The 72,089-nt window shown below is 37.5% G+C and overlaps 1 protein-coding gene and 1 long non-coding RNA gene across 3 annotated transcripts; one reads left to right on the top strand and one right to left on the bottom strand.

Annotated features, from left to right (window-relative positions):
- Positions 1-30,351: 30,351 nt before the first annotated feature.
- Positions 30,352-33,332, top strand: LOC110919989. Of its 2 annotated transcripts, XM_022164237.2 has the most exons (7): positions 30,352-30,792; positions 30,884-30,906; positions 31,782-31,850; positions 32,511-32,586; positions 32,751-32,809; positions 32,909-32,995; positions 33,080-33,332. In XM_022164237.2, exons 1-7 carry the CDS (start codon positions 30,696-30,698, stop codon positions 33,080-33,082), a joined length of 414 nt encoding a protein of 137 aa, XP_022019929.1. In that variant the 5' UTR covers positions 30,352-30,695; the 3' UTR covers positions 33,083-33,332. The 2 variants fall into 2 exon arrangements, with proteins under 2 accessions (XP_022019929.1, XP_022019933.1); XM_022164241.2 differs by lacking the exon at positions 31,782-31,850 and having other exon boundaries at positions 30,354-30,792.
- A 31,518-nt stretch (positions 33,333-64,850) lies between these two features.
- Positions 64,851-65,757, bottom strand: LOC110903988. The gene is made up of 2 exons (XR_002572298.2): positions 65,530-65,757; positions 64,851-65,070 (listed from the first exon to the last, which is right to left on the bottom strand). It is a non-coding gene; the product is annotated as an uncharacterized LOC110903988 (long non-coding RNA).
- Positions 65,758-72,089: the final 6,332 nt, after the last annotated feature.

The following is a 72,089-nucleotide window of genomic DNA, read 5'->3' as shown; positions in this document are numbered from 1 at the left end:
CACTGAAGAGCCATATGTTAAGCCCACAAAAAATGATGTTGTGAATGGTACTCCGTTAACACTTAGAGAAATGAGTACAGCAGACAAAAAGAAATACCGTGATGAAAAACTCATGGTGAGTCTGCTTCAGCAAGCTATAAAAGAGGAAATCTTGATACTACTTCAACACGATGGAACGGCGTATTCAATTTGGACAGAATTGGAGGCAAAGTTTATTGGAAGTGATGATATGCTCAAGAATAAGATGTCTCTCATGAAAAAGGAATTTGATTTATTCCGTGGTTTAAAAAATGAAAACACCAAGCAGATAATTGATAGATATTGTAATTTGGTGAGAAACATGACAAAGCTTGGAGTTAAGAAAGATACTGACGAATTGATTGAAAAACTTGCAGATGCGCTACCATATGAAACATGGGGAACGTTTCTGATGATGTTGCGGTCCAACAAAACAGATTATAAGAAGATGACATTGGGAGATTTCATAAAGCATCTTGAAGCTCAAGAGATGGAGCAAAGAAAGATTGCGAGAATGAAGAACTATGATGGAGAACAGGATATCAGCTTGTATTACAAAGGTGGTGTTTCTGGATCAACAAATCATTCTCCAAAAATTGAAACTGCTTTCAGCGTCAAAGATTCTCCTGAAAAGAAGTCATCTCAGGGATCGAGCAGCACAAGATTTTCATCATTCAATCCAAATGTTTCTGTAACAAAGAATGGGAAAAAGCTTCAGTGTAATATTGTGCTTAGTATTGAAAATGATGAAGACTACACTGAAGAGATTGCAAAAAACCAGATGTCTTTGTTAGGAATGGTATTAGAATCTTACAGTAGCTTTGTTGCTGGAAAGATCGGTAATCCAATGCTCACAAAAGAGGATTACGATCAAATCGATGCTGAAGAAATGGAATTAATGGACATTAAATGGTGCATGGCTAGCGTGATGAGAGGTGCTGAAAAGTTTAAACAAATTACAGGATGTGATGATTTTCGTGATGCTAGTATTTCAAATTTAGGTTTTGATAAATCTAAAGTTACGTGTTTTCGTTGCAGGGAAAAGGGGCATTTCAAGAGAGAATGCAAAAACCGTGAAGCTACTGGAGCCCAAAATCCTTTTGGAAACAACGATTATCACAAAAAGGCGATTTATCATCAAGTCACGTCACCAGCACAGCATCAGGCACAAACTGCTCATGGGAGAGATGTGATTGATAATTCGAAAAGAGCATGTCTATTTAAATATGAAAATTTTTCATGGGATAAATACATTCCAAAAGACAGCAAAGTGTGTATAGCAGAGCAAGATGATGAAAAATTGGCTGAAGGATTCAGTTGGGATGATTTTTGTCCGGATCAAGAATTTATGTCCAAAGAGATGTCAAAAAATCTTTTCCATACTCATGCTTTCTATGCTAATGCTTATGATTTGAAATGTGCAGAAAGGTGCAGGAAAGTTATGGAAGCTGCTGAAGCAAGACGAAGAAAGCTTGAAGAAGAGAAAGAAGAGGAAGAGCGATTAAAAGCTGAAGCTAAAGCTGAGAAAAAGAGAAGAGCTGAATTCTTACAACATAACAGGACAGTCAAAGAGGTTCCGGAATTTGAAATAAAAGTGGATGCTGAACCAGTCATAGTCCCAGAAAAGTGCATGAACTGTGATTCGTTAATCAAACAAAACAATGAGTTGTTGCACAATATTCACAAGTTGAAAGAATCGTATGATACGATGAACAGATAGATCAACAAGTATACAGATTCGAGTGGTGAACAAGCTGAGGCTATGAACACATTGAAAATAGCGTATCTTAGACAGCTTGATGATGCAATTTTTCACATAAAGAAATGTGCTGATCTAGAGTTGGAACTAGCAACACAAAAGATAGAAACTGAGAAAGTTAAGAAATTATTAGATAGTTACTCATGTTCTACTTTTGTTGTTGACAGGATTTATCCAGTTGTGAAAGATTTGAAGACGTTTGTAGAAGTGAAGACATCTGAAGAAGAAAAATCCGTGACGAAAGATGAAGAAAAGTTGAAGACTTCTGGTAAGAAATCAAGTGTGGTCTATAACAGATGTCCGCCATCGGTTGAAAATGGATATTCACCTCGAAATCCAAATTCCGAAAGAGTCAATAAGGCAATCAATTTACAATGGGAGTCTGGGCCATCGGATAACTTGCCAGAAAGTATTGATGTTACGTACACGTCATCCGACACTGATCATGAGTCAAAGTTGATAAAAAGTGTGGTCGATCAGGTGTTGGATACAGATGATAGTGAGGAGTCAAATCCGGAGTCCAAACCCGAGTCAAAGTCTGGGTCAAATATGTCAAAGCCGACAAATAAAAAGGACAAACGGGTTTAGAATAAAGAGTTTTTACTTTCAAAATCTAATTTGAATGATGAATCGGTCTAAGTGGCATATACTTTGAAAGGTTCTGCCAAATTATATTCTGACGAGAGTTTTCCAATAAGAAGTGTCAGACTTGAAATGATTCAAAAGGTTTTCAAAATCACAGAAATTAATATTTCTGAAATAAAAGATTTAAGTCTTAATGGAAAACCTAAACAATACACTTCAAGAGATCAACAAAGAATCAACAAGAAAATGGGTTACAATTGTGGTTATAGTTTCCAAAAGAAACCAAACCATAATCGTAATTTCAAAAAGAAAGGTCTTGGTTTTGTTTAACCGAAAAACTATAAAAATGAAAAAATGTATAAACCAAAAACTGTATTTGTTTCAGGGAAAACAACAGAAGATGAGAAAGAACAATCATTCAGAAAACAGACGAATAGAGAATTCCTTGCAAAAAAGCAAAAAGAACTGAAGAAAAATGTTGTTCAGGAAAAGATTGAAAAGAGAACCTGTTTTCAGTGTAAAACTGTGGGTCATGTTGCTAAAAATTGTCCAAAGACATTCAGACCAAAACAGGAAGTCTCAAGTAAAATGAAAGAAAAAGTTGTTGAAAAGACTGAACGGTCAACCCGGAAGTTTACTGGCTTTGAAAATTCAATTTTTGAAAAAGGAGAATGTTCAAAGAGTGCTTCAACTAGAAAAGACAATATGCCAAATCAGAAATGGGTTGTAAAAGGTTCAGGTAACAAGTCTGGTAATGATTCTGTCTCCACAAAGACAGAGGAGCCACAGGTTGTTGTGAAAACTGAGAAGAAAGTTCCGATAGTGGACGATGTGAATATTCCGCCTCTGAATGCGAAAAATTACAAATCTAAATTCGGAAAAGTTGAAATTTCAAATCAACTCTTTCCTAAAAAGAAAGAATTAGATGTTGAAAAAGCTTTTAACCCTGTTGTTAAGAATATTTTTGGAAAAATGATTCAGGGAAAGGCTAAAGGGGTGAAAGAATTTTACCAACTTAAAAGAAAGATTGAAACCCCGGTTGAAACTGAAAATGTTACACCCAAGGAAGGTCAGGCTTGGGTGGACATATTTTTCATTGAATAGGCATCTGACTTGCCGGAGATCCCAAGTTGGTAATAGTGGATCATGAATCGGCATCTTTCTAAATCTGTGTTTGAGAAGTTGCAGGATTTACCGGAACTCCCAGGTTTGTAAGCGAGGAGTAGGAATCGGCACTTTAAGAATTCAACCAACAGATGGTAATTGGTTGAAAAACAGGTTTGAAAAGCTTAATTGCTAAACCTACAAGTGATTGTATGTTTGTGGCTGTTGTAAGTGGTTCAGAATGAGAACCAGTTGATCTTACAAGTGGTTAAATCAAGGTCATTAAATTGAACTTGAGTTAACTATCATTCATAACTTTGGTAAACAATGTGATGATTTTGCCCCAATTTTACAAAAGGTAAAAACAACTAAACTTATTTTCCGGAAAAACCATTCTGATTAAAACAAACTTGAGTGTTTTAAAATCATTATTTGAAAATAGTTTTGTTGTGAGGGGGAGTTCTGATTGTTTAAGCCAAACAGATGGATAATTGAAGCGATTCGATATCAGTTGTCATGTTCTGTACAGTCTGTTTTTCAATTTTCATTAGATGTATTTGAATTTTAGGGGGAGTAAGAAATTTTAGAAAATCCAAAAACATCAGAAAATTTGAAAAAGCCAAAAAACATGATAAAACTAAAAAATGAGTTTTCGTTGAGTTTTCGTTGCAAAATAGAGGAAATGATAGTACATCAGTGAACTATCACAACATGCTAAAGAAATGTAATGTTTAAAAGTGATAAACAATCTTACTGCGGATGTGTCAGTAGGTTTTCCCACATTTAGTAAATTGAAACGAGATATAAACCTAAATTCGAACTTGCTTAATTCGTGGGTAACTATTCTTGGATATATGGGTAACCCCCGAAATCGTGTTTGAAAGGTCCCGTATTCTGAGATACTAGGTCTTTATACTCAGTGATATCTGGGGTATTATTCCGGGACTTCTGCTGTATGGAAATACTGACCTAGTCCCCGAATAATACTTTCTGCAAAAAGCTTTGAAATATAAGCTCGCCCTCAGCAATCTGATTAAACAATAAAATTGATAACCTTTGCTATTGTAATAAAAGATCCTCTAAAGGGGACCCACTGAAAGTCGAAGCGGTCATCTCTCTGCGTATACGGAAGTATCGACCTGAGCTCTCATGGCCCTCGCACATTACCCCTTTACAGATATCATTTGTGAGTATATTCAAGTGGAGTGATACATAATTAAGTTTTTAGTTTCTAAAACATTAATATCGTATCTCGAATTAATTGAAGTTTGTGTGAAAATTTAAGTGGACAAACATACTGACAATCTAGGAAAATTGTTTAGAACTTAAAATGTTTAAAGCTTAACGGTGTTGATGATAAGTTTCATAACTGATATGATCCTCTTGCACGAACTCACAAAAATATTGTCTGTAAATATTTCATTTCAGCATTTTCTTTTATTAAAAATCCAAAAAGATTTTTGTCAACTGATGATTAAAAAGCTGATTTTCGAAGTTCACAGTGCTAAATATGAAGAACAGGTTTGGGAGAGAGTATGTGATGTTGATAAGTTTGTTTGAAAAGAGTTTGTAATCAATCCTGAATGCAAAATCATTTCTGAAGGTTATCAACATAGTTTCTGAATTGTTGAAAAAGATTTAATCTTTAAAGAAACTTATGTTTGGGTAGAGATTGTGCAGGTTAATGTGTGACAGGTGATGGTTCTGTGCTAGATTGAAGCCAGATTACGATCTTGAACCTGATGAAGTTTGAATTCCAGACTACGATCCCAGCAGGTTGAGAGGGGGAGTCTGAAGTCTAAAGTTGAGAAAGCAGCTAGAGCCAGTACTGATCCTGAAACTTTCTATTATGAAAGAGAAGTTTGTTGATGATGACAAAAGAGAATGAGGATTCTTGAAATGAAAAATACTTCAGAGAAAGATCGAAGACTGATAAAGATTGTAGATTGACATTTGTGTAGATTCGAAGACTCCATGAAGACTCCGTCAACATCCGAGGGGGAGTTTGTTGGTGCACTTACGTCCGTCGACTACGTCTTTCATCGAGTCTTAGAGTTAGACAGATCGGAAATGACACGGAAACCTAGAAATAGTGAATTGTATAGGTTCGCTTATGTATACATGTTCTAGGTTCGCTCTTGTGTCATGTAATAGATCAGGTTCGCTCATGTGTCAGGTTAGATTCGCTTATATGGTTTTGAATGAGGTTCGCCCATGTGTCAAGTTGTAGGTCCGCTTATACGTACATGTACGTATAAGCGAACCCAAAGGTCTATATATAGGGTGTGTTTGAGCGAATCTGATAGGATGATTGTTCCGGTGAGCCACGAAGTGCTGCCGAAGTGCTGTCTGTACGTGTAATCGAACAGTTGATCAATAAAACAGCAAGATTAAAGTTAGTACAGCTTGAATAGCACCAAATCATTAGTTTCCGCCTCTTGATTTGGATAGGAACTTCTCTGATCGACTCAATTAGGGCCGAAAACGATCCTACAAAGACCTAGTATCTCAGAATAAGGGACCTTTCAAACAAGATTTCAGGGGTTACCTATATATCCAAGAAGTTGTTAACCCACAGAACAAGCAAGTTTGAATGTTAGGTTTATATCTCATCACAATTTACTAAATGTGTAAAAACCTACCGACACATCCACAGTAAGATTGTTTATCACATTTTATCTTTACATATCTTTAGCATGTTGTGACAGTCCACTGAGGTACTATCATTTCCTCTTTTCACTTACAAAACACATTTTTGATTTTATCATGTTTTTGATTTTTTCAAATTTTCTAATATTTTTGGATTTTCTGAAATTTTCTACCCCCCCCCCCTAAAATGCAAATACATTAAAGAAATTTGAAAAACTATCTAAGCTCTTGACCCACTTGAAAAAAAATTCAAACCAAACTATACAAAACTTGACAACCAATATCAAATCGCATCAATTCGCCATCCATTTGGCATAAACAATCAGAACTCCCCCTATTAACAAACTATTTTCCCATTTAGATTTCAAAACACTTAAGTTTGTTTTAATCAAAATGGTTTTTCCGGAAAATAAGTTTGATTGATTTTACCACTTGTAGGTATATCTGTAATAGGTTCGGGGATGTGGTCCATCATATTGTCTTTCAACCACTTGTAGGAAAATGCAAGTACAAATTAATGTCCTTGATTTACCATATGCACAAGTTATGCACAATCAAATCTTCTAACCACTTGTAAACAAAAATACAAATAAACCTCTTTGCTGTTTGTATGATTGACATTACAGTAGAAAATTCCTCAAGAAAGATGCCGATACCTGCTCCTCGCTTACCAACCTGGGAGCTCCGGCAAGTCAGGTTTTTAGTCGAAGAAAATATCCACCCAAGCCTGACCAGCCTTGGGTTTTACCGAGTCACCATCACTCGGTTTCTGGCCTTTCTTCTTCTTTTCATAAAATTATTTAACCCCTTTGACTTTCCGGTCAATCATCTTTCCAAAGATATGTTTTACCTTGGGGTTAAAGACCTTCTCAGCATCAAAATCCTGTTTGTCATTATAAAATTGGGTAGAAATTTCAACTTTACCAATTTTCTTCTTATAATTTTCAGCCCGAAGTGATGGAAAATCCTCATCATTTACAGTCGGAACAGACTTTTCATCTTTTAAAATAGCTTCACTTTTCGAAACAACTTGTGGCTCATCTGACTTTGTGGAGTCAGATTCATCGCCTGAAGATAGCTCCTCTGATTTTGACCTATCAGAATCATCGCTAGAGCTTTCAACAGCTTTCTTAACAACCCATTTCTGGTTGTCAGATTTAGCTCCCTTCTTGTAAAACTTGTTTGAACATTCACCAATTTCAAATGTAGAATCTTTAAACAATTTGGTTCTATCAATTGGTGGTTCAAACTCAACCACTTTCTCTTTGAGTTTACGAGATACTCCCTGTTTTGATTGTATTGCGTTAGAACAATCTCTGGCAATATGTCCAACAATGTTGCATTGAAAACAGGTTCTCGTATGTTTCTTCTGCTCAGCCATCTTCTTCAATTCATCTTGCTTCTTTGCAAGGAACTCATTGTTTGACTGCCTCCAGAAATCTTTTTTTTCTTCTTCGTCTGCTGACGTACCTGAAACAAATGTCATTTTGGATTTAAAATCACAAACATATTTTTCATTTTTTTGTTTTTCTGATGGAGTAAAACCAAGACCTTTCTTTTTGAAATTACCGTTATGGTTAGATTTCTTTTGAAAACCAGAACCAGAACTATAACCTTTTTTCTTGTTTAGTCTTTGTTGAACTCTTGAGGTGTATTTTTTAGATTTTTCATGAAGATATAAATCTTTTATTTCAGAAATATTAATTTCTGTGAGTTTGAAAACCTTTTTTATTAGTTCAGTTTTGACACCTCTTATTGGAAATTCCACATCAGAATATAATTTGTCAGAATCATTCGAAGTATAAGCAACTTTAAACGGTTCATCATCCAAATTAGATTTTGATAACATGAATTCTCTGTCATACACTATTTTGTCCTGTTTTTCAGTTTGACACGGAGTGCTTGACCCAGACTTTGACTCTGATGCGAACTCCGACTTTGACTCTTCTATCTCATCGTTTTCTAATACATGATCCACGACTTTCTTCATCAATTGAGATTGTTGATCAGTGTCAGATGATGTAAACACGACATCAATACTATCTGGCAAGTTTACTGACGACTCCGACTCCCACTGTAAATTTGTAGCCTTTTTAACTCTTTCATCATTTTGATTTCTAGCCAGATATCCGTTTTCCAGCGGGGGTGGACACTTGTTGTAACTGACACCTTGTTTCTTACCAGATGGCGTCTTTTCAGTGTCTTTCTTCTTTTTAGTCTTTTTCACTGGAGTCTTTTCTTCAACTTTTTCTTCTGAAACCTTCTTTTCTTTAGTTACTTCATTGTCCTCAAATGCCTTCAAGCTTTCAGCCATCGGATAAATCCTGTCAATGAAATAAGACGAACATGAGTAACTTTTCAATAAACGGTTAACTCTTTCAGTTTCAATTCTTTGAAGTTCAAGTTTCTGTTCTAGATCAGCACACTTCTCAATATAGTTGTTTACAACTTTTTGCTTGACCATAAAAGCTCCCTAAAGAGTTTTCATTGCTGTAGCCTGCTCTTCACTTGTGTCGTTGTACATATTCATCGCCCTGTTCAACACATCATATGATTCTTTCAATTTGTTCATGTTGTGGATCAATGAACTGTTCTGTTTCTTTACAACTTCAAAATTTTCACAAGTTATTGGACTCTTCTTTGCAATGACTTCTTCATTAATCTCGAACTTTGGAGTTTCTTTCACTTTTCTTCTCACTACCGGTACTGTCTCATCATCACTGCTAACCGGTGTCTTTACCTTCTTGTTTTTCTTCTTCACTTTCTCGTCTTCACTGTCGCTTTCTGCCATCATCTTCAGATGTTTTTCCATTTGTCTGGCATAATACTCAGTATCATCATCACTTTCTTCTTCAACTTTGGCAACAAAAGCTGTATAAGTTGTAGCTTGATCAAGAATATAGTTATCCCAAGTGAAATTTTCCCAGCTAAAACCTTCAGGTAATTTCTCATCATCTTGATCAATCAAACAAGCTTTTCCATCAGCTGAAACGTATTTATCCCAGTTGAATAACTTCTTTTCTTCCTGATTAACCATACACGCTCTCTTTCCAGAATCTTCAATTATAGGTCTTCCATGTGCAGTTTGTGCTTGATGTTGATGTTATTGAGATGGTTGTTGAGCAACTTGATGGTAGATAGCTTTTAGATAGTAATCATTGTTGTTGTTGAAAGGATTCTGAGCTCCACTTGCTTCGCGGTTGGCGCACTCCCTCTTAAAGTGACCTTTCTCCCTGCAACGAAAACAAGTGACTTTAGATTTGTCAAAACCTAAAGTAGAAACATTAGCCTCACAAAGATCATCTCTCCCCGTGATCCGCTTGAATTTCCCAGCTCTCCTTAACACGCTAGCCAAACACCATTTTATGTCCATCAGTTCCATCTCTTCAGCATCTATCTGGTCGTAATCTTCCTTTGTTAATATTGGATTCCTGATACGACCTGCAACAAAACAACTATAAAATTCTAAAACCATTCCCAATAAAGACATATGGTTTTTAGCAACTTTCTCAGAATAATCTTGATCATTTTCAAGATTTAAAACAATATTGCACTGAAGTTTTCTCCCATTTTTTGTTGCTGAAATGTTTGGATCAAAAGATGAAAATGATGTAAAACTTGTTTTGCTGTTTGATCCTGATGATGAACTTTCAGAAGAATTCTTGGCGTTGTAAGAAGTTTCTATTTTTGGAGATATATTTGTAGACTTCTCATTCACCCCTGCTTTGTAATACAACCCAATATCCTGTTCACCATCAAAATCTTTCATCCGAACAATCTTTCTTTGTTCCATTTCCTGAGCTTCCAATTTCTCAATGAATTTGCTCAAAGTTAACGTGCTAAAACCCTTTTTGTTCCTGAGCATCATCAGATATGTTCCCCAAGTTTCATGTGTTAACGCATCTGCAAGTTTTTCGATCAACTCTTCATCGTCTTTGTTGATACTTAACCTTTTCATGTTCACTAACAAGTTGCAATATCTTTCAATGATCTGTCTTGTACTCTCATTCTTTAATCCTCTAAACAAATCAAACTCCTTTTTCAAAAGCGACTTTTTATTCTTTTCCATATCCTGACTACCACCAAACTTTGAACGCAACGCGTTCCAAATTGAATATTGTTGGATCTGAGTTTGATTTTGATTGTAATTTGTGTTTGAAATTAAGATGAAAATGGATGAGTGTGCGGCGGAATTATAATGAAAACAAACTTTTCATACAATCAAACGAGAGTAATACTTTGATCAAACATCTTTACACAATGAACCGAAAGATTGAATTTATTTCAACAACGATTACAATGACTGATGAATGAATGCAAACACCCCCTCAGCCAGAGCTCAGTTGTTTGTTCGTGCAAAGAAGATGAATGATGCAAAGAGCTAATAGAACAGTACAAAGTACTGAACTATTTATAGGCACTTGCAAACTACTGAGCATCTTAGCTGACATCACCATGAATGTGACATCTAACCTCCTAACAAACTCTAACCTCTGATCTATACAGACACTGCTTGTGTTAACTACTGCTAATACATTCTATTACAAAACAGACTTTAGAACAGCTGCTGCAACCTTCTACTGCTGTGAACCCAGCAGCACTTGTCCGGATCAGCAGTGCTTGACTCAAGGCAGTAGATTGAATCAGCAGGACTTTAGTCTTCCATCAGATCTTTTATATGAGCAGCAGTTGTAGCTTAGCACTTTGCAAGATCAGCAGATAGGAGGTCATCAGTTGTTGTAATCACTTTCAAGGGGAGAGATTTGTATGTAAACATCTGCTTATTTTGGATCCATTGCTCTGATCTAGTTTTGGCTTTAATTATCTGTTCCACTGATAGGGTTCAATCCCAACAATCTCCCCTGGAACAGATAATGCCAAAACTCTTCATTATTTTGGACATTTTATTGCCTCATCAACAGCTCCCTTATCTGACCTTTAAATTGTAATTCAAAGTCAAGGGCATATGTGTCTTCATCATCCCTGCTAAGTGGAAGATCAAGGAGATCCTGCAAATCTTCAAGACTCAGGCCAAGAGCTTGTTCCATTGATATTTTCTTCACTTCTCCACCATACCTAAGCAACGTCAATACGCAGGTCTGTTTGTCAGTTTCTCACTTTTGTATTTTTGAGCCTGGTGGGTTTCTTGGGAGATGTTTATTAGCAGAGGTATTTGGTGAGGCTGGCCTATTCATCACTGGCTGAGCAGTGTTAGCAGAGTTTTCCAGTTCAAATTCTTCTTTAAACTTTCTTAACAAGCCTTCTTTTACAACGGCATTTCCAGTAAGAATTTCTTGAACTGTTTCAGCACCTAACTGGCTTTGTCTCCTTCTTTTGTAAAAGGCAGTACCAGTTGGAGCAGTGGCTTTCCTGGTTTGCAGCTTTGTTGGCCTTTTTGAAACCTCTGCTTCAGGATAGTCAGGTTTTTGTGGAACTTTTGGATCTTTCTTTCTTAATTCCTCCAACCTTTTGTAGGTGGACCTGACTACATCTTCTTTCCATCTAGCAACTTGTCTTTTGTTACCAAATTCAGCAGCAACTAGTTCTTCTTTCATTCTCTTCAGTTCCATCTATTTGTCAGGTACAGTCTTTCTGAACTTTGCCCAATCAGGAGGAGTGTGAGTGACTTTCCTTTTTATCATGTCTTGAATTCTTGCTGCTTCAATTTCAAGCTCAGGAACAGTCCACTCTTTGTACATGTGTCTCTCTCCTTTGTATTTTTTGTGAACCATAATGCTTTCAATGTAGTCTTTCTTCAAAGTTTCAGCTGCTCTTTCTGAAATTTGTTGACTGACATTCTTTGCAAGTATATGTTGATTCCTTGTTAATTACTAATCAACATAATGCTACCAATAATGAGGCAGAATATGAAGCTTTGATTGCAGGATTAGAATTGGCTAAGAATATGAATATCAAGAATTTGCAAGTATATGTTGATTCCTTGTTAATTACTAATCATTTTAATGGATCCTACGCAGTCAAGGGTGAGAAATTAATCGAATACCTCGGTATTCTCAAAAAATTAGCAGGATATTTCGATATTTTTACACTTGAACAGGTACCAAGAGAGGATAACGCCGAAGCAGACGCATTGGCAAACTTGGGATCATTAATCAGGATACCAGACGTGACCCCAATACCAATATTACATACCCTGTATCCTGCAACGAATCCTCAGGAAAAAGAAGTAGCAGGTATTCAGGATCCTGGAGCGGTGTATCCTGAAGAGGATCCTAAATCCTGGACGGCTCCAATCATGGGATATCTCAAGGAAGGACATATCCCCGGAGATGAAAATCCTAAGGCGTTTAGGATGAAGGTATCACGATTCACTATTATAAATGATATTTTATACAAGAAATCTCTTGCAGGACCATACTTGAGATGCTTGGAGGATCCTGAAGCCAAAGAAGTACTTCAGGATATACATGAAGGGGATTGTGGTAACCATACTGGGGGCAGGTCATTATTCTCAAAAGTGTTGAGGACAGGATATTATTGGCCAACAATGAGAAAAGATGCCGCAGAATATGCTCGAAGATGTGATGCATGTCAGAGACATAGTAACATATTGCACCAGCCTGCTGAACCGTTATATCCTATTGTTTCCCCTTGGCCATTTATGAAGTGGGGTATGAATATAGTAGGAAAGCTTCCAAAGGCTTCAGGAGGGAAGGTTTTTATGTTGGCAATGACAGATTATTTCTCCAAATGGGTTGAAGCCGAGGCATTTGTTCAAGTTAGGGATCAATGTGACAAGTCGAATTTCCAAGATTTCTATTTCGCATTTATTGCACGTTCATTTATTATTTAGTAGTTTACTTGCACAATTGATTTCTATAGAATTGTATATGTTTCAAATCAATGAAGTGTATTGTGTGATTGTGCATGGTTATGTGTTAATTGTGATAAATTTGTTAAATGCATAAACTTGGTGGTGAAACTGTGAAATTGTTGTGAGATGTGGTGCTTGTGTAAAATGTAATAATTAAGGGTGTGTAGAAGTGATTAGTGAAACTTTAACAACTTAAAACCCTAATCTCCTTCCCTAATCATTCACTAATCATCACAAGAATCAAAACACGTACCCTCACATTCTCTAATCCTCTCTACAACCATCTTCTCATCAATCTTGGCTTCACAAGTTCTTTTGCATCAAGTTGATTACCAATCCATCTAGAAACAATCCAAGGTAATTGTTAATGAATTGTTGTTGTTCTTGATTCTTGATTATGTGATTCATGTTAAAACCCTAGTTCTTCATATATGATAGTTCTGTGGCTACCGATTGAAATCTGATTGTTGTGAAATAATATTGATCAGTGGTGTAATCGTCTGCTTAATGGCAAGATGCTTTACATGCTATAACTGTTGAATGATAATTGGATGAAAGATGTTGAGATTAGGATTCAAGATCGTATGAAGGTGCTGTTACGTTACGTACATTATGTTTTCTGTGCATCTAGGGTTTGCTTCAAGTTTTGTTGATTGGCCCGACCTTTAACAATAACACATGGTCCGAGTTTTATCTCCTTATGTTGTCCGAGTTTTATAAGTTAGGCATGTAGTCCGAGTTTCTTTGGAACCTATGTTGTCCGAGATTGTTATAAAATACACATGTCCGACCTTTGATTAACATAAAAAGGTCCGAATATTATATGATGATATGAAGGTCCGAGTTATAAAACAAGCATTGTCCGAGTTCTGATATAAGATGTGTGGTCCGAATTATATACATCACATATAGTCCGAGTTTTCTTAGCAAGCACATAGAGGTCTGGGTTTCTTGAGCATGTGTTGTCCGAGTTTGGCAATGGGACTTATGGTCCGAGTTTGTGAGCCTCTTGTCCGATCTTTAAAACCGTTGAAAGGGTCCGAGTTTTTGTGAGCTTCTCCCTTTGGTCCGAATTTTTAAGGGGTTACCCCCATATCCGACTTTTTTTTGAACAGGGAACCCCCCCTTCACTTCTTGTCCGAATTTTGATGAATGGCAAGCTTAGGGTCCGAGTTAGTTGGGCCGGTTGGGTTAGGCTTTACCTGTTTGGGCCTTGCTTAGATCATGGGTTGCACATGATTAGTAACTAAACATGAAGTGTATGCGAGTATGTTATGTGTGTCTATGTGCTGTACATGTGAGCTAAATATATGTTAAACGATTATTAGATGACACTAGTTATAGGGATGAGCTATCATGAATGAGATTGCATGCGCGCATTACATGTACGACAAGGTGTTTTATGTGAACGATGAATACATGTGATAATCTATGAAAGACTATGACGTGAAGTATGAATGACGTGAATCTAATCAACTGCTATTACAATACATGCTATTATCTATCAAGCACTTTATGACCTAGATTGTATGTGAAACTTGACCGACATGGACTGACTATGTGTAAATGCATACCATAGGCCTTGACTGATTGATTGATTGTTTACAAGCACGTAGACTAATATACCGAGCAAACCAAGGTGAGTTCACACTCTTACTAAGGCATGGGATTCCCAGGGCTTGGGAATGGGATTGAAGGAATAAGGTTGAATAGATTCGTACTGACACTAATACTAGACTACCATACCACTATCCTCGGTTGTGCAGGACACATACTTACAATCTACGTAGACTTATACTTACTACTATCCTCGGTTGTGAAGGATACTCACGTAAAACCTACGTGTACTTATACTTATTCCTATCCTCGGTTGTGAAGGATACTCACGTAAAACCTACGTGTACTTATACTTATTACTATCCTCGGTTGTGAAGGATACTCACGTAAAACCTACGTGTATTTATACTTACTACTATCCTCGGTTGTGAAGGATACTCACGTAAAACCTACGTGTATTTATACTTATTACTATCCTCGGTTGTGAAGGATACTTATGGTTATGAGTAGTCTAGTGGTTATACAACATGGGAAGCACCCACCAATAGAACGTACTAACGGCCCAGTAGAGCCACCTGTTACAAACGAACTTACTATTACGCATTTACTTTCCGTGAACTCGCTCAACTAGTTGTTGATCCTCTGTTACATGCCTTGCAGGTCGTTAGGTACAAGGAGCTTGCACAGGGAGGAGCTGGTCGTTGTGGGCTTGGATCGTGATTGTTTCTTTAAACACTTATGACATTACATTATTATTTATGTTGGGTTTACTTACATGCTTCCGCTACTTAAACAAATGTTTGGTTTTGAACATCAATCATGTCTTGTTGAATTACATTATATATTTTTATTATTAAATGCTATGTTCGATATGATTGATGGCTTGATCCTGGTCAGTCACGCTCCCAAGCGGTGATACTCCGCGTGTGGATTTTGGGGGTGTGACAGATTGGTATCAGAGCCATTGGTTATAGAGAACTTGGTTTTAATATGGGAAAACGTTTTATTAAAACCAGACTATAACCAGAACAGTGCTCTCAACGATCCACAACGACGCTTCGCTCCACGTGCAAGACTCAACATCCTAGGTAATAAGGTTTATGTTTATTGCCTACATGCTAGAATTACATAGAACTTTGCTCGTGGTATGCTTAGATTACATTACTCACTACTTGTTATTGCTTGAGAACGCCTACGTGCTTACACTCTTCTGTCATCACACTACTCGCGAACCATTCATACTTACGCTACCTTTACTGTTCGATCATGTCTGGACGTGTTAACATGACTCAAGCCCAGTTGACGGCTCTCATTAACGAACAAGTTGCTGCGGCGCTTGCAGCCGCACAGGCAGGAGGTATAACCTGCTACTCCAGACCTATCCTAGGATGTTAGATCCTCCTCTCGTGACCCAACTCTCGCGCTTAACCTTGACCTATCTTTCTCGCGCAACGGGTCAGAATGCATAGCAACCTGTCTGCACATTCAAGAACTTCATGGACTGTCGTCCAAGCACATCCAGTGGCACAGAAGGAGCAGTGGGACTACTCCATTGGTTTGGGAAGCTCGAGTCAGTATCCAAGATGAGTGAATGCCCTGAGGCTCGCAGGGTCAAGTACGCCACTGGAAGGGATCGCGCTAACCTGGTGGAACGCGCAAGTACAGATACTAGGGTTGGCAGCTGCTAACGCCACCCCCTGGAACGAATTCAAAGAATGCATTAAAAGGGAATACTGCACGCGTGATGGCATCCACAAGTTGGAAGTGGAGCCTTACCATTTGAAAATGACGGGGTCAGAAATTGAAGCTCATACGAAACAGTCAAACGAACTGGCCATCTTGTGTCCAACCATGGTGGACCCTCCAAGCAAGCGTATCGAATTGTACCTCAAGGGTCTAGCCTCAGAGATTCAGAGCCATGCTACATCGGCTAACCTCGACAATATCCAAGACACTCAGTGTCTTGCTCATCGCCTCACGGATCGGGCAGTGGAACGGAACAGGCTGCCTAGTTGTATCAGTGCTATTACTACCGCTACCACTTCTGCTACTCCCGCTACTCCTACTGACAACAAGCGGAAATGGGATGGGTATTCTAGCAAGGGTTCCGCTACCGTTCAGTCTCAAGCAGCAGCAGCGCAAGAATAGTGATCACCAGAGCCCGAGTCAGCCAACTTCTGGTGGTCAGGGGCAGGGTGGATATCGGGGAATTCACCCAATGTGTAACAAATGCAACAGACACCACGGTGGTTAGTGCATCGAGGGACGTTGCCAGAGGTGTCTCAAGATAGGCCATGAAGCTAAGGAATTAGGAACCCATGGCCTGCAAATCAGAATTGCCAGCAGCAATAGCAAGCAGAATTCCTATGCAAAGGAAAGATTGTTCGTATTTCCTCGTTCTGGCTAAGAACCTCTCGAAGTTCAAGGCGACAAGAGTGGTGTTGTGGTTGGCATCATCTCTTTCTTGAAGGCTCAGAAATGTTTACGAAAAGGTCACACTGCCATTTTGGCACTTGTAACTGATGCAGCGACGAAAGAGAAAAGAATAGAGGATATTCCAGTTGTACGCGAATTTCCTCAAGTGTTCCCTGAAGATTTACCAGGCCTACCGCCTCATCGTCAAGTCGAGTTTCAAATCGAGCTAGCTCCAGGAGCAGCACCTATAGCTCGCGCACTGTATCGTTTGGCTCCAACGGAATTGGAAGAACTGTCTAAGCAACTACAAGAGCTCTTGGATAAGGGCTTTATTCGTCCAAGCTCTTCGCCTTGGGGAGCTCCAGTATTATTTGTGAAAAAGAAGGATGGCACTTTCAGGATGTGCATCGACTACCGCGAACTGAACAAGGTCATAGTGAAGAACCGCTATCCTCTTCCACGTATTAACGATTTATTCGACCAGTTGCTAGGGTCGAGTTACTACTCCAAGATTGATCTACGGTCTGGTTACCATCAGCTGAGAGTCCGGGATGAGGACGTCTCCAAGACAGCATTCAGAACTCGCTACGGCCATTATGAGTTTCTAGTCATGCCTTTCGGGCTTACGAACGCGCCTGCAGTCTTCATGGATCTTATGAACAGGGTGTGCAAACCATATCTTGACAAGTTCGTCATTGTATTCATCGACGACATTCTGATTTACTCCAAGAGCCAGGAGGAACACGAGCAGCACTTACGTTTTATCTTGGAACTTCTTCGAAAGGAACAACTGTACGCAAAGTTTTCAAAATGCGACTTCTGGTTTCGTGAAGTCCACTTCTTAGGCCATGTGGTGAACAGGGATGGGATTCATGTCGATCCATCCAAGGTAGATTCGATCAGGAACTGGCCTGCACCGCGTACACCAACGGAAATACGCCAATTCCTGGGTTTGGCGGGGTATTACAGACGATTTATTAAAGACTTCTCCAAGATCGCGCAGCCGCTTACTATGTTGACACAGAAAGGTGTTACCTATCGTTGGGGTAACACACAAGAAACGGCCTTTTAGTACCTGAAGGATAGACTATGCAGCGCACCTATCCTCTCACTGCCCGAGGGCACGGATGACTTCGTGGTTTATTGTGACGCATCGATACAGGGGCTTGGTTGTGTATTGATGCAGCGGGATAAAGTTATTGCCTACGCCTCTCGTCAACTCAAGGTTCATGAACGGAACTACACTACGCACGATTTAGAGCTGGGAGCTGTTGTTTTCGCGCTTAAGATATGGCGACACTACCTGTACGGTACCAAGTGCACTATTTACACCAATCACAGGAGTCTCGAGCATATCTTCAAGCAGAAGGAATTGAATATGCGTCAACGACGATGAGTCGAGTTGCTTAATGATTACGAATGCGCCATCAAGTACCATCCAGGCAAAGCCAATGTTGTAGCTGACGCTCTCAGTCGGAAAGACACTTTACCTAGGCGTGTACGAGCCTTGCAGCTCACTATTCAGTCTGATCTCCCTGCACAGATACGAGATGCTCAGGTGGAAGCATTGAAACCAGGAAACGTAAAGGCTGAAGCTTTACGTGGTTCGAGGCAACGAATGGAACAAAAGGAAGACGGCGCATACTATGTCACGGGGCGTATTTGGGTCCCACTTTTTGGCGGTTTACGAGAGCTTGTGATGGATGAAGCACACAAGTCTCGCTACTCAATACATCCAAGGTCGGATAAAATGTACCACGACCTCAAAACAACATATTGGTGGCCTAGCATGAAAGCCCACATTGCTACTTACGTCAGCAAGTGTTTGACATGTGCAAAAGTCAAATTAGAGTATCAGAAACCAGCGGGCCTACTTCAACAACCCAGGATACCACAGTGGAAATGGGAAGAAATTTCCATGGATTTTGTTACAGGCCTACCTAGATCTCAACGTGGGAATGATACCATATGGGTGATCGTGGATCGACTCACCAAGTCTGCACACTTCCTGGCTATAAAGGAAACGGATAAGTTCTCCACTCTCGCAGACATCTATCTTAAAGAAGTTGTTTCGAGGCACGGGGTGCCCACCTCCATCATTTCAGATCGGGATACACGATTCACATCAGAACTTTGGCAAGCGATGCACAAAGCGTTTGGCTCTCGTTTAGACATGAGTACAACATATCACCCTCAGACGGATGGGCAGTCTGAGCGCACGATTCAAACTCTAGAAGACATGCTTCGAGCGTGTGTTATCGATTTCGGCAACGGCTGGGAAAAGCATCTTCCTTTGGTGGAGTTTTCGTATAATAACAGTTACCACACCAGCATACAAGTCGCTCCATTCGAGGCATTGTACGGACGTAAATGTCGGTCACCTCTCTGTTGGGCAGAGGTGGGTGATAGTCAGATCACGGGTCCAGAGATTGTAGTGGACGCCACAGAAAAGATTGCACAAATACGACAATGCATGGCGGCAGCACGCGACCGTCAGAAAGCATACGCGGATAAGCGTAGGAAACCGTTGGAATTTCAGGTCGGGGACCGGGTTTTACTTCAAGTCTCACCCTGGAAGGGTGTGGTTCGATTTGGTAAACGAGGCAAACTCAATCCACGGTATGTTGGACCGTTCGAAATCACTGAAAGAATAGGCCCAGTAGCCTACAAGCTAAACCTACCAGCTGAACTCGGTGCAGTTCACAATGTATTTCACGTGTCGAATCTGAAGAAGTGCCTATCAGATGAGACCCTCATAGTTCCTTTCAAGGAACTCACTATCGACGAGCGGTTGCAGTTCGTCGAGGAGCCAGTTGAAATCATGGACCGGGATGTTAAGGTCCTCAAACACAAGAGAATCCCTCTTGTCCGAGTTCGTTGGAACTCCAAACGTGGCCCAGAGTACACCTGGGAACGCGAAGACCAGATGACAGAAAAGTACCCCCAGTTATTCGGAACCAATGCAACCACTACTAAGGCTGAAGCTACTACTACTGAATTTCGGGACGAAATTCCAAATCAACGGGGGAATGATGTGACACCCCAGGAAAACCAGTGAACAATACAGCTTACCTAGCTTCCTCAGCGAGTGCGTATCAAATTTCGGGACGAAATTTCTTTTAAGTTGGGGATAATGTGTCAACTCGAATTTCCAAGATTTCTATTTCGCATTTATTGCACGTTCATTTATTATTTAGTAGTTTACTTGCACAATTGATTTCTATAGAATTGTATACGTTTCAAATCAATGAAGTGTATTGTGTGATTGTGCATGGTTATGTGTTAATTGTGATAAATTTGTTAAATGCATAAACTTGGTGGTGAAACTGTGAAATTGTTGTGAGATGTGGTGCTTGTGTAAAATGTAATAATTAAGGGTGTGTAGAAGTGATTAGTGAAACTTTAACAACTTAAAACCCTAATCTCCTTCCCTAATCATTCACTAATCATCACAAGAATCAAAACACGTACCCTCACATTCTCTAATCCTCTCTACAACCATCTTCTCATCAATCTTGGCTTCACAAGTTCTTTTGCATCAAGTTGATTACCAATCCATCTAGAAACAATCCAAGGTAATTGTTAATGAATTGTTGTTGTTCTTGATTCTTGATTATGTGATTCATGTTAAAACCCTAGTTCTTCATATATGATAGTTCTGTGGCTACCGATTGAAATCTGATTGTTGTGAAATAATATTGATCAGTGGTGTAATCGTCTGCTTAATGGCAAGATGCTTTACATGCTATAACTGTTGAATGATAATTGGATGAAAGATGTTGAGATTAGGATTCAAGATCGTATGAAGGTGTTGTTACGTTACGTACATTATGTTTTGTGTGCATCTAGGGTTTGCTTCAAGTTTTGTTGATTGGCCCGACCTTTAACAATAACACATGGTCCGAGTTTTATCTCCTTATGTTGTCCGAGTTTTATAAGTTAGGCATGTAGTTCGAGTTTCTTTGGAACCTATGTTGTCCGAGATTGTTATAAAATACACATGTCCGACCTTTGATTAACATAAAAAGGTCCGAATATTATATGATGATATGAAGGTCCGAGTTATAAAACAAGCATTGTCCGAGTTCTGATATAAGATGTGTGGTCCGAATTATATACATCACATATAGTCCGAGTTTTCTTAGCAAGCACATAGAGGTCCGGGTTTCTTGAGCATGTGTTGTCCGAGTTTGGCAATGGGACTTATGGTCCGAGTTTGTGAGCCTCTTGTCCGATCTTTAAAACAGTTGAAAGGGTCCGTGTTTTTGTGAGCTTTTCCCTTTGGTCCGAATTTTTAAGGGGTTACCCCTATATCCGACTTTTTTTGAACAGGGAACCCCCCTCCCCTTCACTTCTTGTCCGAATTTTGATGAATGGCAAGCTTAGGGTCCGAGTTAGTTGGGCCGGTTGGGTTAGGCTTTACCTGTTTGGGCCTTGCTTAGATCATGGGCTGCACATGATTAGTAACTAAACATGAAGTGTATGCGAGTATGTTATGTGTGTCTATGTGCTGTACATGTGAGCTAAATATATGTTAAACGATTATTACATGACACTAGTTGTAGGGATGAGCTATCATGAATGAGATTGCATGCGCGCATTACATGTACGACAAGGTGTTTTATGTGAACGATGAATACATGTGATAATCTATGAAAGACTATGACGTGAAGTATGAATGACGTGAATCTAATCAACTGCTATTACAATACATGCTATTATCTATCAAGCACTTTATGACCTAGATTGTATGTGAAACTTGACCGACATGGACTGACTATGTGTAAATGCATACCATAGGCCTTGACTGATTGATTGATTGTTTACAAGCACGTAGACTAATATACCGAGCAAACCAAGGTGAGTTCACACTCTTACTAAGGCATGGGATTCCCAGGGCTTGGGAATGGGATTGAAGGAATAAGGTTGAATAGATTCGTACTGACACTAATACTAGACTACCATACCACTGTCCTCGGTTGTGCAGGACACATACTTACAATCTACGTAGACTTATACTTACTACTATCCTCGGTTGTGAAGGATACTCACGTAAAACCTACGTGTACTTATACTTATTCCTATCCTCGGTTGTGAAGGATACTCACGTAAAACCTACGTGTACTTATACTTATTACTATCCTCGGTTGTGAAGGATACTCACGTAAAACCTACGTGTATTTATACTTACTACTATCCTCGGTTGTGAAGGATACTCACGTAAAACCTACGTGTATTTATACTTACTACTATCCTCGGTTGTGAAGGATACTTATGGTTACGAGTAGTCTAGTGGTTATACAACATGGGAAGCACCCACCAATAGAACGTACTAACGGCCCAGTAGAGCCACCTGTTACAAACGAACTTACTATTACGCATTTACTTTCCGTGAACTCGCTCAACTAGTTGTTGATCCTCTGTTACATGCCTTGCAGGTCGTTAGGTACAAGGAGCTTGCACAGGGAGGAGCTGGTCGTTGTGGGCTTGGATCGTGATTGTTTCTTTAAACACTTATGACATTATGTTGGGTTTACTTACATGCTTCCGCTACTTAAACAAATGTTTGGTTTTGAACATCAATCATGTCTTGTTGAATTACATTATATATTTTTATTATTAAATGCTATGTTCGATATGATTGATGGCTTGATCCTGGTCAGTCACGCTCCCAAGCGGTGATACTCCGCGTGTGGATTTTGGGGGTGTGACAATCAAGAAGTAGTATCCTTCATAAAGAGAAATATCTTGACCAGATTTGGAGTACCAGCCGAGATAATCTGTGACAACGGTTCTCAATTCATTAGTAAAAGAACTACTGACTTCTGCAAGAGTTGGGGGATCAAAATGATAACATCTACTCCAGTACATCCTCAAGCGAATGGACAAGCAGAATCCTCAAACAAGATAACTGTCAACAATTTGAAGAAAAGACTTAGGGCTAAGAAAGGAAGATGGGCAGAAGAATTACCATTTGTCCTATGGGCTGACAGGACAACTGTGAAGAATGCTACTTAGCAAACTCCATTTTCCTTAGTATTTGGAGCACAGGCAGTAATCCCGACAGAGATGGCGATACCTACAGCAAGATCCAACCTCTGGGATCTTGAGAAGAATCCTGAAGCCCTATGTCAAGAATTGGATACTATTGATGAAACAAGGGATGCAGAAAAGTTGAGAATGGCAGCATATCAACAAAGAATATCCAGAGCATATAATAAGAATATCAGGACCAGAAGATTTAAGGTTGGAGATTGGGTGTTAAGAAAGGCTTTTCAGAATGCTACGAATCCTGCTGATGGGAAGTTGGCCCCAAAATGGGAAGGACCCTATGAGATTGAATCAGAATCTGGAAAAGGAGCATACCAGCTTAAGAATATGGAAGGGGATATACTACCAAGATCCTGGAATGCTATACATCTCAAAGCCTCTTTCAAGTGAGTTTAGAATTTAATTTCTAACTCAAGATGGTATGAATTCTGTCTCTTTTGAATATACTTTATTTTATTTGAACCCAATACTAACTTAAGCATCGGAGGGGTGTTAGCCAAGCTAACACCCACCTTAGTTTTGGAATGTTTTGCAGTATATGCTTCGGGATATAGTTCCAGGATGCACACTCAGGATGTTTCGGAAGACTAGAGGATTGGCCCCCTCTCTCACGAATAAGGGATCCTGATCCCTTCATAGGTTTAAAAGTATTCACCTTTCATCCGAATTGGGTTTAAACACCCCGCCTGGAGTGCAAGTTATTCGGGAATAGTTCAAGGTGGCGGGACCAGTTCATGTAAAAGTGGCTGACAATTTCATTACTGTTGGCTATATCCTGAATTCTAAAGGTATACGAGGATTGATCACCCTCTCTCATGAAAGGGTATTTTCATACTCTCTAAGGTTTAAAGGTTTTCACCTTTCTGAGTATTGGAGTTTATACACTCCCGCCTGTAGCGCATGAAAATTTGGGATTATCCCCAGGATACTAAGGATTTATCTCCAGGATGTTTTTGGATTTTACCCCAATAACACAAGAACTGTCTACGCAGTCTAAGTAAGTTTTTCTAAGTATTGAAAGATTTTGTACATAGGGGACATTTCTCCTAAGGCAATTATGTAAGGCACTAAGAGTTAAGTTTGGACCAAGCATGCAAGGACTGGGACATCTTGGTACAAGGAATTGCAAAAAGGATTGAAGTTTGAAACTAGGCTTATACTCTATTCCTGGTATGATCTTTCCTTTGAGAATCCTACACAATTTGATTTAGATTTTGAAACCATGTCAGAAGTTTAATCATCCTGACTAGGATATATCTTCAACATATATCCTCAGAATATATTCTCAGGATATAATACAGGATATCTGTTTGGAATATTTGGTGTGCGGAACTTAAGTTTAAAATCAAAATGGAATTTGTTTATGAAAGCTAAGTAGACCATTTTATTCCTTTGAACACTTTAAACTATTTGAGGTCTTACAAAGAACAAACTATTTTGAAACTCTATCCAAGATATGGGGATTTTGAGAAGATCTATTTGCCAAAGTTTGTTTTTACGAGATATTGCTAAAAATATGGACTGAGGTATTTAAATGATTACAAAACTAAACAGTATATAATGAGAAACTAAAGCATTGACAAAGGCAAATAAGTCAAAGGTAGGTTATATTATTAACATGTAAAAAGTTGTGCTTTTGGTTTCACCTTAAACTAAGGCCCATCCACCAAAAGCACAACAGTTTCCTAATTAGATTTACTTAACAGATTGAAGGCTTCGTCTCATACCGAGACCCATCCGCCATCAACTGTTATAATGTTCAAAATATACCATACTGACTAATGTCCAAGGGCTTCGTCCTGAAACCCAGGACCCATCCACCTTTGGCCATTATATTGTCTTAATGCAGGAAAGTAAATTGTTCTAAAACAAGAAAAGGAAATTGTTCAGGGATTATAAACCATAACCATCAAGTTTAAAATAGTGGGCTCCGGCCTCGGCATAAACATCCATCATTCCCCACTTCGCTGCTTTCAAGGGGCAGCACCCTCTTCAGCGACTACTCCATCAGCACCTGCTCCAGCATCACCCCCGGGATTCTTCTCAGCATCAGCCACTTCCTCCGCTGCCTTGGAAGGCTCTTCACCCGCAAGCTTTGCAGGATATTCAACGGGACTTCCCCCGAGGTCTTTCAGTTTTGCCTCCCAAGCCTTCACATTCCAGGAAGGGCATTCAAAGCCCAAAGTTTTGGCTTCATAAGCCATCTTTAGCCTGGCTTGTAGGAGGGAGATTACAACTGATCCCTTGAGACCTTCTCGGTAGGAAGTCTTATCCTGCTCAAATTGGACTTGGGCGGCGTCCATCTTGGCTTGGGCATCTTCGTTGGCCTTGTTGATAGCAGCTTTGGCTTCTTGGGTCACGGCCCTGAACTTGTCTTCATAATGCTGAGATTGTGCTTTGGCGATCATCCCTTGGTCAGCAATGGTTTCTTCAGCTTTCTTGAGCTTGATCTCCAGCATCTTGTTAAGCCCGCAAGCATCCTCGTAAAGGAACATGAGACGTTCCAGACCCTACAACCGAAAGCACATGCATCAATATATATGTAAAATAACGAGTATATGCTGCAGGATATAGGTTAAGGATATGAACCTGATTAAGAAAGCCAGTCAAGAAGCCGCTGGATTCAACAAACCCGTGGTTTTCAAAGGGGAAGGTTTCAGATGAGGCTGGAGAGTCAGTCTCCTTTCTTTTTCGGGAACTTGAGGCACGTGGCTTGGTAGCAGGAGAAGGCTTAGGAACAACTGCCGGTTTAGGGCCGGATGCTGGTTTGGAAGTAGAGGCAGGCTTGCTGGGTTCCTTCTTCACTTGGACAGGAATGGGGTAACTATCCAATTCATCGAGATCAAAGACCTCTGGAGCTTTGACCGGTGCTGCTAAACAGGGAAAATATCTAAAACTTTACTCTTGTCTCTTACTATAATATTAATAAATGTGCAAAATTTATGAGATTCTTACTAGACATATCTGACGAGGAGTACTGGCTTGAACTTGGAAGATGCTGTGAAAAGGATCTGTCACAATCAGGCAACTGGTAGATCCTGTTGATTCGTTCTTGAGATTCTTCAGAAGGAGGAGCTAACTCTTTGAAGTTTGCTGCAAAAGGAAGAAATCAGGATATTAGCACAGGATATATCACCAGGATATGTTTGGGGATATCTAAAAACCCTAAACCCTACCGGAGGTCAACCATTTCACCGGAAGGCTATTGCCCTCGGGAATGGAGTCCCGTCTAACAAAGAAGAATTTTCGTTGCCACCCATCCTCGTTTTTTGAAGCTTTGAGGATGAGGGGATTGCTAGAGGTCGAGAAAAGCAAGAAGCGACTATTGCCGTGAGATCGGAGGCGGTAAGCAAGTGGAAGGTCTTCGATACAGAGATCGGGAACGTGAAGGGTTTTGATTTGGTTAAGCATAATCAGCACTCTCCAGACCATAGGCTTCGTCTGGGCAAAACAGAGACCGGTAATCCGAAAGAACTCCATGATGAATTCCGGGAATGGATATCGGAGACCAAGAGAAAAAGGATATGATGAGAAGCAGATCGACTCCTCGGAACATACGTCGAAACGAATGCTCAGGTCGAATGGACGGATAATCGCTGAGTCGGAGAAAGCACCGGAGGTTCTTAACGCGTTGATGTCTGTGTTATCGAAGGAGCACACCTCCTTCTCGGGATTTTTCAGCAGATTCTGGTTGACAAACGACGAAGTGGACTCGCCGGAGTGAGAACGTGTTCTGGTGGCCATCGGGAAATTTGAACGAGAAAAAGTTAAGAGATAAGAAGAGAAAAGTACATGAGAATTCCGAGAGAGATGATCGTATATCAACAAGAAAGAGAGAAGATATAGGGGCTAAATGGATAGCCATTGAGTGAAAAACGCGTTGGAAGTTGCACAATGTCACTTCAGGCGTCAATCCGATTTAATTGCCTCGATGCACGAAATATATCTTAAAATATATCCGTTGGAGTTGGTATACCAACAGATATATTTTGGGGACAATTGTTATGGGCCATTTTCTTAAACCATATCCTGACTAATATTCTGATTGTGATTGTTTATTTGTGATCAGGATACTGGACGGGGATATTGCTAACATCCTGGATAATATCCCGAGGTATATCAAATTAATCACGTGCAGGTTAAAGGCTGGGACTTGCTAACGGTCAATTGGACTTCTTCTCCTCAAGACTCGGGCATATCTATTGAGGGAGAGACGTTGAATCCAAAAGACTAGGTCTACAACATTCGGCTAAGGAATATTCGTTGGATCCCGGTTTTAGAGGATAGTTAGTTACATTATCTTTGCTATAAACAGATGGGGGCGGATCAGTTTAAGGCACACAACTTTTCACTAACACTCTCGTACACTTTCACTCTCGAGCTTACTGCAAACACCACACTTGTATCCGAATTATATTGTAACACTTAGTCGATCCGCACCACATCCTGCACTGTATCCTGAAATTTGAAGCAATAACAAGAACAAGGCAGCTGCGATTGTCAACTCCCGAGGTTTTATGCCGGAGATCTAGATCGATCAAGGGCTTTCCTCATACATATCGTGTCAACCCCTTTACTTTTTGCTCATTGTTTGATCGTAGATATAGCTCGATATCCTGAGCCGTATCCTGAAATTGTTTTTTGCAAAGAATTTAATTAACACTTTTTTGAACATATTCTCTTAGCACACTGCCTCACAAAACTAATTTGATCACTTAATTACTTAGGTAATTTTTGACCAAAACAGGAACTGACTTTTGTGAGCAGATATTGATAGTATCTAGAAACTTCTTTGTCAGATTTCCCTTGTGTGTTTATTTTCGAGACATCCTCTTCTTGCTTGGCCTTTATCTTTAAATATTCATCAACATTTTTCGGCCAGGGATATCCTTTGATTGATGGCAAACTCCTTTTGGCAGGGTCATCCTCATAATAAAAGGTTTTTATTTCTTCTCTAACAGCTTCCAGTTCAAGAGGAAATTGAACACCTGCAGGAGGTAAGGGCTTGTGCATTGGAACTGAAGAAAGAGGAACAGGTTTTGGTATTTTGACACGAGCTAAAGGTTTTGAAGATGTTTGGGATGGTGAAGTGACATCATCTTTAAGAATTAGCCTTCTCCTCTTTATTTGAGGAGGGACTGATGATGTTTTGGATGGAACGGTGGTTGTAGTGGCAGTGGTTTGTGGTAGACTAATAGTTGTTGAAACAACTGGTGTTCCAACCACTGTTGTCTTTACAGCAGATGTTGTAACAACTGTTGTCTTCTGCCTTTTGGTAGGAGGTGATTTTGTTTTTGGTGGTGATGGAGGTAAGGCAGTGGATGTAGTGTGTGTTGAGGTGGTGTGTGTTGAAGTGGGAGCAGATGTTGAAACTACTGAAGTACCAACAACAGCGGATACAACAGGAGTTACAACAGCTGTTTTAGGTGGTGGTTTTTTAACAGACTTAGAACGTATGATTGGAATGGATTTGGGTAGCCTTACTCTTCTTGTAAGCTTTTTCTTTTCATAAATAAGATTTTCATCATCTCTTGACCCTGAAGTACCCTGATCCGGATAATTCACCCTGGCTTTCTTTTTGGCCTCTCTATCCCTTTTTACACCTGCAAGTGCTTCTGCAAGTGCATTTGTGGTCACATCAATTTTCTTACTCCCATCTGGCAAAGGAATCTGTTTGGTCATATTTGAATTTTCTGGTGCAATGTAGAGACCATCCTTTATTCCCTTCCTTCTCCACTCCTGAATTTTCTCCCCCTTTTTGGCATTATCTTCGGGGAGTTGATCAATGAAGAAACCTGGTGGAGGAGCAGTGCCAGTGGTGTGCAAGATCTGAGTTTTGAGAGCCTTTAGATCAGCCTGAGTGTTCTTGAACCTGGACTCCATTGCATTTCTCAACTGTTGAACATGGTTTTCATGTTGCTGATCTGCTATTTGTGCTTGATGATGGAGAAAAGGTTGAAATAGTTTCCAGAGCTCATTTGTAGCAGGTGCCTGTTGGAGAGCAGATGCTTGAGGGGGAACAGCAGTGGATTGTACCTTTTGTACTTGTAACAACTGTTTGAGCATATCTTTGAGTTCTGCAACAGAGTTATCAAGTTTTTCAACATGAACCATCAATTTCTAATACTTTAAATCATCACCCAATTTAATGGGATCATCTGACTTCCCACTAACAGTGGTTTTATCAGTGGTAGAGGTAGGGAGTGTACTCCAAACATTATCCACTGATGCCCCTTTTTCTTGGTACTAGGGTCTTCTTCCTTCAACACTTGACAACCTTTTGATGTTGCCAGTAGGATAAATAAATCCACTGGTGGTTGGCAGAGGTGCTATAAAAGGAATTGCCTCCAAGGAAGTCTTATTGATGTAACCACTGTCTAACTGAAAACCAGTGGGTTCAACAGTTGTAGTGGCTGCTTCACTTGGATTACCACAAAGAGTTACTTGTAACTCAATGGGTGTAACCTCCTCAGGTTGTGTTGGTGGGTTAGCAATGAATGATACAGCAGGTTCAGTCATTTGTGGAGGCATATTCTAATTAACAGGTGATTGAGAAGGACTGGGTAATGCCTGGTTCAAATCAATTGCATCCAACAGAAGTTGTCACTACGCCAAATATGACCTATGGCCACACTTTTTCAAAAACCTCCATGCCACACTTTCAAATAAATGTGTGGCTAAAGCTCATTAATGACATTTCAAAACCTTTTAGACTACTTTTAGCCACACCTTTTATTTAATAAAGTGACCATTGTATAATAATTCAAAACTTTTAGTCACACTTTAAGAAAAAAATGTGACATTTACTAGCCACACTTAAAAAGTGTGGCCAAATGTGATCAACCGCCATGGTATTTGTTTGACTTTGTATTCATGTGACAAAAGCACAAACATTTTCGAAACCTTTAGCCACACTTTCACATTATAATGTGACATTTTCTAGCCACGGTCGAAAAGTGTGGCCAAATGTGACCAACCATCTTAATATTTTTTTAATGATGTGGCTAAAAGCTAATACGTATGACAACTTAGATTATGGTCATAGTTAAAGTTTTGATGTGTGGCTAGAAAGTAATCAATGGGCATGGCCAAACAAATAACATATGACTATTAATAGTCTATGGTCACAATTTAATTGTTACATGTGACCATTGTATAACATTTAACCACATTTTAAAAAATGTGATACTTATCAGCCACACTTCAAAAGAGTGGTTAAATGTGATCAACTGTCATGGTATTTGTTTGATAATGTAACTAAAAACTAAAATATACGGCCACATATATTATTTTGTGTGACAAACGAGTAGTGTTTATTAGTCACTCAGTGAACACGAAACAAAAATAGCGACTGTATGTAATTTATGATAATAAAGTTATTATGTGTGGCTAAAAGTAATTAATGGTCACTGTGAAACATTCTATGTGTGGCCAAGTCTCTTTGTTGATCTCCGTTCTTCCACTGCCTTCTATATCCTAAAATGCAGAAGTTACAGGCAGTTCCCAGTTCTGTTAATCCCCACTACCCAAAATTGTCATACGCTTCCCTTGTAAAAAATGCTTTTAGGGCAAAACCAGAATTGTTTATCTAGATGCAGAAAGAGGAAGAACCATATTAGAGAGCCAACTCTTCAAGAAATCTCTTCAAGAAATTAGCGATATTCAGCTACAATTTGATTGCATATAAAGTCGATTGGGGCATAACCTTGCTATTGTCCTTGTATGCCTGTCGTTTTAGCCGCCACTATCATCTTCTTCAGAAAAAACTTCGTTAACATGAAATTAGTTTATTTGATTGGCAGCAGGTGGCATAACATAGGTGAATCTCTCCCTCTCTTGCTCGCTATTCTAGTTTTCTTTTCAAATTAGATTCAAACCCTAATTTTACCCTCTTTCTCTCAATTTTGCAGATAGCCACTCCAACTGTCGTAAGGTAACCGAGATTTTTTCTTTCATTTATTTTATTAGTTTTCTGTAAGTTGTTTGTTCTTGAGTTTTGAGAATTTTACTGAAATACGAGGTGGGTGTGTTTTATTTTTGATCTTTTGATAATACGAGGTGCTTATGTTTGATTTTCGGATATGGTATTGTATGATTTTTATGTGAATACTTGAAAATGATACGGTTGCTTATGCTTGATTTTCGGATATGTTATCGTATGATTTTTATGTGAATACTTGAAAACTACTATAATGTAGTTAGATAATCAATTGATTAAAGCTACACAAAGTTAGATTATTTCACTTTCATCAAGATCTTTATAGACCTTCCTGTTCAAATATTGTTAAAGCTGGATTTGGATTAGACCTGGTTGTTCAATATGATTATTTTTTTTTTTGATGAATCTCATGGTTATGTGCTTGGGGTGTTTGATCTGATTCTGAATAATATATTTACTTTTGAATTTGGCAAGCAACCGAGAAAAAGTATGGGGAAGGATAATTGTATGATGAGTTTGATCCCAAACTTATGGTATCTTTCTTTTATAGTCCCATGTTTATAGTAACAATAACTCAAAAGTATTCTATTGTAAGACCACAACCAATTTTGTACGAAAAGCTTTAAGCCCTTTTTTTAATAGTTTACAATTTGGTAACTAATTACACTTTGAATGTTTTTACTGTAGTTGATACCATTTCATCTATAGAATTTGTTAAAATTGTGGAACATCTTGCAACAGAGATCATGTGGTCGTGTGGGTCGAAGCATGTTGGATGACGATGAGTTGACCTGCGATTACAGAAATTATTACTAGTGTCATATTTTTATTTTTTTAATAAAATAATTTAAGGTTTTTTTGTATTGAAGGGTCGAAACAGGTTTTTTTGTGGATTAAATGGGTCGTGTAACCTTTCCCAATTGCAGCACCAACACTTTGTACGTTACCATTTGGGAAGTTTCTATTCTGTCCTTTTTCACAGTATATTAGAGGTAGTAAAATGGGCAGGACTGACAAGGCTGAAATGTATAACTTTTTGTTACAGATCGGGTTGAACCAAACACTTCTTATGTGTAAAGTTTAGGCCTCACTTAGAAAAAAGACATATGATAAATACATTCTTGGTTGATATATAAATTCTTGGTTTCTAATATGTACCTTTTTTACAACCTAAATTGGATGTCGGATGATACTATTTGGCGGTTGTTTGGTTTTTGCTAAACACAGGTTAGTGTCGGGATGGTAGTGGTTGATGGGCGAAAACCTCTAAACTGGGTTTCACCTGGCGAATTAGGATTTTAGGTAGGGGTGTGAATTTTTGACTCGACCTGAAAACACGACACGAAACGAATGCGAATTTATCAGGTTCGGGTTAAACCCATCAGGCTCACAGGTTGACCCGTTTAGTATATAAAATGAAAAATAGGGTGGATTCTGTGAATATATCTATATATATAGAGTCAGGGGTTTTAGGTTAATGTAAAGTTTTCTTTTTATAATATGAGTAGATTTCATTGGTCAATAAGTGGTGCTAGTTAACTAGAGTACATCCCAAATTAAAGTAACTTGCTCCAGCTTGACTGAATCTAAATGTGCAGGAAGACATTCAACTTATGGCAGACACATGTTTGGAAGCTTTTAGGTTTTCCATCTCTTGGTCTAGACTGATCCCAAGTATGTTAACTTAATTGTCTAATATTAGTTATATTTATGTTAATTGGTAAATTGGAAATTGATATTGATGTAAATTTTGAAGATTTTAGGTTATTAGTTATGACGTGTGTAAAGGTTTACCCTAAGTTAGTAAGCCTAATTGTAAGCTGGTTTTTCACATGCAGTTGTTTTATATGTGTCAACTAAGGCGATCAACTGTATATTCATAATAAAGATTGCCGAGGTATGTCATTCTTTCTCATGTGCTCACTTTACACATAGGTATTGCCTATCATCATTAAGACAATTCATTTAATTCCAATTTGGTTGTTTGTTTTTCCAGGTTCACATCGCAACTTCAGTGTGTCTTAAGGAGGTCACAAGTTGTACAAAGACTTTACCCATAACGCATCAGTTTTTTCTATTTTCAGTAAGACCCGTGTTTTGACTTCTTTTCATAGTTTCAACTTTTAATTATGTTCTCGTTTGATCATTGAAACTTCTGCTTTTTCAGTGATATCATTTGATCATACGACATCAGAATTGGCCACTTGTTACAAGTTTACTCCCCACCACAACCAAAGCAAAGCAAGGTGGCCACCAACCCATGGATGCAAATTAGCGGCACGTTCAAGTCCAAAATCCATGAGTATATATGGACTTGAAGAAAACATCCTAGAAATAGTTCTTAGTTTATGTGTATAGTCGTTTCACTTTGTTACTTTTGTATGGATTATTATTGTTAATATCATTTTATTTTTTTATTTTCTCATGTTTACAGTAGTTTTTATTTTACAAAAAAAAAATAAAAATAAAAATAAAATGGGTAATTACACAAAATTGGCCACATAAAAACACAATAAAAATGTGTGACTAAAGTTAGACAATAATCACACTTCAAATAATAAAATTTTGTGTGGTTATAAATAACAGTTAGCCACATCATAGTCATTTTTTTTTTGTTTCTGTGACAGAATGATATCAAATGTCATGGGAAAAGAAGTTACGTGTGACCAAAGGTTATACAATAGGCACATTTAAAACACAAAATTCCGTGAGACTATAAATAGCCATTAGCCACATGATAGTCACTTTTTGTGACGAAATCATACGAAACGTCATGGGAAAAACAAATATGTGTGACTAAAGGTTAGCCAATAGTAACACTTAAAATTATAAAATCTTGTGTGGCTATAAATAACAATTAGCCACACCATAGTCATTTTGTTTCTTATTTGTGTGACAGAATGATACCAAACGTCATGGGAAAACAAGTTACGTGTGACTAAAGGTTATACAATAGCCACATTTAAAAGTACAAAATTTCGTGTGGCTATAAATAACCATTAGCCACACCATAGTCACTTTGTTTTTTGTTTGTGTGACGGAATGATAACAATTGTCATAGGAATAAAAAATATGTGTGACTAAAGGTTAGACATTAGCCACACTTAAAATTGCAATTTTTTTGTGTGTCCGATAAAAGTTTTTGGTCGCACATACAATAAATTTATGCGACTATAAACTAGAAACGACCACACTTACAATAAATATATGTGGTCGTTGCTATCTTTTAGCCACACGAAATGGACACAATGTTTGATTAGAACAATCCTTTTTTGCCACGCTTTTCTTTAATTGGTGTGGCTAAAACAAACATTTTAGTAAATTCGTGTGATTATATAATAGAAATGGTCACACTTAAAGTAAATTCAAGTGGCCATTACTACTCGTCAGCCACACTTAATGGAGGGAATGCTTAATTTCAGCAAACAAATGTTACTACCATTTAGCCACACTTTTATGATGATGCAGCCACTAAAAAGTGCGTGTGGCCATATGATACCTATGATGACTTGACCTTTGGTCACACTTGACCTGAAAAAAATAGGTGTGGCGAAAGGCCTATGGCCACACGTTTCTTGTGTGGCCATAGACATATTTTGACGTAGTGTGTGTTTTTGGTGGAATTGTGGATGTGATGGTGGGTGTAGAAATCGGATGTGCCCCGGGCATTGAGCTGTGGATGATGGAAACAAGTGTATCGAGAGCATCATGATGTGGTGGCCCTTTGTGTACAACCTGTTCTTGTTGTGAAGAAGCAGGAGGAGTTATGGTTATGGGTTGAGATTGTTGGTGCATGTTTGTGACAACAGCTTAGATTTGGTCTTTGGATATCTTGTAATTAGTTAAACGATAAACAGTTAGCGGGTTTAGCTTTGTAATAGTTAGTTGTAATGTTTGGGCTAACTAAACCCTAAGAATTGGGTGATGGGGGCGAATTGGGCCTGTCCAATTCGCAGCCCAAGAGTCTTTAACCTAGCCCAGTTGTGAACCTTGTGTTATATAAACAAGGTTAGGCTTTAGGGTTTAGGTTAATCAGTTAATCAGCCAAAACAGTTGCTAGGGAGAATTCGTGAGAGCCATTACTAGCTTGGACGAATTTGGAGTGTGGTTAGGGTTTGATTGATTGTAATCAGTCTTGATAGATAATCAATAAAACCCGGTTTGATTGAATTGTTGTTTCTGTTCTTCTACTTGTTTTCTGCTTATTCTGATCAAGAGGATTCCGCACTCTTGATTGGAAAGACGATTCTGTGAAGATCCATAAGACTCAAGGGGACCTACAATTGGTATCAGAGCGTTAGGCTCTTGAAGGCTCGGTTCAGAATTGTTTGCTGCAGAAACAGGGAGTAAAATTTTTGAAATTTTTGAAACCTGAAAACTAGGGTTTTTGGAATTTTCGAAAATTTTTGTGTTTGATTCTGATTTTCGAAAATTGTTGGCTGTTTTGATCTTCTGGTTTGTTTATTTTGGTGTTTTGCAGGATTTCTGGAAAGATTCGGTTGATTGTTTGAAGGATTTTGGCTGGAAACACTTGAAGATTCGAAGATTGTTCTTCGTGTTCTTCGCGTTCTTCGTTCTGATTGACTTTCCATAGTTACTGGGCGAAATTAGCTGTTCTGGCGAATTTGACTGATCTGCGAAATTAATCAGCAAACTTACCGGCGAAATTAAATCCAAAGGCGACTTTGGTAACCGTGAAAACTTTCCACAGCGAAATTATCACGGTTTTTCGGTGAATTTACTGGTCGCCGTACAAGCGAAATTGACCAGCAATTTTGGCGAAATTTGAAGCGAAATTAACCGAACTGACCTGACAGCGAACTACACCAGCGAACTTGACTTGTCAGCGAATTTGACCTGCACATTAGAACTAGCGAAATTAAACTTGAACTCAGCGAAATTAAGAGAAAATCTAAGGGGTGGAATTTCCATTGGCAAGCGTCGGAAAATTTTCAGTGTTTCGCAAATAGAAATTGATCCATTGCTCGTTAGACAGAACCGTTTGCACCGTTGAACTCGTGTGATTTTTAGGACAAAAAAAAAGTCTGGAAAATCCCGAATTCGGTCATTGACATTATATATCATTGGATTCGTCTTTTCGAGACGATTCTAACGGTGTAATTTAGTAACCACTGTTTTCGGACAAATTTTGTACGGTTTTCTCAGTCTGTTAACGTTAAAATGTTAAACATGCCTACTTTGAACGAGTTGTTGAAGATGGAGCATGAGGTTGGTACTACCAACAAACCACCTAAGATGATGAAGGTGGAAAATTATCTGACATGGAAGGATCGTTTTTAGTCCTTCATAGAATATCAGGATACGCGCATGTGGATATGCATCGAAGATGGGTACATAAATCCTTCACACGACTTTGAGGGCAGACCACGTAGAACAGAATATGTGAACATGCAAGATAATGATAAAAAGATGTATGAGGCTGAAAAGAGAGCCTTGGCTGCAATCAAAATGTCGTTACCTGATAGCATCAAACATACCTTCAAGAAGTACACTAATTCAAAGGATATGTGGGATGCATTACAAAAGCGATATCAGGGAAATGAATGCGCCACTCAGGCATTCATGGCAGAGATAGTGCCAGTTGTTAAAGCTGAAACTAGTGTGAGTGATGCTGAATCTCAAGTGGAGAATGCTGAAGTAAAAGTGGATGATGCTGACGTAGAGAAAAAGAGTGAAGTTGAACAGGTTGTTGCTGATGAAACTCAAGAAGTTCATGAGGAAGAGGTAAAATCTAATTCTGTATGTTTGAGGTGTCGTGAACTACAGGGTGAGGTTGACAGGTTGTCAACTCAAAATCAAAGTCTGGTGAGCGAGATGTCTAGCATAAAAGAGTCAAACTTTTTTGCTAAAAGAAATGAATCTCTATACTTGAAGAAGATAAAAGGTTATGAAAGTGAAATCGAAGCCTTCACATGCAAATTAAACGAAAAACTTCAAGTAATAGACTTAGCTCACGAAATGATGGCTGAAAAAACAAAAGAGATTTCTGATAAAAACAAAGAGTTGTCAGATGCACAACTCAAAATTATTGAACTTGAACAGAAATTAAGTCAATTCAGAGATTCGTCTTTTGTTATGAAACACATGATGGGTGGGTTAAAGAAAAGTAATGACAAGACCACTGTGGGCTTCTAGGGCTTTAATGAAGTCCCACCTCCTCTTAGTCATGACTATTCTTTCCTCCCTGATGAAGATGAGCTAGCAGCCTATATGTCAACTGCACCAAGTAGTTTCGCATCGACATCAAGTCAAGGTGAGGGGTCTGAGAGTGGTGATGCTAAGAAGAACAATAACAGGGAATCTTTGAAAACGAAAAATTCACCTCCTAAGAGCAAAAATCAAACTTTTGTTAAAAAGATTAATTTTGTTCAAGGTAGTGATATGAAAAATGAAACTGCTGTTATTGAAAAAGAATCAAATGTAGAGTTTGCAAAAAATAAGAACAAAGAAAAATCTGAAATTAAGCAAACTGAACAAAATTCTTCAAAGGCATCATCACCATCTGATAAGGGATATACCTCAGAGACTCTTGCTAAGAAGTCTTTGAAAAGGAGATCGTGCTTCAGGTGTCACACCAAGGGACATGTAGCTAGCTGCTGTCCTAACAAAAATAGTGAAGCACAAATGAGTGACAAACAAAGAGGGAAATTACCAGAGAAGAGTGGTGATAGTGAGGAGAAAGGTTCAAATTCTCCAAAGAAATCTGCTCCTATGCAACCGCAAAATGTTGCTGTTGGTGTAGATAAGGCTGGAACAGGAACTCCACAAGTTCCAAGTTTTCAAAGAAATCAACCTAGATTTCAGCCTAGATCTCCACCAGGCAGATATCAGAGACCTAGAAGCAGTTCACCTAGAATGAACAATTATAATTCAAATAATTTCAGAAGTCAAGGTCAATATCAAAATCGATACCAAAATAATGGTGGTCGAACTTTTTATAACAATGGCTTTAGAAATTATAACAATCAAGCTTCTTGGAATCAAAACTCAAGGTTTCAAAATCAAAATTTCCAAAGGTCAATTTGTCCAAATGTATATAGGAACCCTCAGGACCAAAGACCTAGTGGATATCAAAATCAAATTCAATCAACAGGTCTAAGATCCAAGACTCCAGTTAGGAGTAATGGATATTGGATGGATGTTCCGGTGGTTGGTGAATTTGGACGACCCAAGACCATTAAGGCTTGGGTCCCCCAATCTAACTAATTTCTTAAGTTAGTGTGTGCATGAGCTGCTAAGGAGGAGTATCAACCTATGTTGACATTGGCTGCTTCAGGCACATGAAGGGGGGTGTGAGATTGTTGATATATATTTTTATTAAATGATTTAAATTGAAGTTCAAAGTGCTGCTTTGACACAGAAGATAACCTGGCAGATCTTTATACTAAAGCATTTGACAGGGCTCGCTTTGAACACTTAGTCGAACTCAACGGGATGAGAAATCCTGAATAACTGGTTTTTCATAAGAATTTTTGTAAATAATTTACTGCTTTTCCTAAAAATCAAAAACACAAAAAAATTGAAAAATCAAAAACATAAAAAAAATTAGAAAAATAAAAAAAATGAGTTATCACTGTGTGAAAAAGAAGAAATGATAGTACATCGGCAAGTTAGACTGTCACACTAAAGTTGAACCATAAATTGCTCAAGTGTGATAGCAGCTTCATCATATGATGTACCAGTAGGCAAAAAGCATGAAATAATCAACTTACCAATGTGATATAAACTTATATGAACTGAATATGAGTGGGGAACACATCAGTGGTGTATGGTTTAATGACCTTAATTCTTGCGTTGATAGATTGCCAAAATCTGAAGTTTTGGGTCTTTATACTGTTATTTCATCTAGGGATATCTTGGCTGTCTGTCTGTTAGAACTAAAATTGTACATGACCTCAGGAAAGAAAGTCACTTGGAATTAGCTCATTTCTATTTGAATGTCTGTATATTTCCCGATACATGACCTCATTTCTTTATACTGTTATTTCATCTAGGGATATCTTGGTTGTCTGTCTGTTAGAACTAAAATTGTACATGACCTCAGGAAAGAAAGTCACTTGGAATTAGCTCATTTCTATTTGAATGTCTGTATATTTCCCGATACACACAATTTTGATCTGATTCTGAAATCTTCTCTGAAAAAAAGTCGTGTACCTCCTCTGCTGCATCCAGATATATGCTGACCTGGAGGTGCTAGGCAACGACAGCTTCTGCTGCATCCAGATACATGCTGACCTAGCTGTACGTTGTCGTGCTATAGATCTAATACACCCGAAAGAGGCCCTCAAGTGCCCAAAAGAAACCCGAGAAACCTATATCAAACTGAGAAAATCTCATTTGATCTGTATATTATACCATCTATGCTAAAGATCTATTCTTTTCTCTTCTCAACCTATTCCCAGTTAAGATTTCAGAACTTAGGATTGGACTTGTGAAATATGTGGTAGGGAAGATACTTGCATGATAGAGTATGATGTTTATATTTCCAGGATTTGATTAGTCTTTATTTGGGTGTTCACTGTTAAGCAATCAAAACATGATAACACATATTATATGCAGACCTAGACACCGTCATGATATCTTAAAGGATGACTTCAGTATACTCACCTACTACGATGAATCTTTGTGCATACCTTGATCGTGGGGGTATATCCTGAAGTGGGACACGCTCGTATGTCAGTATATTAAAATTACCTTAACGTATCATATGGTAATGGTACTTGAAATGTTCATGCATTTTGTTTAAGTGGACAAACATACTGGTAATCGTCTTGAACTGCTTTTCACTAAAACATTACATAAAGAATTATCTAATTGTGTGAAATAGTTTGATTGTGCTGATATGATCTTCTTACCAGTGATTCTCGCAAAAATAGAGTGTTTATTGCTTTTGTATTTACGTGCTTTCAGAAAAATATAAAAATCCAAAAATAGTGTCTTTTTCTGTTTAAAATTCTTAACATACGGAAAACTGTTATTCTTGGAGGAATTGTTGCTGATAGGGGGAGACGGTGTTAGTAAGTGAGTTCAAATTTTAACTTCTGCAGGTTCTTGTGTGTTGAATGAAAAGTTTTGCGTGTTGATGATAAGTTGAAAAAGCTTAATCTGTTATACAGTTCAACTAATCTCTTGGAAAATAATTTATTTAACTTATGTTGAAAAATTCTTATGGTTTCTCGAGATGTTTGTTTTATAGTATACAGATTGAAGCAGTTTGTTGCTGAGAAGTTGCTGTGAAGTGTGAAGATGAGAGTTTGATTGGATGCACGGTAGAACCTCCTTTCTATATTGCAGACAAGATTGAAGAGTTTGAAGATTGCTGTGCAAATGCTGAACTGGAGTTTACTCAAACGCTAACGTGTTGAAGATTTGGTGATTGGATGCATCAGCTTAGGGGGAGTCTGTTGCTGACAGAAGCTGTTGAAGCTGAAGCTATCCAAAGACCAAAGACAGTGCAAGATTACTTGTAGATTGCAAGAAGACCGAAGACAAAGTTTTGACTCAAGACAAAGTTTTTATGAAGCTATTGTCAAGGGGGAGTTTGTTGGTGCATGTTGTGACAACAGCTTAGATTTGGTCTTTGGATATCTTGTAATTAGTTAAACGATAAACAGTTAGCGGGTTTAGCTTTGTAATAGTTAGTTGTAATGTTTGGGCTAACTAAACCCAAAGAATTGGGTGATGGGGGCGAATTGGGCCTGTCCAATTCGCAGCCCAAGAGTCTTTAACCTAGCCCAGTTGTGAACCTTGTGTTATATAAACAAGGTTAGGCTTTAGGGTTTAGGTTAATCAGTTTATCAGCCAAAACAGTTGCTAGGGAGAATTCGTGAGAGCCATTACTAGCTTAGACGAATTTGGAGTGTGGTTAGGGTTTGATTGATTGTAATCAGTCTTGATAGATAATCAATAAAACCCGGTTTGATGGAATTGCTGTTTCTGTTCTTCTACTTGTTTTCTGCTTATTCTGATCAAGAGGATTCCGCACTCTTGATTGGAAAGACGATTCTGTGAAGATCCATAAGACTCAAGGGGACCTACAATTGTGGAGGCATATTCTAATTAACAGGTGATTGAGAAGGACTGGGTAATGCCTAGTTCAAATCAATTGCATCCAACAGAAGTTGTGTTTTTGGTGGAATTGTGGATGTGATGGTGGGTGTAGAAAGCGGATGTGCCCCGGGCATTGAGCTGTGGATGATGGAAACAAGTGTATCCAGAGCATCATGATGTGGTGGCCCTTTGTGTACAACCTGTTCTTGTTGTGAAGAAGCAGGAGGAGTTATGGTTATGGGTTGAGATATTTGTACAACTGCTTTGAGGAAGAAGCAGCAGTGGTTTCTTGTGACATTTGTGTTGTCATAGACATCAACTCTGGTATCTCATCCTCCAGGGGCTTTTGATTTTTCTTTTTGGATAGCCTTTTGGGATTGGTAGGTGTGGGTTTCAAAACAGTTGGTCTGCTGCTTTGATCACCTAGAGCAGTAGGCTCAGCAACAGATACCTGAGGAGCAGTGGTAGCTGCTAAATTCTGCTCAGGCACCCCTGGTTGTGTTTTGCAAGGTGCTAACATTCGTGAAAAAGTTTCAGATGTTAGGCTGTTTATTTCAGTGATTGCACCTTGGTTTATTAAAGCTAAATCATCCTTACTGAATTTCTTTTCAAAATAGTAACTTAAAAACCTTGGAAACAGTAAGAATGACTTGGTTTCAACATTATTAACCAAATCTTTAAAGATTTCCCGAGAATAGTTAAAGGTTTCTCCTTGAAGAATTGCATATCCCAGATTTTGAATCTTTATTGGGATCTCATTAAAAGAAGTGGTTTTATTTGAAACACATAGTAGAAGGATATGAAATAGGAATCTGGTTGCAGGAGGAAAATAACCTTTTTCTAAGGTAAGTTTCTTCATCATTGTGGCTTCATACCCTCTTTCAATGAAGTCAATGTGCAACTTGCTTTTAGTGAAAGAAGTTTTACCTGCCTGATCATCGAGTTGAAAGACTTCGGAAATGGATTGTGGCGTGATTTGGACAGCTTTACCCTTTATAGAAGAGTGAATGGTGGTTGCAATGTCTCCTTGTTTTTCAAGGTTGCATTCTTGAAAAACTCCCTTTGGGTCGCCAAATAGATTGGTGCATCGGCGGTGAGCAAAGTTTTGTACTTTGATTTTGCCATGATGTTAATAGTGGAATCGAAAACATTGGTGGTTCCTGGTTTTGTGAGAAGACCCAGGAGATTGTGAGATTTTTTGTATGGAATTTCAGTGGAGATTGCCTTTTTAGAGGCTGTTTTCGATGATGATTTTGATGTGGGTTTTGCAGATGGCTTCGATTTTGTCATTTTTGAAACGAATGATCAAATGAATTTGTGAGAGATGAGAAGAAAAACTGCTTTTAGAAGAGATTTTTTAAGAATTCAATTCGACAGTAAAACCCTGTTTTGGTGGTGAGTGGGGGATTTTATAGGGAAGAGAGTGAATGCTGATGTGGCAGCCGTTACAAAAGGTCTGACTGCTATGTACTGCCCACGTGACAACCCCTGGTGAAAATGAAGGACAGTACTTTGATGAAAGCAACTGATGAAGGCAGTGGTAAGGAAGCAGTGGATGATTTTCACTATCAGTGGATAAGCCACTGCTTTTGACCAACAGAGGTTATCAAGAGATGAGAGAACAGAGGTTTCCTTTCAGCAGTGGGCAGGCTTTTTGAAGTAGAGCAGACTTTTGAACAATCAGTGGATATGGCAGACTTCAAAAGGATGGATTTTCATTTTTAGCTATTTTTAAGGATGGATTTTTGATTTTCTGAAAACATTTTGTTGCTTTTATTCATGGAAAAACAAGATGTTGCTTGTTATTCCATGTTTAGCATCCCAATCATAGAGACCAAGCTTTCAAAAGTGGCTGTATCAAGTGCTTTTTGTGAGCACATCTGCCAGCTGGTCTTTAGTTGGGACATGATACAGAGAAATCAAACCTTTTTCATAGCAATCCCTCACAAAGTGATGTCTGATGTCGATGTGTTTTGTGGTAGAGTGGGAAACTGGATTTTTTTATGATATTTTCTGCTGCCTAGCTGTCCAACATGAGTGATGTCTTTAAGGCAGTGATACCAAAATCCAGTAACTGATTTTGAAGCCACATGAGTTGGGCTGTACAGCTTGCAACAGCAATGTATTCAGCCTCAGCAGTGGATGTTGAAACTACTGCTTGCTTTTTTCTTTGCCAAGAAACTAAGCAATCACTTAGAAACTGACACCCTCCTGAAGTGGACTTCCTTGTGGTGTGACATCCAGCAAAGTCACTGTCTGAAAAACCTGAAAGCTTGATATTCCCATTAGCTGGATACCAGATACCAAGTGTGGGAGCACCTTTTATGTATATGAGAATCCTTTTTACAGCAATGAGATTTGATTTTCTGGGAGCTGATTGACTTCTTGCACAGACACATGTTGCAAACATGATGTCTGGTCTAGATGCAGTTAGGTATAATAAAGACCCAATCATGCTTCTATAAAGTGTTTGGTCAATCAGCTCATCCTTTTCATCAGACATGACCAGCTTATTTGTTGCCATGGGTGTGCTGCATGGTTTACAATCATTCATATCAAATTTGGTTAAAAGTTCTTTAGCATATTTGCTTTGATGAATGAAAGTTCCATTTTGCAATTGCTGTACTTGGAGACCAAGAAAGCATTGCAGCTCACCCATTGCACTCATTTCAAACTCAGCTGTCATGAGTTCTCTAAACTCTTGACACATTTTGGTACATGTGCTTCCAAAATAATGTCATCCACATAAATTTGGACAATCATTAAATCTTTCCCTCTCCATTTAAGAAACACTGTTTTATCAATGGTACCTCTTTTGAAACAATTTGAGAGAAGAAAGTTGGAAAGAGTTTCATACCAGGCCCTTGGTGCTTGTTTCAGGCCATACAAGGCTTTGTTTAGCCTGTAGACATGATCAGGATAAAATGGATCCTCGAAACCTGGAGGTTGACATACATACACCTCTTCATGCAATGTACCATAGAGGAAAGCACTTTTGATATCCATCTGAAACACCTTCATGTTGTGGTTGACAGGAAAGGCCAGGAACAGTCTAATAGCTTCCAATCTTGCAACAGGGGCGAATGTTTCATCATAATCAATCCCCTCTTCCTGTCTGTAACCTCTTTGTTCTTGACAACAATGCCCCTTTCATCTGCTTTGTTCTTGAAGACCCACTTTGTGCCAATGGGACTAACCTCTTCTGGCAGTGGTACAAGTTCCCATACTTGTTGTCTTTTAAACTTTGGAGCTCCTCTTGCATGGCTTCTACCCAGCTGTTGTCTTTTAGTGCCTCTTGGTACTTGACTGGCTGATGGAGTGATAGAAAACCAGCAAAAAGACAAATGTTTTGGGTTTGGCTTCTTGTGAGCACCCCTTCATTGATGTTGCCAATGATTTGATCAGGTGGATGAGATCTCAAGAAGATTAAATCTCCTTGGTATGGTATGATGGCATTTGTTGGTGAAGGCTGCAAATGTGTATCATCTGAGCTAACCACTGCTGGTGACTTTGATGACCCAGCAGTGGCTTCAAAAGGTGGTGGAATAGGAGGTAATGAAGTGGACCACTGCTGACTTTTATCCACTGTTTGAGGACTTTTGTCAGCAGTGTTTGAGGATGTGGAAGCAGTGGTAGATGGGCTACTTTGGTCAACAACTGTTGAGGTAGCAGTGGTTGAGCTTTGGCAGCTGTTTTGAACAACTGGTGCTTTTCCCTTTGTGGCAGACCTTTCAGGGATGATAATTTCATACCCATAGTCTGGTGTTGTATCCTTTGATGTACCTGCATTGTTAGTCTTGACAGCAGTATTTTCAAAAGTGAATTTTTTAAGATCAAATAGATCTGCAGGATTTGCTGGGATTTTCATTGATGAAAGTTCATTGAACTTTACATCCAAAGTCTCCTCCACTACCTTGGTCCGTGCATTGAACACTTTGTAGGCCTTGGCAGTGGTTGAGTATCCCAGAAAATAACCACAATCAATTTTGGCTGCAAATTTTGAAATGGAATCTTTTAAGTTCAAAATAAAGCATGGGCAGCCAAACACCTTGAAGTATGAGATCAGTGGTTTGATTATATACAGAATTTCATAGGCAGTCTCTTTGTGCCTGGGGTTTATTAAAACTCTGTTCTGGACATAGCAAGCAGTTTTTACTGCCTCTGCCCAGAAAGTTAATGTCAAACCTGAATCTGCAAGCATAGTTCTAGCAGCCTCAATCAAAGTTCTGTTCTTTCTTTCAGCAACCCCATTTTGCTCTGGTGTTCTAGGGATGCTGTACTGCCTTACAATCCCTTTCTTCACACAGAAGGCATCCAACTCCTTATTTTTAAATTCTGTGCCATTGTCACTCCTGAAGCTTTTCACTGGAAGGTCAAATTGCTTTTCAACCTGTGTCACAAAGTCTTGCAAAATGCCTGCAGTCTCATCTTTTGAGTGTAAAAAGAAAGTCCATGTAAACCTAGAAAAGTCATCCACAATAACCAAACAATATCTTTTCTTTTTGAGGCTCATGACTTCAACTGGGCCAAACAAATCCATGTGTAGCATTTGCAAACACTGGGTTGTTGTGGACTCTTCAATGGACATGTAAGAATTTTTATGCTGTTTTCCTTTTAAACAGGAAATGCAATGTTCAGGACATGAAAACAATTTTTGTGGTAGGCCTCTCACCAAACCATTTTTTGAAATTTCAGTTATTGTCTTAAGATTTGTGTGCCCCAGTCTTCTGTGCCAAAGTTCTGTCTCTTTGTTAGAGGCAGCTGAGAACAGACAGGCATCAGCTCTGGGACACTCTTTTGACATGTCAACAACATAAACATTGCCACTTCTTTGAGCAACAAGTTTAGTTTGACCATTTTTAATTATTGCTTCAATCTTTTTGACCATTTCTGGTCCAACAATCCTACAACAATCTTTTGTGAAAAATGACCCAAACCCTTTGTCACTCATTTGAGATACACTCAGAAGGTTGAATTTCAGATTTTCTATTAGATTGACATTTTTTCAAATTTTACATTACCAGATTGCACTGTACCAGACCCCAGAACTTTCCCTTTACTATTATTCCCAAAGGATATATCACCCCCTCCATGGATTTTAAAGTCTTTGAGGAGGGCTTTACATCCTGTCATGTGTCTGGAGCCTCCACTATCTACATACCAAAGACTATCAAAGCATGTAGAAGCTCCCTGCACATGAAGTAAAAGGATTAGTTCATTAAGGACTCCAAAGCCAACAGGGCTTTGGATGGAGTCTCAACAGTGTCTGGTATGGACGCAGTGTGATGGACAGTGGTTAAGTCAGGGGTTTGGACAGTTTTAGTACTGTTTCTTGCTAACCACTGTTGGGGGTCTTGACCAATCACCTGCTGATAACCAAAAGGATGCCTATTCACTCTGGGTTTAGAGGGCTTTTTGTAGACCTCATAAACTTGTGGAATCCTTTGGTAAGACTGTTTTTCCTTGCCTTTTCTGAACTGATTGGCAGGAGGTGCATCAGTAACCTGAACATCTCTTTTGACAAATGTTTGGTTTAGCTGTTTTGTGACAGCTGTTTGAACTGGCAAAAATAGTGGTTGTTTCTTGGTGAATTTGACAGATGGTGATGATGCTGATGAACTAAAGGATGTTTTAGCAATGTACTCATTCTTCTTCTCATCAAAGTTTTTGAGATACACACATGCTTGAGTTTTATGGTTTGTTTTACCACAAACACTGCAACTTTCAGCTGAAGTAATGACACTTGTTTTGGTTAAATCATAAGCTTTTAAGTGGAAGCAGTCTTTTGTTAGATGATTCCTTTTCTCATAGAATTCACAAAACAAGTTATCAATTTTTTCTTTCTTCTTTCTCTTTTCAGACTCCTTTGCAGCAGAGGTTTTAACCACTACTGGAATGTCCTTGAGAGGTATGACTTTAGCTTTTGGAGCTTTAACACCATCAGTTGATGTAAAGTCCATTGGCTTGAAATTTTCAAGAATATCACACTCATCAGACCATTTTGGTTTAAACTGATGATTTTCAATTTCCTCAAAAGCAGAGGGGCCCATTGGTCTGTCAAGTGTGATTTTGTTACCAAGTTTGTCAGTGATTTTCACTTCTTGGCCATTCTTGTTTGTGGGGATGAACTCAGCAGTTACATCAGTGGTTGAAACAGATTTTCCAAAAGCAATGTTTTCATCATCATGTTTTCTATAACCAACCCCAAATTTCACATTGCTTTTTATTTGTTTTTCAAGCATGACCTCATACCCTTTGCATGATTCCACCCATCTCTCACATGTGATCTGGGTGGACTCTAACTCCTTTTTGCAAACTTGGTATTTTTTTACCATAGTTTGGAGTTGGGTTTTGGCTATGCTTTGCTCTTCTTTCATGCTGCTAATCTCTTTTTCTTTTTCAGTCAATATGCTTTTAAGTTCTTTTAGAGATCTTTCAAATTTGACTTCATCAGTTAAGATTTTGTTTCTAAGGTTTTCATTCACCTCTTTGATGTTAGCAAAAACAATAATGCAATTGTCAGAACTCAGTTTTTCAAGAACTTGAGGTGATACCTTGGCAGCAGCCATCATTGCACAATCACATTGAGGATTCTCTTCATCATCAGCTTTTTCTTCTTTCTCACCTGCCTTTTCTTCTTCCTTGTTCTCTTCGGACCATAGGTCTGTCAGTGGTTCAATCAAGGTACCTGAACTTTCTCCCAACAGTAGTTCACCAGCCACAGCAGTAACCACTGCTTCAGTCACCTCATCCACTGTTTCAATATTCAGCTGTTCCTCTTCAGATTCAACCCCCTCCTGTATTGACTCTAATGCCATCAAACAAAATTCATTATGAGAAGAGTCATTTGAAGCATAGAGTGCAAAATTTTCATCATTAAGATTTTCAGGCAAACTGCTCCAGTCAACAAACTCTTGAGTAAAGAAACTTTGTTGATCTTGTTGTGTTACTACTGGAGCAGTGGTTTGAGGTGCAGGTTGCACTTGTGCCTGGGGAGCAGGGGTTTGAACATATTGGATCTGTGGAGCAGCTGTTTGGACATAATGCACTGGCACAGGGGCAACAACATAGTGAGCAGTGTTCACTTGAGCTGCTGGGGCATATTGGGCATAGTGCACAGTGTATTGATTTTGAGGTCTAGGATTTGAACTAGGATGAGTGATTATGGAACCAGCTGTTTGACTCCTACACTCCCTAGCAAAGTGTCCTAATGTGTTACATTTATAGCACTTGGTTTTCGATTTTTCCAACCCAACCCTTAGATTCCCATGCAACCCTGGGAATTTTCGCCCTGTTCTCTTATAAAATTTGCTAGTTCTAACACTTAGCAAGGCCAGTTGGTGCAGGATGTCCATTTCCTCTAGGCCAGTGGGGTCAAAATGTTGTAGATCATTGAGTTCAAATATTAGATTGTCTGACATCTGGTTTTCATTTGCAGTGAATGCATAACCTGTAGAGTGAGGATCAGGGTTGTTAAGATTTGCACCAGTAGTTATGTCAATGAAGTGATCATAACCCTGATCCTTACCACTACCACCAGATTCTTCTTGACCCAGAAGAGCAGTGTTACCGAATGAATAATCATCGACGGCTTTTCCTGACTCTTGTAACTTCCTTTTCTGGTTCAACTCCCTTTCGAAGGTCAGGAGTCGACCATGGAGTTGGGGGTCAAGGTCGGACCCTTGAACTCAGGTGAAGTTCGGGTGACAAAAGCTATGGTGTCCCATTTTTCTGGCAGTGACCTGAGGAACCTGCTATTTTGAGTTGAGTTTGCAAAAGTAACATTAACAAGCCTCAGTTCACTGATGAGACAACTGTAACGCTCAAATTGTTGCGTCAGTGATTCACCTTTAACATGACAAAATGTTTCATACTGTTGGTTCAAGATTTCCCTATTGTTTTCTATGACTTCTTCGGTACCCCCAAACTGTTCCTTAAGCGCGTCCCATAACTCTTTGGCACTGTTACAATGTAACAGTCCAGAATATATTTCATTGGGCAGCGCTGATGCTATGATACTAAACGCTTTAGCATCTAGTTCAAATTTTTGATAATCTATTTCGGTATAATTTTCAACTGGTTTTGGAACTTGTTTTTTTAGCATCTTCAGCGCTTGGCACTGTAGGAACATGGGGACCAAAGACGACAGACCTCCAACAATCTGTGCTTTGTTGAGTGAGGATGTGACCCATCCTCCTCTGCCAGATGTTGTACTCATTTCTTTTTAGCATAGGTGGTTTAAAAAGCGAGCCGATGTTGTTTTATCATCCCGAGATTGTGACGTCATTCTTGTTGTTTTACAGATACTGAGAAATCAACTTTAATGGTGATTAATCCTTACTCTGTTTTTCGACGACGAACAAACGATCAGGGTATCAACTGTTTTGAGCTGAACTATTTACGTCAAAATGATTGTTAAATCAAATTTGACTGTTCTAGCTCTGATACCAATTGTTGGATCTGAGTTTGATTTTGATTGTATTTTGTGTTTGAAATTAAGATGAAAATGGATGAGTGTGCAGCGGAATTATAATGAAAACAAACTTTGCATACAATCAAACGAGAGTAATACTTTGATCAAACACCTTCACACAATGAACCGAAAGATTGAATTTATTTCAACAACGATTACAATGATTGATGAATGAATGCAAACTCCCCCTCAGCCAGAGCTCAGTTGTTTGTTCGTGCAAAGAAGACGAATGATGCAAAGAGCTAATAGAACAGTACAAAGTACTGAACTATTTATAGGCACTTGCAAACTACTGAGCATCTTAGCTGACGTCACCATGAAAGTGTCATCTAACCTCCTAACAAACTCTAACCTCTGATCTATATAGACACTGCTTGTGTTAACTACTGCTAATACATTCTATTACAAAACAGACTTTAGAACAGCTGCTGCAACCTTCTACTGCTGTGAACCCAGCCGCACTTGTCCGGATCAGCAGTGCTTGACTCAAGGCAGTAGATTGAATCAGCAGGACTTTAGTGTTCCATCAGATCTTTTATATGAGCAGCAGTTGTAGGTCAGCACTTTGCAAGATCAGCAGATAGGAGGTCATCAGTTGTTGTAATCACTTTCAAGGGGAGAGATTTGTATGTAAACATCTGCTTATTTTGGATCCAATGCTCTGATCCAGTTTTGGCTTTAATTATCTATTCCTCTGATAGGGTTTAATCCCAACAAATATGAACTTCCGTTGTGTTGTAACAAGACCATAATATCTTCCTTCACAGCTTGTTGTAGTAGACTTAACATCATTTTCTCATTCTTATATTTTTTCTTGTCATCAGGACTCATATCTTTGATCGCAACTTCCTCTTCATCATCACTTAATGGTCTCACATACTTCGTTTCAACACACTCCCAAGCGTCTAGGTAGTTAGCGTGTACCCAGTTCTCGAAACGACCTTCCCAACCTTTGTATTCTTCTATGTTCATGAGTTTGGGTGGTTTTTGCATTGTTCCCGTTTCGTTTTCAAGCATTGTGTTTTGTGCAATAGTGATCGGGGTAACCGGAGTAGCGCATGCGTTGTAAAGTTCCTCGTCCATTTTTCAAATTTTAACAATTTACACAACTGTCCTTATAAGCGAAATCAAGACTTTGTATGACCTTATAAGCGAAATTAGGTGTTCACAAAAGCGAAATTACTCAGAATTGCACCCTTGGAGCGAAATCAATATGTTCAAATGAGCGAAATCACTGATATTGTGTCACAAGAGCGAAATCTGATGGTAATTACGAGCGAAATCAAAAATTTGTGCAGCTATGAGCGAAATCAAGTTGTTCCAATAAGCGAAATCAGTCAGTGTACGTATAAGCGAAATCAAGTCCGAAGCTGATTTGGTCCATTTTTAGTTCGAATTTAGATCTCAATCTTTCAGGGATTAGTCTATGTCCAATTCTCTACAGTCTGTGAAAATTTGAGCGAATTTTGACCGGTAAATCTCTCTGAAATGATGAAAGAAGGTGTAGAAGTAAGAAATCTCGATGAATTCCAGCTATTCTCTCCAGAACTCCTCCTCCTGAAGCTCTGATACCACTTGTAGGATCGTGTTTCGACACGAACGAGTCGGTCAGAGGAGTTTTGATCAGATACAGGTGCGGAAAAAAAGTATCTGACTTAGAAACAACTAGCAAATCACTTTTAACACCTTTCTGTATTGATATCTGACAGATTACATCCAAATTTACACCGGCAGCACCTTGGTATGGTATACAAGACAATGTTACTGATTTCGCTTATGAGACCCTATATATAGGACTTGAGATTTCGCTCCAATGTACATGCCACATGAGCGAAACCTCTACATGTCCATATCAGCGAAACCATCTATATCCCTATAAGCGAAATCATCATCCTAATTACATACATTCTCCAGTTTTCTCGTAAAACATGCCCTAATCTAACATTCTAAGACTAAGACTGGATACAAGACGAAGTCGACAGATGTAGTGCTCCAACAAATATATCCACACGTTCTTGTTATTTTTCAACATTTTCTTGTTGCTTAGCAACGTCTTCTACTTCTACACATTCTTCCTCGTCTTCTACTTCCACACGTTCTTGTTGTTGTTCTTGTTCTTGTTCTACTTCTAATTCTACTTCAACGTCTTCTTCTTGATTTTCAACATTAACTGTAGGTGGATTAGGCTCCAAAAAATTTTGCATAGCACCGGCTTGAGACTTCACCAATTCATTCGCTCGTTTCCTTTTTTGAAGTTTTTGCCATCCGGAAGCTTGTTTAGGAGCCATTAACGCCTAAAAAACTGACAACACTTAATCAATACTACAATATCTGATATGGGTTCTGATGTTCAACATAATAACATTTGATGTTCAACATCAACAATTAAACAAACAGCTCTATAAATATGAATATGATGATGATAGGTTCTGATGTTCAAAAATCTAAATCAAATATATCAAAGTTCGATCAGATTATCTGAATCAGAATCAAAGTTTCAATTATATATCAAAAAGTTCAATCAGAATAAGAGACAATATAATATACGATCAGAAATTCAAAGTTTCAATATATCAAAGCTTATCAGAAATTCAGAATCAAAGTTTCAATATATCAAAATTCGATCAGAAATTCAAAGTTTCAATCGGAAATTCAAAGGTTCAATCATCAATTCACCTGATATTCAGAAATTCAGAGCAATCCAAATCGTCGTTCAGTTTCCTGAATTGTTGTTCAAATCGCCGTCTCCAAATCGTCGTTTAGTTTCAATCGGAAATTCACCTGATCTTCAACGTGTTTCACACTGAACCGCCAATCTCCAAATCGTCGTTCAAGTTTCCTGCTGCTGTTCGTCCGTCTAGTTTCCTGCTGCATATTTCCTTTTTTTAAATCATATTAGTATTGGATTGGGCCCAATAAACCTATTGTTAAGTTGGGTAAATTATAAAAAAAAATACAAATCTTTTGATAATGGTCCTCTACATTGGATTTGTTACGTGTGTACATTTTTTTAAATAACATGTATATATATATATATATATATATATATCAAATTTAAAAAAAAATCTCTTGCCCCTTGAATAACGGGCCTTGTGCGGAAGTCCTCCCCACACACCTAAAGAGCTGCCCATGGTTTAGGTTTTATTCTTGCGTGTGATCTGCATGATTATAAATTTGGGTTCTCACTAAGGGGTAACGATTAATTAGGGTGGATACCAATTGTTGAAATAGAGTCTTGTTTGTAAACAAATATTGATTAAACACAATAAGATTCACAAACTGGATGTCATCATCAATGATTGTTTTTCATTAATCATCAAGGATTCAATGTTTTACAACCCGATTGACTCTACAGACTCCCCCTCAGCTGATCACGTAAACAAATCAGTTCGTACAAAAGAAAATGTGATGTGTGTGATACATAAATCGCTAACAGGTGTGATATATATATACTAAGTACGAAAACTCTGTTCAGTGATTTGCTGACATCACCCTGATAGTGACATCTAACATTCCTAACAGAATAGATTCCACCGATGTTATAAACATCTGTGCAAGTCCTAACATCTGATCTAGGCTAATCTACACAACCCATAAGATAAATACTGTTACATTGAGAAATCATTATTAAGCTATCATCTGTTGAAGTTGTCCAAACATCCCTTTGGCCATACCGATGTTTGGTCTTCTTAATCAGACCTTTGGCTAGATCAGGGCTTTGGTATTCAACAATCTCCAGCTTCAATAGATATTGGTACTCTTGAACATCGGTTCCAAGTGTTGATCAAATGTTTATGATGCTCTTGAACAGATGTTCTAAATAGTTGTTCAAGATTTACTATCTTTGGGGGGGGGGGAGACTGGTTCAATCTTTTGCTTTCTTGATCGGTGTATCATTCTTTGGCTTTTAGATATCATCTATTCTAATGTATGTCCAACAATCTCCCCTAAAACAGATGATGCACAAACAGAAGTTTTTTGGATCAACTTTTATTCCTCTTCTTAAACATTATCTTGATTTATGCTTTGAATTGCTTTTCAAATCTTTTAGATAATGAGTCATCAACATCCCGTTCGAGTTGAAGATTCAGTAAATCCTGCAAATCTTCAATTTTTAAGCTCATCACATTGTTCATTGAAGTCTTTTACTCTTCCCCATTTGCCCTGACAATTGTCAATTCGTGGCTGGCTTTGTCTGAGGACCACTTTTGAATTTTAAAGGCAGCATGGGTTACTAGGAGCGATTTTTTTTTGGAAGAGGTGTGGGAAATTGCATTCCCATGATTTGACCTATCAGATCTGCTGGATTGGTATCAGGATGTTCATACATTATCATATTTTGACCCCTTCCTTAAAGATGTCATCTTCAAATCTTTTCACATCTTCTGTAGACATATCCTTCTATCTTTTGAGATGGCTTCTTACCAAAGACGAGGCATGACTTGAACATGGAAGTTCAAATATGAAAGCCTTAAAACTGACAGGTAAGTCTTCATAATCTGTCTTTTTGGGAATTGAGCGATCTTTGGCTCTTAAAGCTTCTAGCTTTTTGTAAGTTGCCCCGATTGTTGACTCATTCCACTTAACCATAGATTGCATATAACCATAGTTGGCAGCAACCAACTCTTCCTTCATCCTTCTAAGTTTAATTGCCTTTAAGCCAACTAGTTTTCTTCCTGCAGCCCAGTTGGGAAGAGTGGGCTTGATATCCGGATTGAGCTTTAGCATCTCAAATCTGGCTATTTCTCCGGAAGGGTCTCTACAGACCATCAAGTGAATTGAGCTCTTGAGGCTCTATAAGGTTTGTTTTTCACGATAAAGTCCAGATAATCTTCCCTTAACTCCTTTTTCATGTTTGGGTTGCTAAATGGTCCTTGAGAAGCCCTCTAATTAAAATTTTTGGAAAAATCTTCTAGCTTGTTCACTTTGGTGAATTCTGCAGAAAAGATTTGTTGTGCCTCCTTATCACTTTTTCCTTGTTTTTTTGTTAGAGCAAAATGTCTAATGCCTACTTCTTAGTCTTAATATAATGTGTAGGGCAGCAAATCAGGGTTTTATAAGGTTTTGTAATGTTTTGTTTTGCTTAGAATTCTCATACACGCGTATGAGCACATACGCGCATGTGAGTGTGCACATCCGTGTGTATGGGCACAAGCGTGTGTCTATATATAGCATGGCTCATATGCATGAGATAGTTTTGATCATTCTTGTGCTTTGTGTAAACATAAAGATTTGTGGTTCATTCAATGAAACTTTAAGTTAAAGATACAAGTGTGTTAATCGATTGTATTTTGGATTCCGCACTTGATTGATTAGATATCGGATTTTCAAGCTTTTATAGATTCGGACATTTCTACATCAAGAACTACGATCCTACAAGTTGTATCAGAGCTATGGGAGGCTAATATCTACTTTTTACACACTTGTGGATTGAAGCTTGTGCTTAAAATCGACTTTTGGACCCATTTGCTACATTTTTCATTGATTTCATGGTGCAAAACACTTGATTTTTCTTCTATCATTCTACTATCATCATTAATCAATCCTCCAAGAGATTATGCCAAAATTCTGTCAAAATCATTGAAAACATGTTCATACGTTCGGAGATCATTTCATGCACATGTGCTCTCACACGAGGTCGAGAGCTCATACGTTTTGATTGGAGCGGTTGAGAGTTCATACGCTTGTTTTAAGCACGGTTGAGCCTACATACGCACGGTTGTGGTCATCCGTTTGAAGCACATCTGCTTTGTGACAACTGGCACTTTCTGGTAATTTCCGTACAATTAAACAGTCATTTGTATTTTGCAACTATGTGTTTTAAACGTCAATACTGCATGCTTACATCTTATACATTTAGAAATCTCATAGAATACATTTTAATGATGCATATTATTCATTTTATTTTTGACAACTCGAAACAGTTTAAGTGGCGCACTGAAACAACTATTATACTTACCGGTTAGATTAATTGTGTCACTAGAGTTCCGGTACTCAGCTAAACGATAGATTTAGGACCTAGATGTAGGTCCGGTATCAAAAAGATATCAAATCAAAGTGGGGAAATGAGGATATTTATTAACACCTTCCAGAAAATAAACTACCTTTAAAAGTGTCTGATTCGTATCATAAATAACAATTGTGCGCAAAATTCAGCATTTTGCAACTAGCGCAATGTCCAAAAATGATGTTAAACATCATAATTCGCTTGAAAGACCTTGAAAATATCATGTTGTTACATTAACACTTCATATCATACAAACTTCACAACTTAATCTTTTAACGAACCGACAACGAAACAAATATCAACACTAACTAGACACCCAATATGAACTAGTTATTATTGTTTTGAAGTTATAAAGCTAGCATGGATTATGAAATATCTTATTACACTTAAAACACTTAAACCCAACCAACATCTAAATTAAACCCCAACTTACATCTTAATCCCTAAACTATCAAACAACAACAACTAACCCCCCACCCCCATCACCCTAGCCGTCCCCAAGGGGGACCCACCCCCTACTCTTGTTGACTTGGTCGTTGTGAGTCAAAGATGCCATTTTTGTGACTAATGGAAATTAGATTAGATAAGATAGTATAACTGAAATCCTTGGACTAAGAACCTTATCACTTTCATTCATAAAATTCAAACAACATATTCTCCCTCTCTTCCTCTCACTCACAGCCACCATCATCATCATATCACCTCCATTCTTCAACCCATTTCAGCCACTTCAAGCATAACCAAAGGTGTATCAAGGCATTCTAAGGAAGGTTCAAGCACTAGAAGCTCAAGGACCACCTCTTGGAGCTTTTATCCACCACTTTCATCTTCTTTTCATCATCTTGTTCAAAAGCTTTCTTCCCTAGCCCCTAGTGCTAGTTGTAAGTCTCCTAACACTTGATTTAAGCTACACATTATATGTTGTTTATAATATATAAGAAGATTTATCTTGAAGCTCATCATAAAACACTTGGTAAACATTAAAGAACACTAAAAATATAACTTGTTTACTTGGTTGTTTGAGATAATTATGTGTCGAATCTTGTAAGGTGGTTATTATGGACTAAGTGATCTTGTAATTATGTTAAAAGCATAGACCTAACATAAAAATGTTAGATCTAGCAAGATCCACCAAGTTGATGTTATGAACTTGAAAGTGGTATAAAAATGATTTTTAGAAGATATAACCAGTAAATATATGAAAAGATCTTGCTAGCAAATTTTATTCTTGAAAAAGTGTGTTTACAAAGTTAACATGAACTTATTGAAAAGGGAACATGAAGAAAGTTATGGATTTAAAGGTCTCATGTTATTTACAAGTTCATACTTACTTGTTGTAAATTTTAGTATAAAAAGTCTTGTTAAATTTTTGGATTATTTGTTAGGTTTTGAAAATAAAAACACATGTTTTTAACATGGGAAAAATACTTGTTATAAAGGGAACTATGGCAAAATTCTTGTCAAATTCTTACACCTAGAAAACAAATATATATATATATATATATATATATATATATATATATATATATATATATATATATATATATATATATATATATATATGTTTTACAAGATCTTACTGGTAAATGTTTAAAAATATTATACATAACTTTTCCCAAATTTTATACAAAATATATGTTAAGAAAAATAGAGTTTTCTTAAAGATTAAATCATATATATATATATATATATATATATATATATAGGGAGGGGCTCATGCGAGAACCACCCTTATTGTGAGAACCTTGAGAACCAATGTGAACACAACCTAAAATAGCTAAAAAAACCTAAAAAAACCTAATCCCCACCCCCCCCCCCGCCCCCCAAAAAAAAACCTAAACCCCCACCCCCCCCCCCCAAAAAAAAACCTAACCCCCCCCCCCAAGCTAAAAAAAACCTAAAAAAAACCTAAAAAAACCCAACCCCCACCCCCCCCCCAAAACCTAAACCCCCTCCCCCACCCCCCAAAAACCTAAACCACCCCCCCACCCCCACCCAAGCTAAAATGCTAAAAACTAAACCCCCAAAAAACCTAAAAAAATCTAAAAAAAATCTAAAAAAAAAATCTAAAAAATTCAAAAAAAAATCTAAAATTTTTTTTTGATTTTTTTAATATTTTTTAGGTTAAAATCGCTACTTTTCGAAGCAAAAAAATTTTTTATTTTTTTTTTTAAAAATAATTTTTTTTTTGCTTCGGAAAGTAGCGATTTTAACCTAAAAAATATTAAAAAAATCAAAAAAAAAATTTTGTGTGATTTTTAGCTATTTTTAGGCATTTTTTGTGTGTTCACATTGGTTCTCGCGGTTCTCATAATAAGAGGTGGTTCTCGCATTATCTTCTCCCTATATATATATATATATATATATATATATATATATATATATATATATATATATATATATGTATATATAGGGTTAGATTCTTTTCAGAACCTTACTCTTTATAAGAACTTGCAGAACCAATATGAACCACACATTTTTTTCATCTTAAAAACTAAAATCAAAAATAAAAAAGGGTATAAATGGTAATATATAAATTTGTTTCTCTTTCCTATTAATTAACTAATTAATTTACCCTCTTTTTTTCTAACTTATCCCCTAAAATTTACACAATTACAAATATATTAAGATTTTAATTAATCATCTACAGGTCCCTCATTTCTTCAAAGTGATTAAAGAGCAAAATCGATCAAGTGTTGTATGTGTACTATACTTTATATCTAGCAATCAATTTACTCAAAGATGTAAGTCTATATACATATAGGTAAAATTCATCCATAATTGTAAAAATGGTATAACCAGATCTAAACTAAGAGAATCAATATCAACAACACCAGAAATAGTGATAAAACGGTGACATAAAACTTTTATTATTTACCAACCCAGAAAAACACCCAACCATCCTTGATCTTACAAAATGTAAGATCTAAGAACAATACAAGTAACAATAGATCAACTGATGATAAATCAGTTGATCATATGAAACGATACAACCAAACCAGATGAAGATCCACAGGATCTAACAATACAGCAAACAACTAAAACAAGATCAACAGCAGATCTTCAACATGCTCCAGATCTTCAACACGAATCCAGAGAGATGAGCGAACAGGAAAGTGAGATGTGAGAGAGTGAACAAAATGATCTGGAAACCCTAGATCAACAACCAGCCTTTTATATAAAATATCTAGCAATGTTGCACATAAGCCCCTGAAAACTTCCACATACACCCCTGAACAATATACAATATACAATCTTGGAACAAAATCAGTTGCAACAACTTTTGAGCCCAACAACTGACATAGCCTGTTATACCAACAGGCCCAAAACACTAACGAGCCCAACAACACATCACTGAGCCCAATAATCTTAAATATAAACTGTATGAATTAACTAAAGGAAATAATAAATGTAAACTTGTTACATTTTAACATCCCCCCTTCATTCATACAACTTAACCAGCAAACAAGTCCAACATCCCCAACTTACCACACAAACTATCATGCTGCAAACTGTTTAACCCTTTGGTAAACAGGTCAGCCAACTGATCTTCAGACGTAACCTTTTCAGGAGCAATAACACCATTTGCAATTTTTTCTCTCAAAAAATGCAAATCAATCTCAAAATGTTTTGTCCGTTCATGAAACACTGGGTTAAAAGCAATAGAAATGGCAGATTGACTATCACAAAATAACTTAACTCTTTTAACACATTTAAAATCCATATCACTTCACAAGATGCAGAACACATAGCCCTATATTCTGCTTCTGCAGTTGACCTAGCAACAACACTTTGCTTTTTCGATTTCCAAGATATAAGGGAACTACCTAAGAAAATCCCATAACCAGTAACAGACTTCCGAGTGGCCAAACACTTGGCCCAGTCAGAGTCAACAAACCCCTTTAGAACAAAGTCATTTTCCCGTTTAAACAAAACTCCTTTACCTGGAGACATCTTCAAGTACTTTAATAGTCTAAGTGCTATTTGCAAATGACATTCCTGTGGAGAATGCATAAATTGACTAAGAAATTGAACGGCATAACTTATATCCGGTCTGGTTATGGACAGATATATAAGTTTACCAATCAATTTCTGAAAATTCGTGACATCTTTTACAACACTTTGATTTTGACTCAATTTATTAGCAATAATGTGACTTTGTTCTATAGGTGTGTTAACCGGTTTAACACCAAGATATCCAAATTCACTAAGTAACTCAAGACAATATTTACGCTGATTCAAACATATGCCATCATCAACATACATCACCTCAATACCTAGAAAATACTTTAACACGCCTAAATCATTGATTTGAAAACTGTCACTTAATTGCTTTTTAATTTTAACAATCTCAACATCAGAATTACCAGTGACAATTATGTCATCAACATATACTAAAAGCACAACAAACACAGACTTAACAGACAGAATGTACATAGAATGATCACACAAAATCTGCACAAAACCCATTTTAAACAAGGTTTCATTCAATTTTTCATTCCATTTCCGAGGGGCTTGTTTCAGCCCATACAAAGATTTAACCAACTTGCAAACCCTAGTTTCATTTTCAGGAAAATATCCAGGAGGTAACTTCATATACACATCTTCTGTAATGGATCCATAGAGAAATGCATTATTAATGTCTAATTGATATATTTGCCAACTATTCTTAACAGCCATACTTAACACACATCTAATGGTGACCATTTTTACCACAGGAGAGAAAGTTTCTCCAAAATCAATCCCTTCACGTTGACTCTAACCTTTGGCCACTAATCTGGCCTTAAACCTCTCAACCTCACCATTAGATTTGTATTTAATTTTGTAAATCCACTTGCAACCTATGGCTTTTCTATCCTTTGGCAAATCTACCAAAACCCAAGTACCATTTCTATATAATGCCTCCATTTCCTTATTCATTGCATCTACCCACCTAGGATCTTTTATTGCATCAGTAAAACATGCAGGTTCACAAGTTTTATTCAAGTTTGAAACAAAGCACAAATTATCACACGACAAACTAGAATAATTCACAGATTTTTCTATACCATACTTCACTTTGCCCTCTACAACATACTCATCAAATCTTTTAGGCAAATTAACATTTCTAGAAGAACGTCTAATATACGGTGTGCCCTCAGATTGGACAGTGTCACCATGAGATCCTGAAGCGTCCTCTGCCCTACCACTATTACCTACACCACTACTGCCAGCCTGTTCTGTTTGTTGTCCAGGCTCAACACCAGAAACAGGGGCTGATGTAGAGGGCGATAGTGGTTGCTGATCATCACTTACAGGATCGTGTGCACCACTTATACCCTCTTCATCATTGGGCATATTAGGAACTTCAGATGTTATAATATCAAAAAAATTTAAATGATTCAGATTTAAATCGAAAACCTTTTCTTGATTATCAATTGTTTTAAGTTTGAAAGGGTATATATTTTCATAGAATTTAACATCTCTAGAAAAATAAATTTTCTTATTGTCTAAACTCCACACTTTATACCCCTTTTTTATGTTAGAATAACCAAGAAAAACACACTTGTCTGCATGAAATGCAAACTTATCAGGTTCATTTAAAACAGTGCTGAAACACAAACATCCAAAGTTCCTCAAATGTGACAAGGAGGGTTTAAAACCAAACATAACCTCAAAAGGACTCTTACTATTCAACACAGAGGAGGGTAACCTGTTAATCAGGTATACAGCAGTTAGAATACAGTCTGGCCAAAACCTTAAAGGAACACCACTCTGAAACATCAATGCCCTAGCTGTGTTTAAAAGATGCCTATGTTTCCTTTCCACCACACCATTCTGCTGTGGTGTATAGGAACATGAGGTTTGATGTAAAATTCCCTTATCTTTACAAAACACATTTATGTTATTATTCACAAATTCAGTCCAATTATCACTTCGGGACACTTTAATTCTTTTCATAAACTGAGTTAAGATCAATTCATAAAACCCTTTTAAGTTCTCAAAAACTTCATTTTTACTTGCCATAAAATAACACCATACAGACCTTGAAAAATCATCAACAATAGTCAAAAAATACTTAAAACCTTCATAACTTGTGACTTTGTATGGACCCCACAAGTCCAGATGTACTAAGTCACCTACTAATTTGGTTTTATGCTCACTTAAAGGAAATGGGACCCTAACTTGCTTAGCCCTATGACAAATATCACAAGGACTATGATCACTTGATTTTAATTTAAGATGTTGTTTTAACACAACCAAGACTTGATCAGAGGGATGCCCTAATCTAGAATGCCAAGTAACAGATTTCACAGAACTATTGAAACAAGCATGAGAAAAATTACCATTACTTCCTACAACATACAGCCCACTATCTTGCCTACCACTCATCAGGATTTTCTTTGACTTGGAATCCTGAAGTAAACAACTCTCCTCATTAAACACAACAGATACACAATTATCCTTAGCTAACTTGTAAACAGACAACAAATTCACACAATAGTCTGGAACATAAAACACATCTTGTAAAATAACATCTTCAGTTAGCTTAAGGTTACCAATTTTCAACACTTTAACTTTGGTTCCATTAGGATGACTAACAGTAATGTTGAACTCAGATACATCAATACCATTTATCAAACATTTATCAGAATTAACCATATGTTGACTCGCCCCTGAGTCAACAATCCATTCATGACTATTGATAAACACATTTGAACTTAAACAACTCACAAAATTAGACACATTAAAGCACTCACCTCCTACATTAGGATTCTGCGAATCAGACCCAGAACTCTCACCAACAAGACTTAACAACTTGGTAATCTGCTCAGAAGTAAATGGTAATCCAGACATAGAAGAAACAGCAGATTTACCAACAGAAGCATTAGATTTATTATTATGATTATTATTAACACTAATGGAATTAACTCTATTAGAAGAGTTACTATTAGTATTATTATTATTTCTTCTTCTAAACCCTGATGGATAACCAATGATTTCAAAACACCTGTCAACAGTATGACCTAACATATTACAGTGAGTACATTTTAGATTAGGGTTAGGTCCTCTTGTTGGTCTTTTCTTATTGTCAAAACTTTGGCTAGCCTTAGAGACAAATGAAACATTCTGATTTTTAGTTCCACTACTAGAAAGCCTGTGTGACTCTTCTCTAGATACAATAGAGAATGCCACTTTGACTGAGGGAAATGGTTCTCTTGTCAAAATATTAGTTCTCACAGGCTGATACACATCATCAAGCCCCATAAGAAACTGCATCAATTTTACAAGAGTTGAAAAATCATTGTAATCCTTAGCAGCTTGACAAGAACATGAAGGCAGTTGAAGCATAGCATCAAACTGCTTCCACATTGTTGTCAACCTGTTATAATATTCAGCAACAGTGCTACCATTTTGTGAAATACAATTTATTCTTTTATACAGATCATAGACAACAGAACCATCAACCTTATCAAAAGATTCTTTTAAATCAGTCCAAACTTCAGAAGCTAGTTTAGAAAAAACTTGACCAAGAAATAACCAAGTAAGCACAACAGAATTGCATCTATCCCATTGGGCTGCCAAAATTTCATCATCCTTAGATTTTTCAATCTTACCATTTATAAACCCATACTTGTTCTTAGCTTCTAAAGCCAACTTCATGGCACTAGACCACACAGCATAATTCTCAGTTCCCTTGAGTTTAATACTAACAATAGTTAAACTACTGGAATCACTAGGATGTAAGTACAACGGATCTCCTATATCCAATTTACTAATCAAAGTCTGAGAGGTACTAGGAGCAGTATCCCCCATAATGACAACAACAATAAGACACCAAATAAGCAACCAGACAACAACAGGCAATCAAAACAGAAAACACCAACAAAGAAAGACAATCAACACTAAGGCGAAGCTGAGTCAGGGACCAGATTCCAGGTTCATCACTCAAAGGTGCCTGGACAAGCCTTTACTCAGGAGCCAACCCTAATAATAGAACAAAACTAAACAAGAATCAAACAAACAGAAAGAACAAACAAACAAATATGTGCCGGTCCTCACTACCCCGACTTCAACTTATTCAACCAACAGAAAAAAACAAGAGAAGATAGAACGATCTTACAGAGGGTGCAATCTCTTGAATATATATCAGATTCGTATTTTTCAAGAACTACAAAACCTGATATGCAGAACACCAAATGTCACACAGGTTAGTTTGCCCTAAAACCTTTAAGGGTTCTAGAGACCAACGCAGTGTGAACACCAGCAGTAAACAAGCCTTCACACAACCCAAGAAACCCTAAGATAGGGTTTCAGCTTACAGATCTAAACTATTACTCCCAAGATCAAGCCGATCTAAACCCTAGAACACCAGGGAAGAACCTAACACAAACAACAACAAGAATCAGAATCAAGCAGCGGAAATACCAGATCAGGAGCGATGAAGCTCTGATACCATGTAAAAATGGTATAACCAGATCTAAACTAAGAGAATCAATATCAACAACACCAGAAATAGTGATAAAACGGTGACATAAAACTTTTATTATTTACCAACCCAGAAAAACACCCAACCATCCTTGATCTTACAAAATGTAAGATCTAAGAACAATACAAGTAACAATAGATCAACTGATGATAAATCAGTTGATCATATGAAACGATACAACCAAACCAGATGAAGATCCACAGGATCTAACAATACAGCAAACAACTAAAACAAGATCAACAGCAGATCTTCAACATGCTCCAGATCTTCAACACGAATCCAGAGAGATGAGCGAACAGGAAAGTGAGATGTGAGAGAGTGAACAGAATGATCTGGAAACCCTAGATCAACAACCAGCCTTTTATATAAAATATCTAGCAATGTTGCACATAAGCCCCTGAAAACTTCCACATACACCCCTAAACAATATACAATATACAATCTTGGAACAAAATCAGTTGCAACAACTTTTGAGCCCAACAACTGACATAGCCTGTTATACCAACAGGCCCAAAACACTAACGAGCCCAACAACACATCACTGAGCCCAATAATCTTAAATATAAATTGTATGAATTAACTAAAGGAAATAATAAATGTAAACTTGTTACATTTTAACAATAATCCATTTTTCAAACTAAACCATTGTTTACATATATGTAAGTATGTTATTTACATATATGTAAACTTGATGCTGATTGCCTAATTTTCAAACTAATAATCCATTTACATATATGTAAATTTTTGTACGAATTATCTGATCTCCAAATTGATCATCAATATAACAAAAACAGATGAAGAAATATACTTAGCTCAAATACATAATTCAAATCTACGCTTACATATATGTAGATAGATGTTTTACACTTGTGTAAGAAAATAAATGCTAACACATGTCTCCAAATTCATCATCCATATAACAAAAAAAATGAAAAAAAATGAACTTAGCTCATACATAATTCAAATCTACACTTACACATATGTGCATAGATGGTTTACACATGTGTAGGAAAATAAATGCTTACACGTGCACATTTAAACTAGTAAAAAATTATATAGATGTTTCCAATCTACATATGCAATTTCACTCGTCTCTTTTGTTCTCCATTGATTTTCAAAGCATTTCCATAGCAAAACCTGTCATGAATACAAAATTAATTATTTGATTAATTTAAATTACTGTTATATAAAACATGCATATTCAATTGTTAACTAATAACTAAATTAGAATCTAAATACAGATTATAAATAAGTAAACTAAAAAAAAAATAAAAAACTAACTGAAATAATGACCATTTGTGTTTAATCCTATATTAGACATGTAAGTTAAGTATTTACATATCTATAAGTTAATCGTTTACACATATGTAATCCTCTATATATGTAGCTAAACTATTTACATACATGTAGCTACACGAACATCATAATTAAAAATACTAAAGAAAAATAAAATTAATTACTATACGATTTCAATCTTGGTTAACGAGAATTTAGATTAAAAAGATCAAATTGGAGGTACAATTGAATAATTTGAAAAAGAATTAAAAGGAAAGAAATACTAAAGAACTAATTATATATCAAAAAAAGTTAGCATACCAACATCATCTTAGAGACTTGTTGGCACCAAAGAATTTGTGAAAAAATAGCACATGAGACTTGTTGCCACCAAAGAATTTGTGTAAAAAGAAAAAGCAAATCAGTATAGGGTCATTGTGTGGCTGTGAGGGGTCGATTAGGTTGTGTTTTTGTAACAACCATTCAAAGAGATCCCTTTCTGAAGTTGTTGTGCAATTGAGTGGGAAAAGAAATATATGAACGATATACAAATTTTGATTTAAAGATAGATGAGATAAATTAGGAACTGATTTATTTGAATCTTCCAAAAATACCCTCTCCTCTCTATTAAAATGTCACTTAATCTTCCTTCAATTACAATAACGCCATTATTATTTTAAACCATTGATCAAATGATTTAAGGGTTATGATGAGTTCTGTAAGTTCTGAAAAATTTAAGAGTTCTGAAATGATCTTAATCCTATATATATATATATATATATATATATATATATATATATATATATATATATATAGGGCAACACATATGGATTTAGTAGTCACCCAAAAATTGTGTGCTTATGTGTATATTATGTATTAATATACATGCAGGGGTTTATAATCCACTAAATACTCAAAAGGAGTACAAATACAAAATACACTTAAAATACATCGGAAAATATTCAAGTATATATATATATTTTCTGATCAAAATTATGGACTTTGAACATTGGACAAATACATGGACAGGTTTACACACACACACATATATATATATATATATATATATATATATATATATATATATATATATATATATATATATATATATATATATATAGGGTAAGGTTCATGCGAGAACCACCTTTATTGCGAGAACCAATGTGAACACAAGCTAAAATAGCTTAAAAAACCTAAAAAAACCCTAAAAAAACCTAACCCCCACCCCCACCCCCCAAAAACCTAAACCCCCCACCCCCAAAAAAAAACCTAACCCACCCCCCCGCCCCCCCCCCCAAGCTAAATGCTAAAAACTAAAACCTAAAAAAAACCTAACCCCCCCCACCCCCCACCCCCCCCCCCCAAAAAAAACCTTAACCCCCCCCCCCAAAAAAAACCTAACCCCCCCCCCCCCAAGCTAAATGCTAAAAACTAAAACCCTCAAAAAACCTAAAAAAAACCTAACCACCCCCCCCCCCCAAAAAAAAACCTAAACCCCCCTCCCCCACCCCCCCCCCCCCCCAAAAAAAAACCTAAACCCCCCTCCCCCACCCCCCAAAAACCTAAACCCCCCCCCACCCCACCCCCAAGCTAAAATGCTAAAAACTAAACCCCCCAAAAAACCTAAAAAATCTAAAAAAAATAAAAAAAAATCTAAAATTTTTTTTTTATTTTTTTACTATTTTTATGTTCAAATCGCTACTTTTAGTAGCCAAAAAAAAAAATTTTAAAAAAAAAAATTTTTTTTTTGGATACTAAAAGTAGCGATTTTTATATAAAAAATAGAAAAAAAATAAAAAAAAAATCTTTTGGGTGTTTTTTAGATTTTTTTAGGTATTACTGTTTGTGTTCACACTGGTTCTCGCGGTTCTCGCAATAAAGGGTGGTTCCTAACGGATCTTTGTCCTATATATATATATATATATATATATATATATATATATATATATATATATATATATATATATATATATATATATATAGGGGAAGGTTAATTTGATAAGAAATTTAATTTGAGAAGAAAAAGAAGAAATGGCATATTAGTAAAATACTATTTCATTTATAACTCATATCATTAATTTTTCTCTTTTTAATTAATTAGTCAACTAATCGTTAATTATTCAACATATAGTCTACAAAACCTACACATATCAAAATTTTCCTACATATAAATACACATTATAGAATTTTATCCTACACAACCGAAATTTATCCTACACACCTCGAAATATATCCTACACAACTCGTAATTTATCCTACACAACTAGTAATTTATTCTACACTTTGAATTAAGTTGTTTTTTTAATTTGGAAATAAAAGTATATATTTTGAAAAGGAGTTACAAATTTAATTTAGTTAGTAATTAAAGGGAAAAAATACAAATTAATGATTCATGTAAGTTTACCAGTATACCCTTATATTAGAATTAAATGAAAATATTAAATGAAGTAAAATGAAGCATTCTTATTGGTTAAAAGTTCTTCTTTTTTCTTCTTACAAAAAAATTCTTCTCATTTGAACCCTCCACTATATATATATGTATATATATATGTATACATATATATATGTATATATATATGTATATATATATATATATGTATATATATATATATGTATATATATATGTATATATATATATATATTTGTCACTCCCCAATCGATGGCGGAATCATCGGGGTGCGACACTAGTCGAATCAGATTGCTCAAGAGAATCCATAACAACTATTTAGTGACAATATTCAAAAGGTTGATTATCCCATACTAATAAATAAATATTCCACAAACAAGGATAATAGATACAAGTCTCTTAAACCAAACATCCGATAACCTAGATTTTATTGTGGGGTTCTAGACTTCTAACCATTTGCTGCAAATAATTCATCAACCTGTCACATACGTTAAAATGTAAAGGCGAGTACACAAGTTGAGCATCTATATAGTATAAAAAGCGTTTACGCATAACTAGCATGTAACACGTAACATGCAAATCAAGTAACTATAACAATGATACAAGCTAACCATGTTGGGATTGAACCCTATCAGAGGAACAGATAATTAAATCCAAAACTGGATCAGATCAGTGGATCTAGAATAAGCAGATGTTTATATACAAATCTCTCCCCTTGAAGGTGATTACAACAACTGATGACCTCCTATCTGCTGATCTTGCTAACTGCTGACCCACAACTGCTGCTCAACTAAAGATCTGATGGAAGACTAAAGTCCTGTTGATTCAATCTACTGCCTTGAGTCAAGCACTGCTGATCCGGACAAGCGTTGCTGGGTTCACAGCAGTAGAAGGTTGCAGCAGCTGTTCTAAAGTCTGTTTTGTAATAGAATGTATTAGCAGTAGTTAACACAAGCAGTGTCTGTATAGATCAAAGGTTAGAGTTTGTTAGGAGGTTAGATGTCACTTTCATGGTGACGTCAGCTAAGATGCTCAGTAGTTTGCAAGTGCCTATAAATAGTTCAGTACTTTGTACTGTTCTATTAGCTCTTTGCATCATTCGTCTTCTTTGCACGAACAAACTACTAAGCTCTGGCTGAGGGGGAGTTTGCATTCATTCATCAATCATTGAAATCGTAGTTGAAATAAATTCAATCTTTCGGTTCATTGTGTAAAGATGTTTGATAAAAGTATTACTCTCGTTTGATTGTATGCAAAGTTTGTTTTCATTATAATTTCCGCTGCACACTCATCCATCTTCATCTTATTTACAAACACAAAATACAATGAAAATCAAACTCAGATCCAACAATTGGTATCAGAGCTAGAACAGTCAAATTTGATTTAACAATCATTTTGACGTAAATAATTCAGCTCAAAACAAGTTGATACTGATCGTTTGTTCGTCGTTGAAAAACAGAGTAAGGATTAATCACCATTAAAGTTGATTTCTCAGTATCTGTAAAACAACAAGAATGACGTCACAATCTCAGGACGATAAAAACAACATTGGCTCGCTTTTTAAACCACCTATGCTAAAAAGAAATGAGTACAAATCTGGCAGAGAAGGATGGGTCACATCTTCGCTCAACAAAGCACAGGTTGTTGGAGGTCTGTCGTCTTTGGTCCTCATGTTCCTACAGTGCTAAGCGCTGAAGATGCTAAAAAACAAGTTCCAAAACCTGTTGAAAATTATACCGAAACAGATTATCAAAAATTTGAACTAGATGCTAAAGTGTTTAGTATCATAGCATCAGCGCTGCCCAACGAAATGTATGCTGGACTGTTACATTGTAACAGTGCCAAAGAGTTGTGGGACGCACTTAAGGAACAGTTTGGAGGTACCGAAGACGTCATAGAAAACAATAGGGAAATCCTGAACCATCAGTATGAAACACTTTGTCATGTTAAAGGTGAATCACTGACGCAACAATTTGAGCGTTTCAGTTGTCTCATTAGTGAACTGAGGCTTGTTAATGTCACTTTTGCAAACTCGACTCAAAATAGCAGGTTCCTCAGATCACTGCCAGAAAAATGGGACACCATAGCTATTGTCACCCGAACTGCACCTGAGTTCAAGGATCTGACCTTGACCCAACTCCATGGTCGACTCCTGACCTTCGAAAGGGAGTTGAACCAGAAAAGGAAGTTACAAGAGTCAGGGAAAACCGTTGATGATTATTCATTCTATAACACTACTCTTCTGGGTCAAGAAGAATCTGGTGGTAGTGGTAAGGATCAGGGTTATGATCACTTCATTGACATAACTGCTGGTGCAAATTTTAACAACCCTGATCCTCACTCTACAGGTTATGCATTCACTGCAAATGAAAACCAGATGTCAGATAATTTAAGCTTTGAACTCGATGATCTACAACATTTCGACCCCACTGACCTAGAGGAAATGGACATCCTGCACCAACTGGCCTTGCTAAGTGTTAGAACTAGCAAATTTTATAAGAGAACAGGGCGAAAATTCCCAGGGTTGCATGGGAATCTAAGGGTTGGGTTGGATAAATCGAAAATCAAGTGTTACAAGTGTAACAGGTTAGGACACTTTGCTAGAGAGTGTAGGAGTCAAACAACTGGTCCCATAATCACTCATCCCAGTTCAAATCCTAGACCTCAAAATCAAAACACTGTGCACTATGCCCAATATGCCCTAGCAGCTCATGTGAACACTGCTCACTATGATGTTGCCCCTGTGCCAGTGCATTATGTCCAAACAACTGCTCCACAAATCCAATATATTCAAACCCCTGCTCCCCAGGCACAAGTGCAACCTGCACCATAAACCACTGCTCCAGTAGTAACACAACCAGATCAACAAAGTTTCTTTACTCAAGAGTTTGTTGACTGGAGCAGTTTTCCTAAAACTCTTAATGATGAAAATTTTGCACTCTATGCTTCAAATGACTCTTCTCATAATGAATTTTGTTTGATGGCATTAGAGTCAATACAGGAGGGGGTTGAATCTGAAGAGTAACAGCTGAGTATTGAAACAGTGGAGGAGGTGACTGAAGCAGTGGTTACTGCTGTGGCTAGTGAATTACTGTTGGCAGAAAGTTCGGGTACCCTGATTGAACCACTGACAGATCTATGGTCCAAAGAAAACAAGAAAGAAGAAAAGGCAGATGAGAAAGAAGAACGAGCTGGTGATGAAGAGAATCCTCAGTGTGATTGTGCAATGATGGCTGCTGCCAAGGTATCACCTCAAGTTCTTGAAAAACTATGTTCTGACAATTGCATTATTGCTTTTGCTAACATCAAAGAGGTGAATGAAAACCTTAGAAACAAAATCTTAACTGATGAAGTCAAATTTGAAAGATCTTTAAAAAAACTTAAAAACAAGTTGACTGAAAAAGAAAAAGAGATTAGTCGCATGAAAGAAGAGCAACGCAAAATCAAAACCCAACTCCACACTATGGTAGAAAAATACCAAGTTTGCAAAAAGGAGTTAGAGTCCACCCAGATCACATGTGAGAGATGGGTGGAATCATGCAAAGGGTATGAGGTTATGCTTGAGAAACAGATAAAAAGCAAGTGAAATTTAGGGTTGGTTATAGAAAACATGATGATGAAAACATTGCTTTTGGAAAATCTGTTTCAACCACTAATGTAACTGCTGAGTTCATCCTCACAAACAAGAATGGCCAAGAAGTGAAAATCACTGACAAACTTGGTAACAAAATCACACTTGAGAGACCAATGGGCCCCTCTGCTTTTGAGGAGATTGAAAATCATCAATTTAAACCAAATGCTCTGATGAGTGTGATATTCTTGAAAATTTCAAGCCAATGGACTTTACATCAACTGATGGTGTTAAAGCTCCAAAAGCTAAAGTCATTCCTCTTAAGGACATCCCAGCAGTGGTCAAAACCTCTGTTGCAAATGAGTCTGAAAAGAGGAAGAAGAAAGAAAAAATTGATAACTTGTTTTGTGAATTCTGTGAGAAAAGGAATCATCTAACAAAAGATTGCTTCCACTTAAAAGCTTATGATTTAACCAAAACAAGTGTCACTACTTCAGCTGAAAGTTGCAGTGTTTGTGGTAAAATAAACCATAAAACTCAGGCATGTGTGTATCTCAAAAACACTAATGAGAAGAAGAATGAGTACATGGCTAAAACATCCTTGAGTTCATCAGCATCATCACCATCCGTCAAATTCACCAAGAAACAACCACTGTTTGTGCCAGTTCAAACAGCTGTCACAAAACAACTGAACCAAACATCTGTCAAAAGAGATGTTCAGGTTACTGATGCACCTCCTGCCAATCAGTTCAAAAAAGGCAAGGAAAAACAGTCTTACCAAAGGATTCCACACGTTTATGAGGTCTACAAAAAGCCCTCTAAACCCAGAGTGAATAGGCATCCTTTTGGTTATCAGCAGGTGATTGGTCAAGACCCCCAAAAGTGGTTAGCAAGAAACAATAC

Source organism: Helianthus annuus, chromosome 2 (assembly GCF_002127325.2).
Source record: "Helianthus annuus cultivar XRQ/B chromosome 2, HanXRQr2.0-SUNRISE, whole genome shotgun sequence".
Classification (NCBI taxonomy): domain Eukaryota; kingdom Viridiplantae; phylum Streptophyta; class Magnoliopsida; order Asterales; family Asteraceae; genus Helianthus; species Helianthus annuus.
This window is presented reverse-complemented; position numbering and strand designations above follow the sequence as displayed.

Coding starts and splice junctions, on each gene's coding strand:
- LOC110919989 (XM_022164237.2), top strand. CDS start 30,696: ATGCCTGTCGTTTTAGCCGCCACTATCATCTTCTTCAGAAAAAACTTC. Junction 32,587..32,750: donor TTGGTCTAGACTGATCCCAA/GTATGTTAACTT, acceptor TTTCACATGCAG/TTGTTTTATATGTGTCAACT. Junction 32,810..32,908: donor TCATAATAAAGATTGCCGAG/GTATGTCATTCT, acceptor TTGTTTTTCCAG/GTTCACATCGCAACTTCAGT.